The following is a 72089-nucleotide window of genomic DNA, read 5'->3' as shown; positions in this document are numbered from 1 at the left end:
ATTTCAAAGGTTTTAACAACTAGAGGTGGGCATTTTTTCCCTAGGCTAACCAAAAAATAAAAGTGCCCTTTATGTTGGCAATAGAATGAAACGTTTTGACCGTATGAAATGCAAATCTTATCATATTAATTTTAGTAGGCCCATTTTACATAAAGGTGTATTAGGCTTTTTCTGTAAAACATCAACTACTCAAAATTTAGAGTATTATCCGTTGGTGTTTTACTTTTTAAACTGAATGATATTTGTGGATTTGGCAGGGACATCAATTGATCAAGGAATAGCATATGTGCTGATGATTGCTGCTTTGGTGCTGACCTATCTAATCCACCCTCTTGATGCTTCCTCCTTCTACAGCAACTTTTTTCCATAGATGGGAGATGTTAATTCCACTTTAGTGTACCATATGTTTTTGGGCTTTCCCTTGCTGTATGCTTTTTAGTTTCTGTTAACCCTTAGAAACCTTTTTTGTATCAATCCCCTAGCAGTTTCTTGTTCTATCATCAATTTCATCAATTTTTCATTCTTAATTTGTCTTTTATATATATATATATAAGACAACTTTGTGCAGAGTAGTTATAGATAATGTTGTCTGAATCGGTTTCAGACAAATTGATTTTAAAAATGTTGATTTAAATTCAAATTCATAGAAATTTTGGAAAAAAAAATTACAAAAACATAAAAAGAAGGGCTGATTCAACCACACTTGAGCTCGAATAGGGCTGCTTGGGAGCAGGGTCCCAGAGAAGTTGGGAGGACATCAAAGACACTTAAATGACGTGCCAGGGTCCAAAAGGATTTGGATTGTGTTTGGAAGAAGGAAGTGGAGGGAGGCGTGAATATCGGCTGGGAATCAGCCAACTCCAAATCCTAAAAACTTCAATTTTCAACGCCTCTCATAAAGAGGTATTTACAACTCCTTGAATTACAAGGATCCCAGTGGGTCCCTAAATTTTGGAAGATTAATTTTTTTTACTCCATTTACCTTAGTAAATCCCTTATTCACCGTCTCCCTCTCACCTTAAACTCAATATACTTAGAAATATGCTTAGCTGCTGCCTACAGCCAAGCATGGTGAGGAATCATGAGGAGTTGAAAGCCTGCTTGGAAACAATAGAGATAATCCAAAACTCATTTTTTAATCCATTTCCCTTGTCCAGTTTTTATATTTTCCCCACTCCTTTCAAATCCCCAAGCACCAGTTCCAAAACAGAGCCTTAGGTTCTGTCAAATCATGGTTGAGTGGGCCGATTTTTTAATATGGATGTGACGCACAAGCTAATCGATTGGGGGCCAATCAGAGATTTGAATGTCAACAATGGTTATCCAGAATGGTTACCTCATGTACAAGTCCATTCTTTTCCTTTTCACTTTTTAAATAGTAGTCGCCACTCTGGTTATATTTACAAATTGAGCTCAGTATTTTCTTACCTATAAAACAAATGAAGAGAACCCATCTAAATGTTTAAGCACACAAACACAACTATTGCAGAAAGCATTCCTGCACATGCATGACAACCATCACATTTTGAGCCCCACATGGCTGTCATCAAAGTTATGCTACATATTGGCCCAGGAAATTTTCACTCAGACTCGGTGCGTGCTATTTACTGAGTCTCCCTTCTTTGGCAACTTGGGAATCAGCTTCAGTTCATCCAGAAATGGAGTCCACAAAAAAAATGCATTTCTCTGTTAACACAGTGGAAGCATTATTCGATTCCCAGACAAGGTGGGGAATGGGCAGAAATTTGCACTCTAGTTTCCAAACACCACAAGACAATTACAACCTTGAAAGTCCCATTCAGATGCAGTAAGTGAAACATTTTCTTGAATATTTTGTGGGTCAAGCCCTAGAGATATGATTGTGGTTGAATGTGACTGTCAATAATGTTGGTGCTGTTCTGCCAACGGACACAACAAATCCAATCGTTTTTGCCAAACTTACCAAAATAGTAATTAAGATAGCCGTTCAAGTAACGAAGGAGGAGACAATTTCCTCCAACGGGACAGCATGTACAAATCCAATTTAAGGGAAATCTCTATAAATAGTGATGACACATTGGAAAGTGTTTGCAAAATTTGGAAATTGCCTATTTTAAAAGGTGAGGAAATACCGTGCAGTCCCATTGGAAATCACCAATCTCACGACATCTCTCTCTGCCCTTCATTTCTTGAAACCACCATAGATATAGATATGGGTCTAACAGTGGTATTAGAGCAGCGGTCATATATCAGATAGTCTGCTGCGCTCTCAATGTTGGGGTTTTCATGTCCAACCTTCTATCCTATTGATCACTCTGCTTCAAGTGCTTGCATATATTGGAAATCACAGCAGCCACCCACTCTGCATCGCAACATATTATTTAGCGATCAGAGCCAAGTCCAGCCTCTTTGAGGCATTTTAACAAACACATAGTGTGCAGCCTTGCTGCAAGCTGTGTTTCTTTGTCTTGGCGCACAAACCGCATATACACGCTGCATATAGATTTCTGTTCTGAGATCTTTATTTGAGACAGTTTAGAAAGCACTTAGTGTGCAACTCTATTGCTACACATCGTGCATTTCCTTTAGAAGTGGTTGAGGAATATACTCAAACACTTGGTCTGCAGATTGTATGTGGCCTCCATCACCTTTTATATTCTATTGTTAAGTTGCTTGGAAATCTCTTCTAGTAGGAGGTCAAGAGGATATCGGATAACCTCTTGGGCACTTCATTATCGAGTACCCCTGGGATTGGGTATTTCTTCACCTAGTGAGCAGCCGGTTTTGGGTATATTCCTCTTGTTTTGCTTGTCTGAAACACTTTGTTGCTTCGTCTTTGTTTCCCCGCTTCTTGCTGGTAGGTGGCTGGACACTAGCCAACCGACAAAGTAAATCGACCGGCCCTAGCAAATCACCAGATTACAGTTCTCTGCCAGCCGTGTGTAGAGAAGGAAGTTGGAACCCTGTAATTTGAGAAGGGTTCAGAGTTCACTATTCCTCTTTTATCAAAAGATAATTTACTGACAATTCTCTGTTAGTGGCTTTGACGTTCTGAAATTGCTAAAAAGCTGTCTAATAATTACTGCAGAGTGCTTAATTGATGAATATTTACAGTTTGAAGACATATATTGGTGATTTTGAGACTTGAAATCTCATTTTAAGTGGTTCGAATTATATTATTGATAAGTACCTAAATTTATGAAATTCAGAAAAGTGGTTGTTGTTTGTCATATATTTTGTTTAGTATTTCTGAATAGTGTCTGAACTTGTTCGAAGTTCAAAAACCTGTTCTTAACAGATTTGCAAAACAGGGTAAAATTTTCTGAAAATTCCAATTCGGTAGTTAAAACACTTGTTTACATAACAAATTTTTTTTTTGTTTAGGTTGGCACGCTGGGGTTAGGCAGACCCAGGGAAGGAGCCAGGAATGGGTGGGCACAAATTCTAAGGCTGGAAACGACATGAACAGGGCCTGGCTCGACTCAGAAATTGAGCATAGCGCTAAGCTCTTAGCTAGCTCATTTAGGTAAATGAGCTGAGCACAAACATGACAAGCTCAATTGGCTTGACTTAGGTCATTTTACATATTATATATTTAATATACTTTTATATTATATATTTATACATATATTATTATATATATATATATTATATACCCAAAATACATATTATATATGTTTTGTACATGGATTAAACATATATTTATATGTATTATACATATATTTTATATATTATCAAGCTTTAAAAATGCTTAAAAAACAATTTTTTGTAGAAGACAAGTCAGCTTGTAATTGGCTCGCAAAGAACAGGGGCATAGCCTTAACGATCCAAGCTCGGCTCGTTTACCAGCCTAGCAAACCCTTTTATTGGCATGATTTTTGGATTGAGAGAGAGATCAGAGGTTTGTGTGTGTGTGTGGACATAAAAGATCAGAGTGGGCTCGTGCCCACCGTGACCTCAATGTGGCTCCACCACTGGGCACACCCCACTAGTTATACAATGCATCACTGGGTTTTGAACAAATTACATAACAATTTTTGGACATAAAAATGCACTATTCTTTGGGAACTTTAAAAGATAGTCAAGGACATAATATTTGTTGCACTTTGTTTATTAATTTTGATACTATTTTCTCAAGGTGCAAATATGGTGAATTGTCAAAATTTGTTAAGTTGAATGGTTCAAACTTCGACATTTGGAGAGCCATAGAATGAAACATGTTTTGATCTTTGAAAAGATCCACTATGTTCTAAAGAAGCAAAACCCATGCTTTCAAATGACGCAACTCTTTAAGAAAAAAATTACGTTAGACAAATATGTTGAAGATGACTTTTATGCAAAAACTACTTTGCCTACTTTTTATGGAGGACAATTTGATAAAGGTCTTCGAAGAATATCCTATTACCAAGAGTATGATAGATGCCATATGCGCAACAAATTTTGAAACTCAGTTATTGAAAAAGTATAATTCTATTCAGTAACTCATATTCAGATACAAATCTATGTGTCCTCTTTGAGAAAAAATCTGATTTTTGTTCCAGAATTGGTCAAGAAAGGCTATGAGGATAAATTTCTTCTAGGAAATGTACCATCAGTATTTATAATCATGTTGTGTGGCAGGTCACTTTGATTTCAAATATTGTTTGTTTTCATTTCAATGTAATTAAAAATATTTTTTATTTTTGTTTTGGATTAACTATTCTTTTAATGTTGATCCTTATTTATGACATACAAGATTGGGACACATAAATATTAACAAAATGAAAAGAATTGTTAAATATGGACTAATACCTGAATTAAATAATTTAGACTTGAGAAAATGTAAACCTTGCATATGGGAAAAAATGACTAGAAAACCATTTACTAAATTTTATCATTAAAACTCTTAGAAGTAATATATTTTGACATATATGGACTATTTACAATGGAAACATATGATACAATATTTTATAACACTTATAGATGATTTTTCAAGATTTGGTTAGGTTTATTTTATAACATATAAATATAAGGCTTTAAAATTTTTTGTTAAATATATAAAAAAAAGTTAAAGCACACTTAAGTAACAAAATTAAAAGACTTTGAATTGACACATTTTATAAGGAACATAACATCACGGAACATAAAACTATGCCCTATACACCACAACAAAATAGACTTGTTGAAAGGTGAAATATCACTCTTTTAGAAATGATGAGATCCATGTTAGCTCATGCAAATCTAGCTAAATTTAAAAAAAAAATGCCGTAACTATTGCTATGCATATACTAAATAGAGTCCTTAAGAAAGCTATAGACAAAATACCTAATGACCTATGAATTTTGGACATATAGAAAACCAAACATTAGTTACCTTAGAAAATAGAGATCAACTACTTATGTATGGATCCCTAACCAACAAAAAGACAAACTTGACTATAGGAATATTAAGTATACCTTTGTAGGTTACCAATTAAATCCAAAGTTTATAGGTTTTGTCACCCTAAAAAAGGATGGATAGAGAGTAGAAATGCAAAATTCTAAAAAGATCAATATATTAAACCTAGTCTAGATATTAGTAAACCATTTAAACTTAAGGAAGACCTAACTTGAGTATCCTATTCAATTAGATGATGACAATTCTATGCCGCCAGATAATAAAAAAGTTGTTACCTTTCGGAGATTTTGATACTTTAGCTCATCTTTTTGTCATAAAAGGCCAAAACTTTACCTTCTGATTTAGATGAATATTATATGTACCTACTGAAGAACGATGTTATTTGTTGATATAGATGAATTAGATGATAGTCTCACTTTTACTGATCCACTTAATTCACCCGAGCCATCTGAATGGATTTAAGCCATACAAGTTGAAATAAACTCTATATAAAAGAATAATATTTGGGAATCAACTGATCTATCAGAAAATCATAAAGCCATTGGATGTAAATGTTTTAAAGAAAAAGTTAAAATAAAATAGAACAATAGATAAATTTAAAGCTTGATTAGATGCTAAAGGCTTCTTACAAAAAGAAGGAATTGATTAAGTGGATACATATTCATCGGTAGCTAAGATGATGTCCGTAAGGATTATTCTTGCCATTGTACCAAATGGATGTAAAAATAATAGTTTTAAATAGGGATTTGAAAGAAATAATATATAGGAAACAACTTGAAGGTTTCATTATTAAAGTTTAAGAAGACAAAATATATGAACTAAAGAAACCTTTATATGAATTAAAAGAATCCCTAGATGATAGTACCTAACATTTTACAATGCTATTAACAAAATGGGTTACCAAACAAATCTTTCATACCATTATGTTTATGTTAGGAAAAGTGGGAGTACTTTGTGATCTTATCTTTAAATGTTGATGGCATACTAATTATTAGTAATGACATATCTATGATAAACAAAACAAAATCATGGTTGAACTTTGGGAATTAAAATTGAAAGATATTAAAACTCAAACTGTTAACTATGTGTCCAGTCATTTCCTACCCTAGTTTAGAAAAACTTGCAAAAGTTGGCTATAATCCATAAAATTTTAGAAAAATCCTATAAAAATACTCAACATAAAATAATTTGTCTGCTATCGAGGATGGCAAGACGACAAAACTTTTTGACATCTGCTATTGAGGATGGCAAAAAGTTTTTACCATTTGGTGTGAGACGACAATAACTTTTTGCCGTTTGGTGTGGGATGGCAAAAAGTTTTTGCCGTTTGATATTGGGGATGGCAAAGAGTTTTTCCGTATGATATTAGGGATGAAAAAAGGTTTTGGACAACAAAATGTTTTTGCCATTCAATATTGAGGATGATAAAAGTTTTTGTTGTTCGCTACCCCAAATGTAGGGATATGCCTTAAGCCTTATTCCTATCCTATCCCAACCCCCATATTCCTTCTTTGGAGATAAGCACAGATCCATTTGTTAGATTTGAATATGAAAACCCCTTGACATGTATTTCATCCTTAACTCCTATAAATAGGTTCTGACCCCTAGAACTTGATCCATCTGAGAATCCTTTGTCTGAATTCTGGCCCTAGAAGGAATGAACTCCATAATTGTGCCCTCACTGTGTCCCTTTTCTCATCTCAAGTTTGGTCTCCTATGTAGAGGTGTTACTGGCCAAGAGGAAGCAACTCTTAGATCATTATATGTGTTGTAGGAGGGGGAAATAGCTGAAAAAAGCCTACCAATCGGTGCCAAAAAGATTAATGGACCTAGAGTCTAAAAAATATAATTTTCAGATCAACTTGGTTGTTTATTATTTTATTTTAGTTTTTGTATTTATTTTATTTTATTATTTATTGTATAAGTGCTTATACATCTTTTTGATCTATTACATATTTCATTTTATGGATAGTTGGGATCCTAGACTTGAATTTTTCTGATAGTGGACTTTAAACTGCTGTTTCTGCTTTACCTTCTTATAAAGAAGGATGGTCGAGGCTTGAAATAAGCTTCTCATGTCTTATAAACGATTTTAAAAAGGTTTTGTAAAACAAGGTGAGTATATTTTCTTTTATCACAAAATTTTTTATTAAAAAAGGATTAAAGTAAAAATGGTTGTCTAAAAGAGGGATATGAAAGACTAAATATTCCCTATATACAAGCCATTGGAAGCTTAATGTATGCTATATTGTGCAATAGGTCATACATAAATTTTGTTGCTGGCCTTGTCAATAGGTATGAAAGTAATACTAGTCTTCCACATTGGTATGCAATAAAAAAAATCTATATATTAAGAGAACTACAAATCTTAAACTATGCTTTCAAGATGTTACTTTGATATTAGTTGGATATTCTAATGTCAACTTTGCTGGGAGCAGAGATGATAGCAATTCACTTCATGACATGTTTTCCTCTTTGAAGAGGGAGTTGTTTCCTGATCATGTAAGATAAAGGGGTGTATTGTACAACACACAGAAGAAGTTGAACCATGTTTGGTGACTGGTTAAATTGATTTATAAAATATCTAAAGCTAAACATAACTGAGACATGAATTTATTATGATAATCAAGCAGCTATTAGCTTGATGAACAATGGACCATACAACTCTAAAAACATGTACATTAAAGCAAAATATCAATATGTGCATGACATGATTAAGAGAAATGAAATAATTGTAAGTTATATTCCCTTCTGTGATATGATTGTGGATCCATTAACAAAGGGAATACATGAAGATTTATTCTCAAACCATGTCAGCTTCATGGGACTCAAGTATGTTTGAGTTTGAGTGTCATGATGAAATAAGTTCTTGGGATCATGAAAACCCTCATGACAAGAATTCCATAGATAGTAGTGAAAAAGCGATGTATGAGTTTGAGTGTCATGATGGAATAAACCGCTAAGAGCGTGAAAACCCTCATGACAAGAGTGCCATGGATAGTGGTGGAAAAGCTTATAATGTTATAATGGATTAAGCCGCGGGGTGTGAGAACCCTCACAATATGAGTTCCATGAATAGTGGTAAAAAAATTAACTACCTCCATAGAGTCATGATAGAATAGCCAGTGGGAGTGAAAAACCTCACGCCAGGAATTACACAGATAGAGAGAGTATTTTGTCTTCATGGGCAGGTAGGAGATGTTTGTAACTTGCCCATGAAGAGCACGTTATGGAAGGAAGTCCTCCTTTCATGATGTGCCTAAGGCCATCTTAATTATAAAGTTTAGAGATTAAAATCAGTTTTCAAAAATCCAATCATTTTTGTAAAGCTTACCAAAATCGTAATTAAGATAGTTGTTTAAGTAATGAAGGAGGAGACTATTTTCTCCAATGGGACTGCATATACAAATCTAGCTCAAGAAAAATCTTTATAAATAGAGATTCTATATATTGAAAAGTGTGCGAAATTTGAAAATTACCTACTGTAAAAGACCCAAAGAAATAAGTGCACTTCATTGCATGAAACCACCATAGATATATGTCTAACAATAAGTTCTTAACAACCGCTAGAAATGATTAGGCCAGTCTTACAATAATATTTTAGAAAACTTCCTTGTGTTCACAATGGACCGTGCTGCTTTCAAGAGTGTCAACTAGTTGGGTAGTGCATTATGGGATCATATTTTTAGGCCAAAAAACATGATCCAAGGTTTAATTTTATTAAACAAACTATGTTGAACCTATGATTTGCAGCTCAATAGTTTCATGCCCTCAATAGCACCAAATATTAAACTTATAATATATATATATATATATATATATATATATATATATATATATATATATATATATATATATATATATGCTACATTTGAAGACACAATCTCTTTCACCTTTTTTGAAATTTTCTTATGGATTTAACCTTATAGATGTGAACTATATATTTTATTTATTAAAAAAGCATTCTAGCTCACATATTTGCAATATGTAGGTGGGTCTTTGAAGTGCTTTAAAAACCAATAACACATAATGTACCAAAATTCTATGAGCCAAAAAAGCATATTTTTACACCAAAAAAATATGATCTGAAGTGTGATTCATAGCAATGCTCAATTCATATATATGTATATATCATATTGGCTACACTCAAGGGTAAGAAACCCCTTAATGAAAAATGTAATAATTTTAATTTTTTTAACTTTTTTTATACATTTGACCCTTCAGGTGTGATCTACATATTAAATTTAGTAAAAACTGACTTATCTTCTCAACACATGAACCCATGCATGAACATGGTCATCCATGGTCATGTATGACAAACATCCCCCACTTGACCATGTGAATAAAATCATGATGCAGGATTTTACGTCCCACTATTGGAGTATTTTACTTGCATCAAGGTTCCTAAAATGAGTTATTTTCTTTGTTACTTATCCAACTCTATGTTTTATTAGATATATCTTAATCCCATATAGGATATATGTTTTGAAAACATTTTCTCTGATATGCCTATTGCTAAGGGATCAACAATCATATCAGATGTAAGAAAGTAACTGAATGTGATTTCATTCCATTCAATCATGTCATAAATATAATAATATTTTATCATTATATGTTTACTTTTAAAATTGTTTGCTCCACTTTTTATAAGAGAGATGACAACTTGGTTATCACAACAAATTTGTACTAATCCGTTAGTTATACCATACTTTAAATCATTAATAAAGCGACTTATCCAAATGACAAATGTGACATTAGCATTGCATGCAATATATTCTACTTCCTGAGTATGCTGAACAATATAACCATGTTTTTTATATGACCAGGAAACTGCTCCTACTCTAAGGAGAAAAAATATCTAGAAATGAATTTACTATCATCTCTGCTGCTAGCAAAGTCAACATCAGAATATCCATTCAGTTCTAAAATATCATCTTGAAAACACAATTTCAAGTTTATAGTCCTTTTTAAATATCGAAATATTTTTTTTACTGCTTGCTAGTGAGGCCAACCATGATTACTTTGGTAGTGACTAACGAGACCCACAACAAAGCTGATATCAAGCCTCGTTCATATAATAACATACATCAAGCTTCCAACAACTTGTATATAAGAGAAATTCAGTCTTTTTTGTCCTTCACATGAACTATCATTTTTGCTTAATTTGACACCTTTTATCACAGGCATTCTAACAGGCTTGTAGTCACTCATTCTAAATTTCTTGGGTATATGATTTATATACCTTTCTTAACTCAAGTTCAAAAGTTTAGAATTTCTATCTTTGATGATTTTAATTCGAAGAACATAGGATGCCTCTCCCATGTCTTTTATCTCGAATTGAAAATTTAACCATGACTTGGTTTTGACAATCATATCATTGTCATTTTCAGTCAAAAGAATGTCATCTACATACAGTGAGAGGATAGCAAATTTGATCTCATTTTTTCAAACATAAACACAGTGGTCAAATTTATTTGTCACAAATCTTAGTGAAGTAATTGCCCATGAAAATGGTTTTGTTAAGCTTACCATTTAGGAATATAATTTTAACATCCATTTAACATAGATCTAGATTGCAATGAGATATAATAGCAAGAATTAAATTTATTAAGACAAATTTTACAACAGGTGAATATGTATCAACATAGTCTAATCATTCTTTTTGAGAAAAACTTTTATCTACCAATCTAGCTTTAAATTTATCAATACTACCATGAGATTTGATTTTTTTTTTATAATCCATTTGCATCCAATGACTTTCTTTTTTTCAAGTAAATCAGTCAATTTCCAAACTTGGTTTTTCTCAATGGACTTAATTTTTTCGTCCATGGCTTTTATCCAGTCTATTGACTCATGTGATTTTATTGCCTTATTATATAACATGTTATCTTCTATGTCATCAAGGTCTACGGTATAACAGAGTTCCTCCGACAAGTATACATAATAGTCATCTAAGTATGATGAGAGAGCTCTAAACCTCTTGTGGTCAATTTGAGTCCGATGAGAAGAAGACAAAGAACTAACAATTGATTCATCATTACTTAACTATTCTTATGAGACATTAAAGTCATAGTATAAATCAAGAGGATTATCTTTATTTATTTAAGGAATAATTGGTTTCATGTTTTGATCTTCCAAGAATACATCTCTACTTTCAACTAAACCCTTATCAGGATAATAAAATCTATAACCTTTGGATCTTTTGAGATACCCAATAAAGATGCACCTTATAGATTTTGTATTGAGTTTGTCTCTTGATCGCTTTATAACCTTTATATGAGCTATTGAACCCCCATCTATGAAGGTGATTTCGGTTAAGTTTTTCTTCAATATGTAACTCATAAGATGTAGAGACAATAGCCTTATAAGGAATCTTATTTAAAACATATGTTGTTGTATGTATCGTTTCTCCCTAAAATACTTTGAGTAACAAAGCATTAGACAATATGCATCTAACCATGTCAATAAGAGCCCTATTGTATCTTTCAACCATACCATTTTGTTGAGGTGTGCCTGGAGTTATAGTTTGAGGTCTAATCATGTTTGCCCTATACATTATTCAAAAATTTTATTTGAGGTATATTCTCCTCTTCAATCGAACCGTAAAACTTTAATCTTTCTATCAAGTTGGGTTTTAACTTCTTGATGATATTTTTTAAAATTTTCTAATGCTTTATAATTATATGTTATAAGATATATACAACTATATCCTACCCTAGGTCATCCTCCCTTTCAAGCTTCGTGGTTGGGGGCATCTCCTTAATGGCAGCAATAAAGAAGAGCAAGGAGATGCTCCTATGACTGCAGCCCTTTATTGAGGAGGAGAGGATGCCGATGGAGGTGGTGATGCACTACCGGTGGCATCGAAAAAATGGCAAAGACGGTCGGATGGTCGGTGTAGGAAGAAGAGTGAAGGGGAGAGGAAGAAGGTTGGCCATTTTAGGGCAAAAAGATGAAAGAGAAGGATATCAATGCCAATCTAATGGGTTAAAAAAAATCCATTATATAATTACTTTATAATGATGACTTAACGTTGCCGTTATTGTCATATTTTTAGCCATAAATTTTTTTTATCACTGTTAAAGAGTCACCGTTAAAAATACTGTTCATTGTAGTAAATTAATGGACATATAATGTCACTGTTATAAACATACCTATAATGGCAATATCTAAAGTCATCATTAAAGATTGTTTATAATAGTGACATATTTAACGACCATATAATGTCATCTTTGATAAACACACCTGTAACAGTGATATATAAAGGTGCTGTTATAGACAAATCTTTGACAACTATATTTGTGTGTGACCAAGGATATATAAAGCCACCATTATTGCTAAGTCAATAGCTGTGACCTTTTTTGTCGCCGTTAAAGAGTCACCGCTATTAACCTTGTTTCTTGTAGTGTGTTGACACCCCCAAAACGAGATATTTGTCTCTCATAAAATCAGCCCACCAAGATTTACTGAAGTAAATATGTAGCACTAATTTTGCAAGATCGGCAATCAATTTTTCTAAGACCTATGCCTCCCTAAGTCTTGGGTTTACACAAAACCTCCCAAGCAACCAAATGTGATCTTTTACCCAAGCCATGATCTTGCCATAAAAAAATTCTTAAATAAAGTTTTCAACTGGGCAATAACTTGTTTTGGAATTTTGAAAGACATCAATTCAACCTTTTTAAATGATTATTTAAATGAAGATGTTTATATCAAGCAACCAAAGAGATTTGTTGCTGAAGAGAAGGAAGAAAATGTGTATAAATTGAAAAGCTCTCTACATGCTTAAGCAAGCCCTTAGAGCATAATAAAGTGAGAATTTAGAAATTTTGTAACCTTCTCCTCTTACGTTGAAAGGGTTATAATTTTCAGTTTGTGGACTATTAAATTCCATGAAGAGTTTAGAAAATTTTAGGTAACTCTCACCCATGTTTAGGAAAATTGTTGTTGAGAGTAAAATGTTTTTTGTTTTGAACTCTTAAATTTCTTTTTTAATAGCTTATGAGAGTATAATATTTTTTATTATTAGTGCAGCCTCCATGTAATTATTTTGGGACTTTTTTTTTGTAAGGTAAAAGTAAAACCGTGGGTGAATGGTACGGCTCAAGAGTCATCCTTGTTTCTTATAAATAGTTTCCTACCATTTTTCTTCTTTCAAATGTATGCTGCATCACGTGTCATCTCCATTAGAAGGTGAGCTGAAGCTTCTCCTAATTAACAAGAGAGTAAACACGGACGTAGTAGGTTGAGAATGAGTGGGGTTTTCTTTGTCATGGGCGTAAGTTGAAGTGTAACCGAACCCTGTAAAGTCGTAAGTTGTTAGCATCTTTTAGTGTTGTGGTTCGATTGTCGTTCCAATTACCATGTAATTTTTACCAACAACAATGGCTTGACACCACTTGGGAGGCCTCTATCGGTATAATTAACTTGCTATAATTGTTCATTTGCGACTTACAATGTACAATTGCGCTTAGAGTCTGTTTTGCTTTTGTTGAGTCTGATGTAAGCTGCCCGGTTCAGGTGAATCAATACCCCGAAGGGGCAGCCCGTATACTTGAACTGTAATAGCCTGCGGGCAAAATTGTGAATGAAGTAAATGCGTTGAGCTTTCTTTTGTTCACCCTCGTTGTGATTGCTTCTTGTGATTGCAATTTCTCTCCCTCTATTCTCTCTTGCTCTCTTGCACTCTGATTACAAGCTTCCGCGATCGGCAAGCGAGCTGACGAGTAGGCTTGCGGCGGTAAGGAAGGACCGTCGTGCCGCACTGGCCCATTGAAGGAAATAGGCCCGTGACAATAATACTCAATTATTTAACTAGTAATAACAATAAAATATTTAAACAACACAAACGTACTTGATGAAGGGCATGACCACACTGATATATTTTTTTTTAAAACAAGTGCAAACCACTTGGGTTCCTTGACCACAGAATACACTTATAGGTGACACGACTTATTTTTTTACTCGGAGAAACCGCTCTAGGCACATAGACCTAACCTAACCGCGCTGGCTCAGCCTGCCGTACTTACGGTCTTTGTCCATGTCAGCCGAGGGATTACACCCCCCCCCCCCCGTCATTACACACGAACTAAAAGGCAAGAATATATTATGGCAACAATTGCAAGTAAAAATCAAAATAACAAAACTACTGACATACACAAGTCAGCATTCACTCCAACATTAAGTGCATGAATTGCAGTCCCTCTACTCTACGTCCTTGCCATAATTCTTCAGCAACCATGCTCCCTGAATCGGATTGGCTGTTGATGAATTTAACTCGAGGGCTGCTAGTTGTTTGATGTTGAAAGGATAGACATCACTTGTCAGGTTTGAGAAAAATGCCTTCAAGGTAATACTTTCGTAGACTGTACTTGTCAAATGTGCTCCATCGAAGTAGACATATTCAGACCTGTTTGAGCAGACCGAGCCTCCTTTCACGCATGCATCAAAATAGGTTTCAGCCGTTATCTCACAGCAAGCCTCATCTGTTTCCTTATATCCTGGTATAACATCACGCATCATTCTCAAACTCACCAGACAAATTATTGCTACTTTTTTTTTATAAGAGAACTCGGGGATAACCTTGTGAGATTTGAACTCAACACCCCTTGGTTATGATGGTGTGACCTAACCTTTCAGCCAGGTCGTTCGATCACAAATTTTTTGTATGATGAAATCTCTGCGGTCTGTGGCCTTTATCACCACTACTCAAATGTGGAAACCATAGTTACCAGGAAATGAAATTAATACGAGAAGCGAAGATGGGAATGGAGTGTTAAAATTAAAGTAGTATATATGAACTGGGAAAATGATAAGAGTTTCGAAGCGATTATGCAAGTGCATGAAAAATGAAGAGACACAAAGAAAGTAATATATGAAAACAAACAAGAAATCGTATAAACACAAATATAGAATGGCATGCGAGCTTGATAAGGAAGTGTCTGAAGTGAAAGGGAAGTGAGCAGAAAGTGCCAAGAAGCAAGAGGGAAACTTTGAAGGAAGAAAAAGGGAATCCATTTGGGAAACAAAGAGGAAGCAAACTTCTCTTTAAAGGAATCAACTTTCTCATATTTTAGAAGCTGGTTTTCCAAAGCTTTTTCTCATTTAGAGGAAGTGAGGAGTTTCTCCCTCCTGAAGCTAGCTTCTGATAAACAAGTTTCTCCATATGTAGCAAAAAGCTTTAGGTAACTATGGTGGAAACAATGAAGCCACCAAAAAAAAATGCTAATGTCATCATTTTTTTTTTCCACAGAGAAAGCTGGGGTTAGGCACACCCCTACCAGTTATACAACCATAACATTTGGGGTTCGAACTTGCGACGTCTGGTAAATCTAAAACACCAAAAATTTGTGTTCTGGCATATCACCTGATCATCCAACCTCCTACCTGGCCCGTCTATCTTAATCACATATGGATGGGAATTAGAGTTATGACTTCAGTAAGCTATATAAAAGTTAACTCCTTCACCAACAGGGGGCTCCGCTTGTCTGGTAGGAGCAGCTAGTGCACGTCACCTTGTGTTGGGACGTTGCATGTTCAAAACCCAATGGTATAGCAGTATAACTGGTAGGGGTCTGCCTAACACCAGCTTGCCTTTCAAGAAAAAAAAAGAAGTTTGCTCCTTGAACTGAGAGGCTTATTGTTAGTGTATGAGGAAGCGTAGGGCATACCGTGAGCAGAAGGATCCTTGAGTATGTCTTCGACAGTTCCATAGGGGTTAGCAAAGACCACAGCGGATCCTGGCATTGCTTGGGTTATATTGTCTATAGAACTCAGCAGGTGAGCGTTGAACAGCCTAGCTGCATGATTGTAGTCTTCAATGCATCCCGCCTTTCCTGTCATCGCTTCAAGGAAAGGGCTGCAGCCTATTACTTGTATACCAAACAGTACAAACTTTCGAGCTCCCAAAAGATAGACCCTCTGGAGAGACATTGTGAACAACAGAGCTGTCCGTTAGCACTTGATGCAATCGTTTATAGGAGAATGTTCTAGTCAGGTACCATTTTTGTTAGGTCCTATCTAAAAACATGGTGGTAGGTGTTTTCCGGTGAATCTCATGAACCCTGTAGATGTGTTCGCAATTGTTTATTTAATGAGAAACATGTTTTAGATTGAATCAATTTACGAAAAAAATTAGAATATTCTATCATCAAAGTTTAGTACAATATGAGCCATTGATTTTTCACCCCTCTAAAAACCAATTTGTGTTTTGTCAAACCACCTGATCCGTCTTCGAATTCATGTGCTACAAAGAAAATGTGTAGGAACCAGGGCGGGGGATATCGACAGAGTGCACAGTCAAAGCCTTTTCAAGGAAAGCACTGAATTCATTGTGGGGCCTGGTGAGAATTCTCAATCCTAGAAAGCTTTTCCTACTACCATCCAAACGTGCCCCTAATGAAACCAATAGGGTTCAGGAAGTTCTTCGTTGTTCACGTAACGCCAAACAGGCCAGCCTGAAGACCCAAGGGGTTTGGCGTAGTGGGATGAGGCCTAGGCCGTTTGATGGGCAGCCTAGGTTCAATTCCCATGAGCATCACCCCTGTTAAGGATACTGCAGATCAGATCCCCTGGATCAGGGCAATCTGGGTCTTTATGAGTTGGATTTGTGCTGGCCTTAACCTCCCATGCGTGAAGCTTCTTGACTCCCTAAGGTCGAGGGCTTACTCTAACAGAACATCGACCGTAAGTACAGCAGGCTGAGCCACTGCAGCTAGGTCTCTGTGCCTGGGACGGTTTCTCCCAGTGAAAAAAACAGGCCAGCCTGAATCTTTATAGTATATAAAAGAGTGTCTGATCTTTCGATGTTGCAACTAATGATAATAATAATAATAATAAGATGGTGAATGAGGCAAAAGATAGACCATTGTATACCTTGAGCTGGCCAATGAACATTCCTATGAGGTAATCAGTAAATGCAGTCAAATTGCATACAACCTCTGAAAAGTTTGCCGTGAAACATGACTGCCCGTAATCATTTTCTCCAGAGTTGAAAAAAAAATATGGATTTGGATAGGTACGAAGAAAGTTCAGTCTCATTCATCTGGGACCTCAGATCCGGCAGTGTCACGTTCTCAAAGAAACTGATCTGTGTGCTCAATGGCAAGCCCATCTGCCAAAAGAAATTAAACTTACTGTTACAACATGCACGTAGCTTGCAATCATTCCCCAGAGGTCTTGAAAATTATGAAATTTGATCTTTTCTGTGTATCGTTCAATAAAATGTATATGGCAGCCTGTCAACAAACTTCAGTTTTTAAAATCACAAATTGTTAAACTAGCTATAAAATCATAGTGAGCTCAATTCTTGCTTTTTACGATGTATCCTGCTCAAGAAATAGTTGTTATGTTCAGGCACGTTTTCTTTTAATATTGCATTTTTGCATTTCTTTCTTTTGTTTTTAATTTATTTTGTATTGATAAGCTCATTCAGATCATCTTGGTATTCTCTAAATATCACACAATGTTTCTCTACTGGCATTTGCTTGACTTTTTGTTTTTTTTTTGCCAATTTATTGTAAACTGGGGCTCAAATCATGATCTAGGTCGAGATTTTTGGACTAATGCGACATTTAATGTTAGAAAAATTTTCAAAAACCCACCTATAGTTTCGAGAGTAACAAAAAACACATCTAAATTTATGCTCCATTAATTAGAAACACATTTCCATCCATTTAACTTGTGTTATCAAGGGGTGCAACTTGGTCGGGTTCGGTTCGGGTCTCATGAGACCTGATTTTGAATCAGGTCCAAAAGAAAGACCCAAACCCGACCCAATCTAATTCATGTTAGGATACAGGTAAAAATTGTGGGCTCATATGGGTTAACACGTTCAGGTATAATCGAGTCAGATATTCAATAAACTCATTTTGATTCAGATTGAGTTCGGGTTTGGGTATGACTGAAAAAAATAGACCCATATGGGTTAACGGGTTCGGGTATGATAGGTTCAGGTTTCAGCTTCTGTCTTAATATATATGATTGGTATTTTAGACCTAATTACCTGCCAATAAAAAATTTGTAAATTGCTACAATTATCTATTTTATTAAGAAGATTAATATATGCTAACAATGGGCCAGATACAACAATGTCAAAAAAAAATTTATGACGAGGAACCCTTGCCGAAGCGAGGAAAAAACCCGAATGGGGACCACGACCACCGTGCCTTACGTGGCCAACCTCTGAAAGCTAGGGACACCCCGTGCTTCAATGGGGTTTGATCTGAGGTCTTCAACTCAACACCTTCACAACCGTCTTGCTGGCCATGCAGGCGACCCCCACAATGGTGGATACACCAATGCCATTAGAATGTGATGATCTAACAGCCTTGAGAAAAACCCACAAAAAGAACCCTTACTGGTTGTGTGACTGCTGCTAAAAGTTCTTTTTGCACGTTTTCAGCGGTTTGCCCATTGTTCGGTCTTAAAGTATTCGTATAGTTATGCCTGACTTATATATATATATATATATATATATATATATATATATATATATATATATATATATATTACTTACAGAGTCTAAAGTTGTGTCAAGGATTAGGGATGGCAGTGGACCGGGGGAAAGCGTCCCCGTTTGGACCGGGGATGAAAGGTATGAAACGGGGATGGAGGCGGGGACGAAGGTTAAAATCCATCCCCGTCCGGGGGTGGAGACGGGGATGGACGTGCACTTTTTCCCGCCCCGACCACTTTACACCGCAATATCCCCGCCCCGCCCAGCCTCATCCCCGTTTGAACCGGGGATGGAGGACATAAAACGAGGATAAAGGCGGGGATGGAGGATAAAATCCATTCCCCGTCGGGGATGGAGGCGGGGGTGGAGGATAAAATCTTGAGGCGGGGCAAGGGTGGAGACCTTCTCCCCCGCCCCGCAAACCCCCCCTCCCTCACTGCCATCCCTATCAAGGATACCCGAAGCAGCAGAGTCGTAGTTAACACCATTGAGAATTGCCTTGCCTGTGGCATTGGGAGCCAAGGAGGGAGGAAGGAAATGAGGGATGCCCAGAAGCTGCACCAGGATATCAGCAACGTTCCTTGCATTGGTAAATCTGCTGTAGGGACCTCCTAAATCTAAACTGTAAGGCCAATAATTGGCTTTCCATAGCGCAGTTTTCAAGTAGATGTTGTTTCCATTATCGACGACAAAGTCCCCAAAAGCGAACATAGCTTCCACTTGCTTCTCTGTTTCATGGGATGCTAGAGAGCAGTAAGGAAGGAGGGGCAAGAGAAAGAGAAGCAAGACAAGGAAAAATTTGGGCATCTTGGAAAGAGAGTATTTTCGGCTCTTTCTTTCGCTATTTCAGTGTGAATGCTGGCGCCAGTCTCTATATAGGCGGACAATGGCAAGGTAAAGAGATGAATTATTAGAATGTAAACTAAGCATCACACTATTACGCAGCAGCAACAGCTAGCACCGGACTTTTAGAGAGGGAGGATCAGGTGCAATGTGATTTCACACTGTAGGCGTAACTAAACACCAACCATAACACTTTTGGTGATCTGCTGCACCTTATCACCCATTCATCTTTGGGATACAGACAGTGGGTGTTCAGGTGCAGTAACATACTTAGCAACTAAATTAAACCTGATCTCAACTCCCTTGAGAGGGTCAAATCCTGCAAAAATTGGATCTAATGATCCCCATGCACCACAAAACAGAAAAATAGAATATGAGGACCCGACATCCAGTTGATTGATTAATGAGTTCTGAATTAATAATTTACTGGTGTCCAACTGATCGCACAATGCCGAAAAAAAACTACTGGTCGTATTAGGCAGGAAGAGCATCCGTCGGTCAGGGCTGCCCGTCTCTCTCTCTCCCTCCCTCCCTCCCTCGGGCCATGGCATATACCCCATTGTCACGTGTAAAGGCATTTAAGAGTGGGAAAAATTGGGCGAATCCCTCTCCATTTTGCCCTTTCATACTTTAAAAAATAAAAAAAACTCATAAAAATGTAACGTTCTCCCTGTTTTCAGGGAATTACATTCAGGAGAGGGGTACTAAGAGAGGAGGAGACGGTATACAGGAGAAGCAATTCCGTCGGTTGCTGCCAGAATACCGGTCGGTTTTTGTCAGAATACCGGCCAGAAGGAAGCCGCGACGTTCACTCCAAAACCACTGAAAGTCTGTCTGTCTCTCTCCCTCAAAACTCTTCTTCTACCAAGTCAGAGCTCTATCTTTCCCTCAAAACCCTCCTTCTCCAAAACAAGAGCTCTCTCTCTCTCTCTCTCTCTCTCTCTCTCTACCCTCTCTTCCCTGTGTGCTCCTCTCCCTGGAATGTATTTCCCTAAAAGCAGGGAGAACATTTTTTTTTTGGGCCTTACAGGTTAACACTTTTTACGAGCCCTTTTTTATGTAAGGGCAAAATGGGGAGGGATTCTCCCCATTTTTCCCACCCTTAAATGCCTTTACACGTTATATGCCATGGCATACCGCTCTCCTCTCTCAATTAATCATGTAATGTAATGCGCAAAAAGAACTACCGGTCTTATTTTGTAAGGAGACCATTTGCCGGTTAAGAGAGAGAGAGAGAGAGACCCTTCCAATTAGGAAAGAGGCCACGATGTCCGCATGAGCAAAAACGCTCATTTTCAGCATGACCTGATCTGCTTCCTGAGCAGGGCTAAGGCTTCAATTAGCCCGATTAAGTTTTTTAACCTCTTTTTTTTTAGTTAAATATTCATTTGTTATTTGTCAGTTCCTTTTTCTCGTGCATATCGAGAGCTTGGTGTATCCCACCACCGACCCTCTCTTTTTTCACAGAAAAAACGCTAAGAAAAGTGATTCTGAAGGAAATTCTCAATCTTGATCACGTTATCCATCACTACTTGGAGAAGAATACTCAGATCTCGTATCAGGAAGGTTCTCATATTTTCTAAAAACAAAGGCAAGCTTTCTAAAGAAAATTCTTTTGTAAAAGTTTTTAAAAATCAAATAAAATTGTTTGTTTGTGGATTTTGCATCTACAATTTATTTGGCAAACCGATATGGGACCTCGCTATCCCATCCATTAAGATTTCTCGAGCTTCAACTTTTCTACTGTTTCATGAGTTTTCAATATCTCTTAACCCTTGCTGAGGCATTGCACGCCACCTAAAGGGTATGGGAAAATATCTTCCAACTTCTAGCAAGTTTTAAACTATGTTCTTGTATGAAAACAATGCCTGAATCATCTATTCTTTTCTCTCTTTATCCTCTCTCTAGGTCTAGAGTTTGTATGTATTTATTTTTAAAATCCCATATGGTACCAAGAGCATTATGAGTTGGAATCCATTTCATATACTAAAAGCATTAACTTGAGTATACAGCAGTCAGTCTCAAAGAGAGCCCATTTACCCTATAGAACCCAGAAAAAGACTTGCAAGAAGCTTAATAACTAGGACATGTAGGTTTTTGAACTTGTGTTAAATGTATGATTGTTTGTAACTTTGTTTGTTGTCCCAAACCATGAGTAGCCATAAAAAGGGTTCGATAGGGGATCTCACCAGTGAGGTTGGATGAGGATGTTAGTGTATGAACCAAGCCTAGGGTAGAGACTAGGTCCCAAAAAGCCTAGAGGATCCAGATCAAAGAATTTGAGTTTAATATGCATGTTATGAAAGAGTGAGAAGTTGACATAATCCTTGACAATTCAGGAGAAGAAGATATTGAGAAAGATAAATACTGTGAGAGTGAGGATTCTTCTAGTGATGAGGAAGAACAAGAGGAAATTTTTGAGAAAAGTAAATTCAAGAAGAGAGGAAAAGAAGAAAAATCAAAGGAAAAAGAAAAAAAATCGAGAAAATTTTCTAAAAAGAAAGAGAAATCATCAAAAGAAGATGATTCTTCCAGTGAGGAAGAAGAAGTTCCTAGGAAAACAAAATTGCAAAAAAAGGAGATAAAGAAAATGAAGGAAAATAAGAAGAATTAAATAAAAATCATAGGAAAAGATATTCATCTAAGGATGAAGAATCATCGACTAATAAGGAGGAGTAAATCAAATATTTCTTAAGGAAATTGATGACTTTAAAAAAAAAGAGGTATCCATATAAGTAAGAAAATAAAATATAACTCTTCCTCTAATGAGATGAGGAAGAAGAGGTATCCATATAAATAAGAAAATAAAATATAACTCTTCCTCTAATGAGATGAGGAAGAAGAGGTATCCATATAAGCAAAAAAATAAAATATAACTCTTCCTTTAATGAGATGAGGAAGAAGAAGAAAGAGTCCCAAAGAAAAAATATCTCATAAGAAAGATGATGAAAAGGATTCAAAGAAGAGGAAATCAAAGAAAACTAGGAAAGATGAGAGTTCATTTTCAAAAGATGAAGAAAAAGAAAAGAAGCAAAAGAAAGTAAAATCCCACAAGAAATCAAGTGAGGATTCATCAAGGGATGAGGAGAAAATTGAAAGAAGAGAAAATGCAGAAAAACTATAATGAAAGTTCCTCGAAAGAAGAAGATCCCATCCCCAAGAAATTGAAATCTCACTCCAAAAGTCACAGGAAATAAAGTGACTCAGATGATGACAAAAGAAAAATTAAATTAAAGGGAAGAAAAGTGATAAAATACGAGGATAGTTCATCCTCGAGTTTATAAGAAGAGGAAACTTAGAAGAAGTCTCATCTAAAATTAAAAAACAAAGATGAAGATTTGGAGGAAACAAAGTTATTATAAAGGATCTTGAGAATTCACTCAAGCAACTAAATTCTCAAGTGAAGGGTCAAGAAGCAAAGGAGACCTTCATTGTTAAAGATTTCCAACTTGAGGGAAACAAAGAAGCAACAAAAAATTTTAACGTCCCTAAAAAATGCAACCTTTTAATTTTTTTTATCAAAACACAAAATTTTGAGAAAATTTAAAATATTTTATTATTATAAAGTTTTGTATGATTCCCAACAATAATATGTTAGCGAGTTCATCTAGGGCCATGTTCCAACCAGTTAAAATATTGGATGACCCATCTGAGCGCAATCATGAGCGTATATTAGCATCTTAGTATCAGATACAATACATAACCATCCCGTAGGCCTAACCTGATTGAGTTTATTACTCTAGGAGAATTCATATATACAAATACAGAAGACAAAATTTATTCAAGGGTAGAGACCTTTAAGGAGTTGCATAAAAATTGAGATTTGCAATCACATTTTAATTTTTGCATGAAAGAAAGAACAACATCCACAAGCTTATCGCATTCCAAAATATTTACAAGTCATCAAAATAGTAATCATCCAGAAGAGAAAGTTTAATGTTTACAAAAAGAAATAAAGTCTGAATCTCCCCCATGGATCATAACAGATAAAAGTACCCCTTCAAGAGCACAACAACCCATCATTCGCTTTATTCCTCCAGGATGATATCTATAATATGGTAGGGTGTTAACAACGTTCTCATAGAAAACCCAAAACCAAACTTGAAAAATATAAATAAAGTTTGTAATAGTACAACCATAGTGTGATTTCAATCATCTATGAAATGAGGGTCAAGAGAATCTATATGATAGCAATCATTAACATTTCATACATTTATTCATTCATTCATTCATTCTCATGACATTCATTTATTCATTCCCATAGCATTCATGGCATTTATTCACATAAATGAATAACCATCAGGCAATTAACATATAATTGCATAAAGTCGGGACATAAGAGTTCTTCTCAAAACATAACATATGCATTTATAAAGTTGTATATGACAAACCTATCAAAATTCTATTCAATCATTCCAGCATTTTCTTAAACGAGTATAAACATGTCCATCTCATGACTATGATATGTATTCTTATATTTATATAAACATTAGGTCTGTTCTTAAGACTATTTATGCACTTTTGCATTTTTATCATATGGAAAATAGGTCATTTCTCTTGACCTATCTCGTGTGTCTCACACAGATTTGCACCTCACGTGCATATCTATCAAGTCCATGACTTAAATTATCAGGTCAATCACATGACCCTATACATGTTTTTTTTCATTCATATGTATGCCCATATGCATGACATATGTAAACATTAGAAATTCTATATGTCTATTTCTACATGCTTATGCACATGATAATTATAATTATACGAATCTAATGCATTGTCTTTCTTAATTATTTTAAACCTATCTGGTACAATAGAAGATATAGCCGCCCAAGAACAATCATAGGAGTATTATTATTCTATGCATTTTATTTTTCTCTCCTATAGCTTAATTGAGTCTATCCTAGGCAGTCAATCCTGCAATACAGTGATTGGGAGATGGGCACAAAGTCTTTGTACCAGCCTATACATGTGTATGCCGCCCAATTTAAAAATAAAGAAAATATCTTCCCTCACTCTGCAGAATTTGTTTTTGCTCTACCTTGTGAATCCTAGGGTAGACATGTGCCCATAATCTCCATGGGATGTGGATGGGGCACACGTAGTCCTCAAACATCATAATACTCTATGAGGTTTGTGTTGTATTTCTCTTTATAAGGAAGACATGAGATCGGGATAGTCTTCGTCATCTTTTTAAGATCGGGATGAACTTAGCCATCTCTAAGAGCTCAGTTTCACTGCCGCCTTATTTGGACCCGTGGTCACAGAGTTATCTTTTATTAAAGTCATAGGTTACATTTAAGTGCCATTATCTCACAGGATAACCCTCTCATGGTCTTATGCATGATTTATGTCATATTTAATTTAGGCCCTTATGTATGATACATGACTCATTCAAATATACTTTGATGCATAATACATGTAATGATTCATACACGCCCCTAGGCATGAATAATTTAAATTACATATATTACATGCTTCACGTGCAAACATTTGCACAACTATTCAATTCAACCATGCATTCATATTAATCACACAACATTCATTTCAATCATGCATATGCTCATATGTACCTACAAAAGCACTCCATATTCCGCTATCTAAAATCATGTCAAGCATGATCTCCGAACTACATTTCATGGTTTGCATGATGTTTTTCCATCACACATACTCACCACAAGTAGTTTACCTGATTTCTTAAATATTGCTTTTATTTTTTTTAATGCGCATTAACTCAATGTCCAATTTGCGATACTTAGCATTAAGTATCATATTTTGGTAGTACCTATATGGTTCCAGCATTTAAGCATTCTATATATATCAAAGATTGAATTAACACGTGCATCTATGCACTAGCAAATATGAACATAAACGATACATGAACACTTGCGCTTTCTCGCATGCATTTTTATGACACATTTGACATAATCGAAATCACGATGTGAGTGTCTAAATTCACTTTAAAACTGATTTGTAAATGCACATGATCAACTTTTAAATTTTGATTTTGAATCTTGTTCAAAACTGCATCTAATTTTGAAACTTTCTCTCTCTTGGGCATTTTACCAAACACTTAGTGTGCGGCACCATTTGCAAGGTAAAACTAAAATTCCAGAATTACTAACTTACAAAATAGATTTGATTATGTTAACTAATCAGTTCTAATTATATACTCATATAGCTAATTAATCAAGAATCCACATAATTCAACAAGTCAAAATCAAACTATGCTACAAGCTCAGACTAACATAACACTAAAAAAATGCTTGATTGTGACAAAACAAACAAGACAACATTTTACAAGTTTAGTTAAGGGATCCTATCCTCATAGATCCGAAATATCTCATTGCGAAATCCAAAAGGCCAAGGGGTTTTACAAAAATTGCAATGAATTGCCACTATGTGCGCATGCAACACCAAGAGTAACAACGAACAAAGTTCAGCTAGAGTACTCTCCCACGAACAAAGAGTGATACAAGGCATCACACAAATCGAGGAGGTGTCAGAGGTGTCAGAAGGTAGATTCACACCCAAATCAACCCCAAAATGGGAAATCGGATAGGGAAATTTTCTCCAAATTGATCCGAACAACTTCAAAAATGATGAAGGGCTAGCTGATTGGTTGTGGCTGAGTATTCTCCTCTGTTTGCATGCAATCCCAAGTGTCCTCAACAACGGTTGCATGCTTTCCAATAAGTGATTCTCAAGATAGAATCAATTTTCTTGGGGAATCGATCCTAAATAGGTGGAAATCGAAGACGAAGTCGGAGAGAACAAAATTCATGTTGATGCTACTAATGGAGATGACGTCAAACTGCAAGGCATGGTTCCCAATGCTGGGAATTGAGCACAAATCCCAAGAAGACCTAATAAGGAAAATCAACTAAGAGGAAAATGCTAAAAAATGAAAGCAATCAATGAAGAAGAAGAAGATGAGGGAGAAGCTGCTCACCTAAGCATCAATGGTGGCTGGAGGTGACAAAAATCTCCCAAAATCACAACACTAATCACAACATTTGATGGTCGGCTAGGGTTTGCACAAATCCCAATGTAAGAAGATAGGGAGAGATCAATCTCTCAAAGAAAATTGACAAGGAAGAATGGGATTTAAGTAGTGAAGAAGGGAGTGGTAGAACTTACCAATGGAGGGTCGTTGGAGGGTTGAAGCGGGCTACAACTGGCATGAATCCATAAGAGTGGTTGACACAAATCCCAAGGTGAAACAAGAAGAGGTGAAGTGAAGAAGGGCTTCATGATTTTGGGGGAAAATGAAAAACACAAGGGGAGAGGTATGTTTTGGCTGAGTGAAGAAGGAAAGAAGAGAGAATAGGGAATGGGTGCCCTAGTGGGTGCCACCTTATTTGACTCTCCCTTATGTCTTGTGCCCAAGTGAGTTGGATCTGAATCGGGTCCAGTTCGATCCCAACCAAAATTGGTTTATAAAAAAAAGATCAAAACTAAGATAATTACCCCATGTTATATTTATACACATATCATTTCAATTTTGAATTAGAAATAAATATAATTTATTAAATTATTTAAAATCCATAAGAACCCTAATTTGGGTCGACCCATTGGGTCTGAACCACTTGGAAAACAAGTTCCTAATTAAAAATACAATTTTATTATTAAAATTTAAAATGTATTTAGAACTTATAAAATCCTTCTTAAATATTTATTTAACAATATTTTGTTAAGCATTGTGATAAAATAAAATAGCTATTTAATTAAAATGACCAAAATGCCCTTAGGTTTAAAAATTAAGGTTTTTAATGACTAAAATAATCGAGTTAGCTTCAAAATTTAATGAGATCACTCCCATACATTACACACCTCATAGAAATATGTTTTGATGATAAATTAATATAATTAATTGTTAACTGCCCAAAATAGTTTTATAAATGTCAATTTTACCCTTGTTAGCAAAAAATGAGCAAATGAACATACAAAATACCAATAAATGAAATTAAAAAACTCAAAACACATTTTTAACTTGAGGATAAGGATGATCTTTTTATTTATTTATAATCCTAAAAAATTATAGGTTTTAGTAAAATACTGTAAAAAAATTCATCAAGTTCAATGGAATAAGAGACCCCTACAATCACATGACAGTGTTCATCATTGATTGTATTGATTACTACAACAATGACAGAGTCATCAAGTGATTGTTTCCCAAAAGTCTGAAGTATTTTCTTGCATGGTTGTTCACTGAATCAAATCTTAGAGCATTTCCAGTATAATATTGAAGCACTTTTAAAATTATTCATATTTATGAGCTTAAGCAGAAAAAGGATGAGACTGATTCAGACTTAATACAATAATGGAGGGCAGTGTATAACAAAATGGTTGAGCTAATATTGGAAAAGAATGCTTTAATAATTATACTAGATAATTTTGCCCAACCACTAAAAAGTTTGATTAGTACAATACAAGCAAGCAGTTTTGAGGAACTCTTATAGAGAGCAAAATGGAATGAAATTAGCATAAAAAAGGGTTTGTATGAGGAAATATTCATTAAGTTGGGAGCAAATAAAGATGGGAGATACAAGAAAAATGATTCTCCCAAAAAACTACATTGTCAGCAAAAATGAAAAGAAAAATTAGAAACCAAAAAATAATAGCAAGAATTTTGGGAATAATCAAGCCCAAAACAAACCGACAATGCAGAAAACTCCTAAGTATAACAAGAGAATTATCACCCTCATTGTAATATGATAATGGATGATAATGCATTCATTCCTAATACATAAATCATGCATTTAAGTGTCTTTTATTAGTTTACATTTCATGCTTATGATGTTTTAGGATTAAAGAAGCCATGGTTCGAATCTTTTAGAATTTGAAGTTAAAACGAGAAAGTTATGACCATTTTACAGTTTTGAAGCGAATTCCAAGATAATTCAGACCTTGATCCAATTCAAATCATTCTAATTGGATCATGAATCTCATTCAAACATGATCAACAAACATCCAAATCTCAATTCAATTCAAAACTTTTCAAGAAACCCCCTTTTGAATTGGTGTCACCCTCTTTTTGTAATTTTCAATTTAGTTAGGTTGTGTTTTGAAAATGAAAATAAATTTGTAAGTCAATTAGTAATTTTTTAACCTAATTTAGGCTATAAATAGAACAACAAGGGTGGCATGAATGGGGTCTTGAACCCCATTTATTCCAGCCCTTTTTCTTCTTTGTTTTCCTTTCTTCCTTCATGCCTACCTCTCTCCTAATCTCATCAACTTCTTCTTCTCCTTCTTCTTCTTTTATTCTCCTCTTTGCATTTGAGATCTATATGGAGATTCATTCAGAAGAGGGATGAATATCCATCAAGTGTTGAAGACTATTCTTCTCTCAATCCAAGCTATCAGATTTGTCGGATCTTCAATTCAGTAATTCTTCTCCATTTCACGCATGGAAATGCACATTTCATTTTATGATTTTCTTTCTTTGATTTGTTGTTCTGTAATTGTAGAATTGTTGTTCTTCATTTAATTGTTGTAGAATTCAAATTAGACATCATTTGCATTCAAAAACATCAATAATCTACCTAGATTGCCTCTTGTGCAAATCAAGGGGCCGATCATTTTTCTTGAGATAGATTAGTATTGTTTTGTTAATTCTAGTATAATTTCTGTTTTTCTTTGTTGTTTAGATCAGATCCAATTGATGGATCTGTGTTTAATCTTAATTTTATTTTAGTTTTGGCCAAAAATATAAAAAAAGATGTGGATCTATGCTCAATTGGCATAAATCTAATTGTAGCATTTGATTAATTCATCTCATAAATATAGATTTGATTTCTTGCATTTAAATTTATGTTTCTTTGCTTATATTTTGTAATTAGATAGTCTAGAAGTTAGTTTTAATTGTTGGAGTTTAGAATGATTCATTCTTTGATCCGATCAATTGGATCAAAGAGTAAAAATCAACAACTCTAAAATTCTGTTTCAATTTTAATTTCTGTCTGAATTTGTTTTTCGTATAACTAGAGTTTTCATAATCCAAATCGAGATCCGTAAATTGGATCTGGTTCTTGCTTGAGTCTATTTCCTCTCGACAAAAATTCAGTAAGTTTGAATTCTGTTTCATGGCCTGCCACAGACTTTTCCAGTGACATATTCTGAAAACTCTATTTTTCTATTATGTTATTTTCTGTATTTTATTTTTATTAGATCTGAAGCTTTCAAAATACAAATCGAGGTCCTTAAAATGGATTAGATTTCTGAACACGTCTTGTTTCTTTTGTGAAATATTTTTTCAGTTTTAATCTATTTTGTTATGATTTCAATGTTGGTTACGAGAAGTTGTCAGATAGTTTGACAATAATTTTCTGCTTTTCGAAGTTGTTGTTCATTTAGTAATAACTAGAGTTTTACATGGAATTTTTTAATTCCATAAATTAAATTCTCTTTCTACATGTGTTGAGATCTGTAAACACCCCAAATTTTCCTCATTCATTCTCAAACAACCCTCCTCCTGCAGTGCCAACCCTGTTAGGTCAGTGTAGGAGTCAAACCCTAAGTCAGTTTCAAAAAATCACCACTTTACCCATTTTCACTAGAAAAATTACCATTTTGCCCCTAGGTCATCCCGGACCTCAGTCAGTCGGAGTCAACCAAGCTCATTGGTCAGTTCAAAACAGTTAAAATATCAGTCATTTCAAGCTCATCTGAGCTCACAATGAACATACCATTTTCATTTCTGACCATTCCTGCCAAAATGGGATCATTTCTTTAGAAATGAGCTCATTTCTCACTCAAATCCAAGCCAATTGTCTCCGAGTCAATCATTCACAGTCAGTCATATTCCCCTTAGTCTAGCCTGAGCTCACCAAGAGTTCAAGTACTCCAGTTTCAGCTCAAAACCATTTCCAAGTGTCTAGGAGCCCATTGTTGCCCATTTCAGCTCATTCAGCTGAAATTGAGCTGAGTTCAGTCAATTGAGCTAGTGTTCGAGCTTCGATTTTAGTTCATGTCAGTATTACTGGCCTTTGTCCTATCTCCAACCCAGCTCAGATTCGTAATTCACTTTGCTCCATTGACCATTCTGTACCATTTCTCTAAAAATGACAGCTTTCCTTGAAAATTTAGTCAGAAAGGTCAGTTGAGTCAGTGTCTGGTCAGTTCATTTGAGTTCTAAAACTCTAAAACCCAGCTCATTTCAGTTCAATTTGGCTCAGACCCTAATTTCCAATGTCACTTTAGCTCGGTAGGGCCTGAAAACCATTTCTTCAACCATTTTGCAAAATTTATCAATTTTAATGCTTTTTAAAATGGTACAGCTGCCAATCGGGGTCTAACATCCAAAATTCTTCATTTAGGGTCTGCATTTCGCATAGCATTTCATGCCATTTCTCATCATTTCTCAACATTTCATAACATTTTATTTCATTTTCGAAGTCCAGAACTCCAATTTTATAAATTTCATTCCAGATCGAGTTTTAAAAGTTTTCAGAAATCAATTTTCTCAGGTTTTTCATTTTTCTGAAAATCCATTTTCCATTTCAAAAATCATTTTCCAATGAACTTCCTGATTTTGTCAGAATTCTTAAATCCATTTTAGAAATCCATTTCCTCAGAAAAGCAATCCAAATCTCAAAATCAAATTTCCCAAAGTCCAAGTTTTCCTGAGAATTCATTTTCCAATTCAATTTCCGATTTCCAATGAAATTCAATGATTTTCCCAAGAATTTCAATTTCAAGCACTTTTCCAAATCATTTTTCAAGCAATTTTCAAAGCATTTTCCAAAGCAAACATCATATTTCTCAAACTTTCATTATTTTCAAAATGCCATAGCACATGCCTGATTCTTTGTGCATTCTAGGAAAATAGAGCATAATTTATATAATTTAACTTAGTCAAAGCACACATTTGATCCTTGGTTCAATTACCTCTGGTAAAGGTGCCAGAAACGGTTGAACCTCGTACCGACAGGAGGATCCCATTCCACAGAATTTTCTCACAAAATTTCAAAACGGAGGCGAGTAATTTTCAAAATCATTTTTTCAAAACTTTGGTCGAGTTTGACTCGCAGAATCATTTTTTCTCACTCTCGTAGAGGGAGAGGGGAAAAATTTTGTGATGATAACAAGATCATATCTAAATATTTTCATAAGGATCTGAATCCAATTGATATCTAGTTTTGCTAAATTACATAAACATGTTTTGATAAAGAATTTTGTAATAATCAATGGTAGAACTGTAATTTTGTGTACTAACACCATTAGCATAGATTTTGCATTTTCGTGTGTTTGTGTTTATTCTTTTGCAGGTGGAGGCCATATTCTAAGTGGAGTGTGTTGAATTGAAGAAGGTTTGGATCTCCATTGAAGGATCAAAGCAGAAAATCTTTGTTTTTATGTTTTTTAGTATTTCCATTTCTGGTTAATTAGGGCATTTTAGCCATATTAAAGCCTTGCAAATAATTTCATTTCAGTTCATTGGGTTGTAATAATCCTTTAATATTTCATTGTTGAAGGCAATAAAAATTGCATTGAGTGGAATATAAAGTTTATCAAACCCGTTTATCAAGTTTGACCCGATTTTCACTACTTGTGAGAGTTGGATTTTTATAATTTGGTGGTAGACTTTCAGAAATTAATTTCATAAAAATATATCTTTAAAAATATATTTCTAAAGTACACACCAAATTTTTGGTACCATTGCAGGGGAATGACGATTGAAAAACAAGTATTCATTTTATTGCCTTCTTGTTTTTTCACGTATTAACTAGGATTATTAGTTTACTTTATACAAATTTTTAGGATTGCTAGTTTAATTTTCTTGCATTTTTTTAGGATTGTTAGCTTGCTTTTTGTTAATTATGGTTAGATTCACGTTGTTTGCTACCCTTAGTGCCAATTTACTTTTCTTGCTCGACCTACCTAGTAGGGTACCCCTCTCATAGGTAACTGTGAATGATTGGTACCGTGCATGCGGTTTTAAGTTTTGCAATTTAATTTGCTTGGGTGCAAGTGTATGTTTTATTATTTGTTTGTTTGCTTTTAATTGTTTTTACTTTGCCTGCTTCATGGTTTGTGTGGTTTGATCACGTATGCACGCTAGACTTAGGTAGAAAATCATTTAGGATGGTTGCCTACACCGATCTCTATCTTGGTGTATGCATGAGAGAAGGTCCAAAGACCCCAAACTTGTTTTGCCTATAGAGGACCCCACGTCCTTAATTAGAAAAGCCAATTGATCTAGCCACATGGCGGAAGATCAAAGACTCACCTGTCCACTCAGAGAATACTTCATTCCCAATGTTTATACTCCTGCCTCTTGCATCACGAGACTTGGTGTGAGAGCAAACCAAATTGAAATTAAGGCCAATGTCATATAAATGCTTTCAGCTTTTTATGGCCTTAGCAATAAGGATCCATATCATCACCTCGATAAATTTTTTGAGATCTGCTCCATTATGTGGATCCATAAATTTGGAGATGACACTTTGAGGTTAACTTTTTTTCCATTCTCCCTTAAGGATAAAGTGAAACACTGGCTTAAATCCTTAGATAAAGTTCGTATTGATACTTAGGACTAAATGCAAAAAAAAATTCTAAAAAAATAATTTCCATTGGCAAAATGAACTAATATCGAAAGGCAATAACTAGTTTTCCTCAAATAGAAGGAGAATAGTTTCATGAAACCTGAGATAGGTTGAAAGACCTACTCAGAAAGTGTCCTCACCACCAAGTGCCTGAGTGGCAGTTAATGCAGTATTTTTATGATGGCCTGACTAACAAAGATATACAAATGGTTGATTCATCATGTGGGGCCACATTTATGTTGAAAAGCGAGGATGAGGCACGGGATTTATTTGAAACATTGAGTAAAAACTCAATGCATCATACCACAACCTCGCGAATTGATAGGATACCTGTAGGACCCAAGAAAGGGGGGATATACGAGGTAGGAACCTCTCTAGAGCTGCACCAGAAAGTGGATACACTGACCTAGAAATTGGATTAGTTACTTTCATGCTCCACCCCAGCACATCAGGTGTGTGCTAGCCTGACACACCATGTCATGGATTGTCCTACTGTGCCACAATATCTTGAATTTGTTTATGAACAAGTTCAATTGGCGCAAGGTTTTGCTAGATCTGGGAACAAACCATTTGCGCAGACTTATAACCCAGGATGGTGAAACCATCTAAACTTTTCATGAAAGAGTCCACAAGGCCCACTCACCTTTCTTTCCTAGACCCAGGGTAGACCAGGTAACTTCTAGTCAAGTTACCTACGTATAAATTTTTTCCAAGCTCTACCTTAATATAGCTAGCCTTCTCCCCAGGAATCCACTTCTAGCCAATCATTTTAGGAGAAGTTTTTAGAAGTCTTTTAAGACATAAAGGCTAACCTCAGTTTCCATACGCAGTTAATAGTCAAGCTAGAGACTCAAATGGGACAACTGGCTGAGGCATTAAAGTGTATGGAGAAAAATTTACCTAGTCAGCCCATCGTCAACTCGAGGGGTAAGGAACCCATGCACCATGGATTAAATTTGAAAAAGGATCATCAAGAGAAAGTCAAGGTTGTGATGACCCTTTGAAGTGGGAAGGAGTTTCACCCACCTAGGATGACGACTAAAGAAACCATTTACCCGGCCATAAAGCAATCAAGTCCTACTATCAGGCCCAAGGAAAGTGGTCAAGGCACACAACCTGATCCATCACCTTCGTACATCCCTAGAGCCTCTTTTCTATAGGCCTTAGAGAAGTTAAAGTCTTTTGACAAGTAGGGAGTAAAAATGAATGAGATGCTCGAATTATTCAAGAAAGTCCACATAAACCTCCCATTGCTTGATGCTATTCAGCAGATTTCTCTGGTCAATACCAAATTCCTCAAAGCGCTTTGCACCCAAAAGAGAAATTCAAGGTCCAATACTCCCAAGCGAGTATATTTGATAGAGCAGGTGAGTTCATTGCTTTTGCACCAAACACCACACAAACTCAAGGACTCAAGGATTCAAGGGCGCCCATCATTTCATATATCATAGGAAACATTACTATTGAGCGTGCATTGCTCGATCTTGAGGCAAGTGTTAATATCTTGCCAGGTTTCTTCTATGATACATTTGGGCTTAAGTATATCAAGCCTACACCTATGACACTACAGTTCACAGATAGATTTGTCAAGGTCCCGTAAGTGATTCTTGAAGATGTATTGGTCAAGGTGGAGGACTTGTTTTTTCCCGTTGACTTCATAATTTTGGATATGGAAGGCATAGCTAACATCCAGTAGACACCCATCATTTTGGGCCGACCCTTCTTAGTTGCAGCTAATGCTTGCATTAATTGTCGCACTGGAGCTATAGATGTATCTTTTGACAACAAGATGTGATTAAACATCTTCAATGCTGCCATAGGACCTGCAGGCAGTGACACTTGTTTCTAGGTAAATGTTGTTAAAGACCCGGTTGAAGTCGAGCCTTTATAGATGCCGAGAGACCATCCTTAGAAGGAGGAGGATGTTTTATGTTTAGAAGATGAGTTGGAAAATCATGATGTAATGGTGGTCTCACCAGGCGAGTGGAGAACAACCTGATCCTTTGAGCCCCTCCTAAATTTGGTTAAGTTACCTGACAAACCCTCTATTGTGTGTCCGCCAATACATGAGTTAAAGCCCTTACTGACTACTCTCAAGTATGCCTTTTTAGGTGATGGGCAAACACTTCCTATCATTATTGCTTCAGACTTGACAAGCGATCAAGGGAATTAGTTGATTCAGGTCCTACAAGAGCATAAAACAACAATAGGGTGGTCAGTCACAGATTTGAAATGGATTGTTCTTTCTGCATGCATATAATTATCATGGATGAGAGTGCTAAACCTTCTAGAGAAATGTAGAGGAGGTTAAATCCAAATATGAGGGAGGTGGTGAAAAAGGAAGTGGTAAAATGGTTGGATGCTGGGATCATATATCCCATTTCTGATAGCCAGTGGGTGAGTCCTACCCAAGTTGTTCCTCAAAAATTAGGACTCACAGTGATCATGAATGAAGAGGCAGAGAGCATCCCCATGCGAACCACTACAGGGTGGTGAGTCTGCATTGATTATAGAAGATTGAATAATGCAACGAGAAAAGATCATTTTTCATTGCCATTCATTGATCAGATTTTAGAGCGACTCGCAGGCTAAAGTAATTTTTGTTTCTTGGATGTATATTCAAGATATAATCAAGTAGTCATTCACCTAGAAGACCAGAAGAAGACCATATTCACATGTCCTTATGACACCTTTGCATTTAGACGAATGTCATTTGGGCTATGTAATGCCCCAACGACTTTTCAAAGGTGTATGATGGCCATCTTCTCAGATATGGTTGATGACATCTTAGAAATTTTTATGAACGATTTCTCTGTCTATGGCTCTTCTTTTGAGGATTGTCTCTAAAAGCTGACAAGAGTACTGAAAAGATGTATGAAGACAAACCTGGTGTTGAGTTGAGAAAAGAGTCATTTCATGGTGAAACAAGGCATAGTGTTGGGCTATACTGTGTCCCAAAAAGGTATTGAGGTAGATAGGGCAAAGGTGGACACAATTGTAAAACTTGCTCCTCCCACCTCAGTCTGCCAGATCTATTCATTTCTAGGGCATGCTAGATTTTATAGAAGATATGCTAAAGATTTTAGTAAGATCTCTCGTCCTTTATGTGCATTACTCTCTAAGGAGACACCCTTTTGTTTCAGCTCCGAGTGCATGTAGGCTTTCCTTAAGCTTAAGGAAGTATTGATTTTAGCTCATATTTTGATATCTCTAGATTGGGCATTTCTTTTTGAGATTATGTGTGACACCTCTGATTTTACGATAGGAATCATTCTCTGTCAAAGAATTGATCGGAAGCCTTATGTGATTTATTATGCTAGTAGAACTCTATATGATGCTCAATTGAATTATACTACCACAAAAAAAGAACTATTAGCCATAGCTTTTGCATTAGAAAAGTTTTGAGCATACTTATTGGGCTCTAAAGTAGTCGTCTACTCAGACCATGCCGCTTTGCAATATTTGATGAGTAAGAAAGACACCAAGCCATGAATTATCTGGTGGATCTTGTTACTACAAGAATTTGATCTCAAGATTTGAGATAAGAGTGAAAGTCAGAATATAGTAGCAGATCATCTGTCGAGACTGACAGTGGAGTTATCCTCTCAGTTGGGGCCAATTAATGACTCCTTTTTGGATGAGCAACTTTTGAGTGTTAGGCATTTTCCTTGGTTTGCCAACATAGTCAATTATCTAATGACAGGAGAATTCCTTATGGATTGGAGTAAAATGGAAAAATATTGTTTTATGGTGTCGGTGAAACATTACTTCTGAGAAGATCCAGAATTTTTTTTATTAGGTGCAGACCAAGTCATCAGAAGGTATGTGCCCGAAGATGAGGTTCATTCTATCTTGACCTTCTATCATTCCTTAGCATGTGGAGGACATTTTTTTAGTAGAAAGACCACAACAAAGGTCTTAAAATATGGATTTTGGTGGCCCACACTGCACAAGAATGCTTATGATTTTTTTTAAAGATGTGTGTGATGCCAGCAAATGGGAAATATATCCAAGAGGGATATGATGCCCTTAATCCCCATTTTGATAGTTCAAATGTTTGATGCATAGGAGATAGATTTTATGGGTCCCTTTCCACCCTCGTTCGGTTTTGTTTACATTCTTGTTGGTGTGGACTATGCATCCAAGTGGGTTGAGGCAGTGTCCACTAGAACCAATGATCACAAGGTAGTACTTAAATTCATTAAGCATAATATCTTTAGCTGGTTCGATATGTCACGTGCCATCATTAGTGACAGAGGCAAGCATTTCAAGAATGTGCAGGTTGCTTCTTTGCTAAAGAAGCATTCTGCACAAGATAGCCACCCCATATCACCAATAAACCAACGGGCAAGTTGAGGTCTCTAACAGGGAGATCAAGAGGATCTTAGAAAAGTCTGTCAGACCAGACCATAAGGACTGGTCTCAACATTTAGATGATGCTCTATGAGCATATATGACCGCTTTCAAGACCCCCATTGGCATGTCACCATATTGATTGGTTTTTCAAAAAGCATGCCACCTTCTCGTTGAGCTGGAACATAGGGCCTATTGGGTCATCAAAGTGTTAAATTTTGAATTATCCGAGGTTGGTAAAGAATGCCGGTTATAGTTGAGTGAACTGGAAGGGCTATGTAATGAAGCATATGATAGTGCCAAAATCTATAAAGCACAAACCAAAGCTTTTCATAACAAGAACAACAATAGAAAGCAATTTATGCATGGACAAAAAGTTTGGATATTCAATGCTAGATTAAAATTCTTTCTAGGGAAACTTAAGTCTAGATGAAATGACTCATTTGTGGTTCACAAAGTTTTTCCTCATGGAGTAGTCACTCTAATGGACCCCAAAATGGGAGGCCATTTTAAAGTAAATGGGCAAAGGTTGAAGTCTTACATTTAGGATCTTGGCGAGGGACAGGACATGGAGTCCATCAACCTCATAAACTGTAAAGACTAAGCACTATATGAAGTTTGGCTGAAGACGTAAAACTTAGCGCTTGTTGGAAGGCAACCCACACTAACGTATATTAGTAGATTTTTTTTTCTGTTTATTTGTTTCTTTTATTTTTGTGAGCATAAAACGACAGATCATGCATACATGTCATGATGAGTTATAGATATAGGACAATCTGGAGCTTCACAACACGAGACATCCTATCAAAGGAGCCCCAATACTTACATCTGGTCGTATATTTTCCTTCTCTCGCTTCCCTATGTTCTTTATGTGCATTCATGCATTCATATAGTTTTATTCAAGTACGGGGATGTGTCACTAAGGACAATGACATTCAAGCATGGTGGAATGTATGATATACCTAAAAATTTTTGTCTATGGATATTTTTTTTGAAAAACTCATAAAATTCAACATTTTTAAAGCAAAAGTTTAACAATATATGATAGTTTTTACATATCTTTGACATTTTGAGATGAATTTTAAGCTTCATGTGGAAATTTTTCCAGAATCAATTTAGATGAAAATGTTACTTATGTGGCATTTAAAGAAAATAGTTGTTTATAACTATTAAAATCTATTATGATTTGCATAAATACAGATGTGCTGAATTTTTCAAAAAAGAGCAATATTAGTAAAGAAAGAAAAGAAAGAGCATACAAATAGTATTTTGATACTTTTATCTATAGTGCATTTAAAAATAAGGTCCAGGCACAAGTTGAAGTGCTTATACTAATGTGATTGAATTCATAATCATTGGGCCCAGACAGGAGTTAAAGTGTTTGTACTCAAGTGAATAGGGCAGCTAGAAATATCAAAACTCTCTATGCAATTATCACATGAGGCCTTTTGGATTCGAGTAACTAAGCCTGAGAGGTGTTCTAGACCTGGTGCCCTAAAGCCATCTGGTTTGGGAGCCATCAGCCCAAAGCTCGCTACAAGGACCCATTAAAAAGCACTATTAGTAGAGACATTGCTAAAGCAGAGAAAAAAACTATATGTAACTATGAAAATTCAAGATATAGTAACTCAAGTGACTAAGTATGAGGGACACTATGTGTCTAGTGCCCTAAGGTCATCTGGCCTGGGAGTCATTGGCCTAAAGCTCGTTACATGGGTCATAAAATCTAAAATTTGACATTGTGCTCAATAGAAAAAGAAAAAGATAAAATAAAAAAGATTAAAGAAAAGAAAAACATTGCTTTGAAAAATTTATAAAACAATGCAAAAGCATTTGTGTAATGATAAATAGAGGATGACATGAGTAAACAATTTTTTTTTCTAAAAATAAAACATAAATAATCTAAGAAGTTTAAAGAGATAGAAAGGAATTTTTCTATTGTGGAAGCATGGATGATTTAATAAATGAAAAAGAATATGAATACCTGCAATATATTTGTTAAAAATAACTTTTACTTACCTGATAAATTTAGAAAAACATAAAATTATGCATGACAAAGATGTTTGTTGGTATCATCACTGGAAACCCTTACAAGACCTTACTCGTCCACTAGGGTAACCCAGGGATTTAAAGATCTTGTTGCATATGCTAAATGCAACCGTGATTCCTACGAAAGTGAGTTAGGCATTTTACTTAGTTTTTGCATTTGTTTTGAATGAAACTTTCATTTTCTTTATAGTCTGGAGTAGCATTTGCTCGAGGACTAGCAAGTAATAAGCATGTGGGAATTTGATATTGCATTTATTCTTAATACATAAATCATACATTTAAGTGTCTTTTATTAGTTTACATTTCATGCTTATGATGTTTCAGAATTAAAGAAGTCATTGTTCGAATCTTGTAGAATTCAGAGTTAAAACGAGAAAGTTATAGCCATTTTATGGTATTGAAGCAAATCCCAAGATAATTTGAACCTTGATTCAGTCCAAATCATGTTAATTGGATCATAGATCCAATTCAAACATGATCAACAAACATCCAAATCCTAATTCAATTCAAAACTTTTCAAAAAAACCCCATTTTGAATTGGCGCCACCCTCTTTTTGCAATTTTCAATTTAGTTAGGTTGTGTTTTGAAAATAAAAAAAAATTATAAGTCAATTAGTAATTTTTTAACCTAATTTAGGCTATAAATAAAATAGCTAGGGGGCGTGAAAGGGGTCTTAAACCCCATTTACGCCAGCCCCTTTTCTTCTCATTTTTCCCTTCTTCCTTCATGCCTCTCTCTCTATCTCTCTTCTTCTTCTTCTCCTTATTTTTTTCTCGTCTTTGCATTTGAGATCGCCCACCAAAACGCAACTCCAATTAGTTTAATAAAATATTCTAACAATTATACAAATCCAAAAAAAACATTTTTGGATTCTAAAAGCATCGATAGGTATCTATTTATGCACCCCTTGAGTAATTAGGAACTCAGTAATCATAGAAAAATCATACCCCGAGCCCTGGTAAGGGTTTGAGAATTATACCTCTAGCGATGCATCATTTGTTCAGGTATTTTCAGAACTTTTCGAATACAACAAGTACTCTGGTGGTGGATCGACAATGCGAGGGGTGTGTGCGACAATGAGGACGAATGTAGTACAGATGATGAGGCAGCACACATGTAGGGCATCACTGGCATGGTTCATAAGGCAGTGGTTGTGACACAGTTGCAATAGCAATAGCAGTGTGGTGCGTGCAAAGTGCCCAGTAGTGGGTTTGTCTTCTCAACGTCAGCGGAGCCCACACAGCCCGATGGGGTGACAATGGTGGCACACCCAAACGCAAAGAGAGAAGGGAGGTGAGTCATACAGGCTCCCCTTTTCTTCCTCTTCCTTTTTCTCTTCTTTCTCTTTTCTTCTTCTTTCTCTTCCTCCTTCACGACTGAACCGTAGAGGGAGGAAGACGAGAGAAAGAGAGGCTATGAGTGAGAGGGAGAGGCGTGGTGATGGAGGCCGGAGGTGGTAGTACGGCGGTGGTCATGTAACACGGCAAGAATGAGAGAGGGAGGGTACGGGTGGTGGGCATCCTTGTGAAAGAGAGAACGCGAGAGAGAGAGAGAGTAAGAGATAAATACAAAAGATAATGAGAGAAATGAGTGAGAAAGAAAGTGATAAGGGAGAGAGAAAGTGATAAGGTGCATGGAAAGGGAGAGGAAAAGAGAGGGAGGGAGGAGCTTCCACATGGCAACTCTCCATGTAGGGAGAGCCCCCCCCATGGGAAAAGCCTAAAAGGCCCCTCTACAACTTCTAATTTTCTTCTTTTTATATTTTTCTTTTTTCAAAATGCTTATATCCTTTTTCTTTCTTTCGTATATGCTCTTTTTGGGCTTGGGTCATTTGGATCTCGATCGAAACCCTTGTGTATCCGACCCACTTTTGATTAAACGAGTTTTTTTAGAATTTCGATTGATCTGAATCTCATACGAATCGATCCTCTAGAGTCCATACCACTCCATCTTCAGTTCAGACCGGATATCTCAAGTCTAGTTCATTCCAACATGCATATAACTCGAACTCGACAGGTATGAGTTGCTCTCAGATCCGAACTTATGTAATCTTACGTAAAAATTCTGAATTTATATATCTAAAATTCTCATATATTACAACAATTGCATTGTGGAGAGAAAGAGAGTAAGGTTTAGGGTATGGGAGGAGGCCGAAAGGGTGGGGGCCATCGGCTCCCTTTGGGTCGAGCTCGAGTGCCTACCCTGTCCCACGTCAAGGTGGTAGCCCACGTATGATGTGGGTCATAGCTCGTAGGGGACTTTGGCTTTGCCCCTGCCCTGAAGGTTATAGTAAGCTCTCTCTCTCTCTCTCTCTCTCTCTCTTTTTTGAAGAGCTACCGGTCTTGAATATCAAAATAAATTACAAGAATATTCAAAGAAAAAACTACCGGTCTTATCATGTTGGAGTCAAATAGAGACTTGTGTGTGTCGATTTTGTTGTTTTGTTTTCCACTTGCTTGTTGTCATGTCATATTCTTGTCTTTTAGTTCGTGTGTCATCATACATGATAAGCCATAAGTGTAAACCGAGTCGTGGCAAAGGAAATTAGGTCGTCATTTGTGGTTCTTTCTTTCTCTGTCTCATAATGTGGTTGGTTAAACCGCATTATATGTTTCGTAATGCGATTATGGGTGTCAATAGATGTTGTCTCTCTCCCTATCATGTGTAAGTCGATGAGTGTATCCAAGTGGTTTGTAATAAATTAGTGCATACCAAAAAAAAAAAAAAACTACCAGTCTTATTATGTATGAAGACCATCCGTCGGACAGGGTTTCCCTTATCTCGCTATCTCCCTCGAGAGAGAGAGACTGGGGGGGGGGGGGGGGGGCAGCCTTGACCGACAGTGTAGACCTGTAGTTTCTTTGGCGCATTGTGCGATCAGTTGGACCCCACTAAAATATTAATTCAGAACGATTATCAATAGATCAACGTAGATGTCCTGTCGGCAACCTGCAATTTTCTGCTTTGTGATGCATGGTGGGAGAAATAAGATGATTAGGGGACAAAACTTTCACAGCTGAAGATCCCATTTTTGCAGAATTTGGCCCTCTCAACGGAATTGAGATAAGGTCTGCAGTACTATCGCGCCTGATCATCCCTCTCTAAAGGTGTGGCGCTGCTGCTAAACGTGGAATAATGGGATGCTTAGTTTATATAATCTAATACTTCACCCTTCACTTTGCCTTTGTCAGCCAATATATATATAGATAGATAGATAGATAGAGATATGCGCCATCCTTCACACTTAAGCAGCATAAGAAAGAGTGAGTTTCATATACTCTGCTTTCCAAAATGCCAAAGTGGTCCTTTGTCTTGCACCTCTTTCTCTTGCCCCTCCTTCCTTACTGCTCTCTAACATCCCATGAAACAGAGAAGCAAGTGAAAGCTATGTTTGTTTTTGGGGACTATGTGGTCGAAAACGGAAACAATCTCTACGTGAAACCTATAAAATGGAGAGCCAATTATTTGCCTTATGGTATAGATTTAGGGGGTCCCAACGGCAGGTTAACCAATGCGAGGATCATTCCGGATATACTGGGGCAGCTTCTTGGCCTCCCTCATTTCCTTCCTCCCTTCTTGGCTCCAAATGCTACAGGCAAGGCAATTCTCAATGGTGTTAACTACGGCTCTTCTGCTTCAGGGATCCTTGACACAACATTATCCAATGTAAGTAACATATAATTAAGTTAGTCATAACCACGAATGCGTTAAGAACAAACTAGTAAAGGCTCTTTTTGTGGTTTTTTTACTCAGGATTGTTAGATCATCGCTTTCTAATGGCATTGCTATGTCTGCCCCTGTGTTTAAAACTAAGGTCTTCCCATTTTTTTATTCTATTATGATGATTAAACAGTCTACCACGCCCAATAAATCTGCAGGGTTATATTTGCAAAAAAAAGGAGTTGGAAATTCCTGGTTCAAACATATTTCAGTATATATATAGTAATGTGAACGGCCAAAACATAGAAAGCATGGTCAAATGCGCTATATTAACGGCAGTCGCCGTTAAAGGTCAGTTTTTCCATTAATGTGCACCCTGCTGATCACGCGTACAATCAGCGGGGCATGCAGATCCAACCATAGTGACAAATATCGCAGGATTTATGAAAATCTCGCGATAATATCATGAGAAATTGCCTGAAAGTTTAAAACGGCAATTCTCACCAGATTTTCAAAATCTCACGAGATTTATGAAAAAACATAAATACCGTGATTTAAAAACAATATTTACATTTTAAACGGCTATTTATCGTGAAAAATGTGTATTTTTTATTTTTAAATAATTTTTATTAATATTTTCTTCAACAACAACAACAACTACGCCTTCATCCCAAAACAATTGGGGTCGGCGATATGAACCAACAAAGAAAATCATTATGGGTCTTCCACATGAATCCTTCTCCTCCATTCATTTCTATCCAATGCCATGTCTTCCTAGGCCTACCCCGACATCATTTCTTATCACCTCCATCCATGTCTTCCTAGGCCTACCCCGACCTCTTTTAACTAATATATTTTCTCATTTCTCCATCCTTCTAACTGGAGCATCATTAGGCCTTCGTCGAATATGTCCAAACCACCGTAAGCGATTCTCTCTTATCTTATTTTCAATGGGTGCAACGCCTACCTTCTTACGTATCTCCTCGTTCCAAATCTTATCTTTTATTGTATTTCCACACATCCATCTCAGCATACGCATCTCAGCTACACTCATTTTTTGAATACGAAGTCTCTTGGCAGCCCAACATTCTGTACTATATAGTAAAGCGGGCCTAATAGTCGTCCTATAAAACTTTCCCTTCAACCGCAATGGCATTCTACGATTGCACAACACTCCAGTTGCACTCTTCCATTTCATCCACCCAACCTTCATCCTATGATTTGACATCCTCGTTCCACCACAATGTATCCTTACCTAGCATTGCACCGCCTTTAGACTCACCCAATACCTCCTTAGCCACCTTTCTCATGCCACCCGCTATCTTATTCCACATAGATTCTGAATCCTTCTTGAGACACGAATCAACTTCCTTAACTACCCTTTCTACAAACATTCCTTGTTTAGCTTCTTTCAGTGCCCACCACTTAATTCTAGGATCTATCATATGTCTATCCCTTTTGCGGTATTGTCTAATTCTAAGATCTAAAATTAAGACTCTATGTTGTGTAGCTACACTTTCTCCCGGTATAACCTTACAATCGATGCAACAACCCCTATCTCTCTTTCTAAGTAGGAAAAAATGTATCTGACTCGTATTAACCCCACTTTTAAATGTTACTAGGTGAGACTCCCTCTTCCTAAACCAAGTGTTTGCTAAGATCATATCATAGGACAAACCAAAATCTAAAATCCTTTATCCACTTTCGTTTCTTTCTCCTATACCATAGCCTCCATAGATACTCTCAAATCCATCCCTACTAATGCCTACATGCCCATTAAGGTCACCGCCGATGAAAAGCCTTTCTCCATAAGATATCCCTTGTACTACTCCATCTAAATCTTCTCAAAATTGACGCATAATGGAATCATCTAAACCTACTTGAGGTGCATAAACACTAATAATATTAATAATATTCATACCTAATACTAATTTAATAAGTAAAATCCTATCACCCTTCCTACGGACCTCAACTACATTATCTATAAACTCACGACTCATAACAATCCCTACTCCATTCCTATTCCTATTTATTTTTCTATACCAAATCTTATATCCCCAAGGTTCTATCACTTTTGCTTTCTCACTTACCCATTTGGTCTCTTGTAGACATAAAATATCAATCTTTCTCCTACACATAACATCTACTAACTCTACCAACTTACCAGTTAAAGATCCTATGTTACAAGTGGCTAACCTAATTTTATGGTCTTGGACTAACTTCTTTACCCCCACCCGTCCAACAAAGTGAGGGAACCCTTGCCTATTTGACACCACACCCGGGCGCCGGTGTGACGCGTTGCTTCCGGGCGATGACCTAGCAACCCTTGCCCATTTATCACTGCCTCCGGACCTATAGAGTACAACGCGTCGCTCAGTAGGGAACGCCCCAACGAAATTCTCATATTGGTTCATATTCATAGGGTATGACTAAGTTTTTATGTTGGTTGTCACAGGCCTACCGCAACCCTCCTCCTTTATCCGGGCTTGGGACCGGCAGTGTATAACTAAACAGTTATACACAGGCGGAGTTATTAATATTTTCTTATAAAAAAATAAATTTTATATTTTTAAATTTATTTTTTTATTGCCGAGTTTTTTTTTCCAAAAAAAATGCGAGATTTATGAAAAATTTTCAATTTCTCATGAGTTTTTGAAAAATAAGAAATTGTTGTTTAAAATGTTTGTCACTATGCATCCAACATGGTTTTCCACAATACACACTTAAGAAATATATAATATGGGTAGTGGTGAGAAATTGCTATTTAAACCATTAAAATAATTTTAAAATTTTATTTTTTATTATTTTCTTATATTTATTAAAAATAGCCAATTCAAGGTTGAAAAATATCAATTTTCTGCCGATATGATGAGTATTGGTCGATACGCACCGATAGGGATACCATTTTTTTTATTGTTATATTTATGTTTTTAATGATATTTTTGTGAAAGACACATGAATTTATTTTTATATATGTCTATTTTGTATTTCTTCATAAATCCAATTTTAATTATTTAAATATATTTATTATCACCAACGTTTTGCCAATAATTTCACAAGAAATATCAATTTCTCAATTTTTGCCTTTCAACAGGTTTTGTCACTATTAATTAAACTATAAATGCATGCATTAAGGATAATTTTGCCATTTCAGGATTAACGGACATAACTGAACATTGAAGAAGTTTTGAAAAGTGTGAGGTACCACTAACTCTCTTAACGCTTGTGTCCTATAAAACATGATATCTTTTATATCTACAAGGCATACCAACGAGAGTGCTGCATTCTTTTAGAGAGAGGGGGGGGGGGGGGGGAGGGGGCGGCAAGATTATCTTTTTCACCTACCAAACATAAAAAAGTTGTTCTCCTTACGTGGTCCCCACACTTGAACTCACATTTCCTCCTCGAGAGAGTGTTGCATGTGCACCCCATGTGCTGTGTGGCGCTCAGTGGGGTGTACGGGGGTGCTGTACACTGTCGTACATCTGCACCCCACTGAGCGCCATGTGGCGCTCAATGAGGACCCCTTAACATGCACTGTAGCTACAATGCGTGTTCCAAGGGGGGGAGGGGGCATATAACCTGCCCGCTCCTCCCATGAACTAAGACGACTACCCGTTTAGTCATTATCAGAAAATTTATTTAGTATTATTAACCATCGTAGTCATTCAAAAAGAGTGAAGTGGTTCATCCCCCACCACAATAGACAATACTCTCTCTCTCTCTACAGCTAATAATCAACCTGAACCAACGGAACAAGGATGTTAGGGCTTGACTCAGTTACCAGTGGATCGAGCTCATGACTCGGGTCGTGTTCATGTTTAGCCTAGTCGAACTCAAACTCAGCTTGTCTTCAAATGAGATGAGATGACTTGTGTAAAACCATTCCATGTTATTTATACATGAAATACATATACTTTTTATATATCTACATCATGTTTTATGTGTATATTTTTTTTATGCAACTTTCCTGTTGTACATGCATTCTATGCATTCTTCTTTATATATATATATATATATGAGCTCTCTCGAGCAGAGCACCTTGTGTTCAAGCTTGACTTATTTAAGTTAAATGAGCTGCTCATGACTCATCTTGCCAGTTACATGAATCAATCACAAACGAGTTTGTGACGAGCCAAACCTAGCAAAGACACAAGTTGTTCAGTTCGTTTACAATCTATCTGTGTGCTTGATTATAGCAATGAAAAATTCAAGTGTGTTCGGATTATTTGGGCAGTCGGGCAGCCCTACAACATTAACAGGATAACATGGTGACAATAGCTAGTACTAAGTGCATAATTTTTTTTTAATGCCTATAGGAGGAAAAATAGTACAAATCCAATGCAAATAAGGTGGAATTTAAAATATTTTTCATATTTTTTGTACTTTATGTTAAAATTTAAGAGAGAATATATATATATATATAGAGAGAGAGAGTAATGGGTTCGTGCTAAACCTATATATTTGGTGCTAAACCACGTGCTAAATGGGTTTTCAGCTTCTCTGGTGCTTTTATATGGTTCCGGCCCTATAAATGTGTTGGTTATGGTCGATTTACAACACACCTGGATCATGTATTTTCGATAAAAAAATCATGTTTGGAGCCTCGAAAATTTACGAAGATTTTGGACCATTAATTTTTCAAACTTTATAAAAAACTGCCTATATGTTGGAATCAAAGGCTTCAAGAGCTGATCCCTATAAAATTAAGTACATAGATTACATGAATTTAAAAATAAAATGAAAAAACACAAAAACTTATTTAGTATGGGATTTAGCACCAAATGGGTTTAGCACCTGTTATATATATATATAACAGGACCGATTATAAGCTATGTGCATCTTGTAACAGTAAGTTTAATTTCCTTTGGCAGATGGGCATGCCATTGAGCACACAGATCAGTTTCTTTGAGAATGTGACGCTGCCGGATCTTAGGTCCCAGATGAGTGAGAGTGAACTTTCTTCATACCTATCCAAATCCATATACTTTTTCAACTCTGGAGCTTTTGATTACGGGCAGACATACTTCATGGGAAACGCTTCAGATATCCCTATGACTGTATTTACTGATTACCTCATAGAAATTTACAGTGGCGAGCTCAAGGTATACAGTGGTCTTTCTTTTTCCTTATTCAGCGTCATAATATCTGTGAACCTTAGGGCATGTTCGGTTGGATCACATGCACTTTATCATTTGAATGAGAAAGTGAATCTCAATTTGTATAAGCAGCCGAACATAAGAAGGTAAGCTGTGAGAAAATAAATCTCATTTGCCTTTGCAAACGAGACACTTTCTAATTTGCTTGAGATTCAAAATCACATGAGACCCCATGTAAATCTGAATCACTTGTGATTCTGAACCATCTTTCCAAGGGAGCAGCCGAACGTACCCTTATTATTAATAGTTTTCCATGAAGGATGGAAAACCACCCTTGAGATCAGACACCTAGTTGTGGTCGCTGTATCGACAGTGTAAACCCATGGCCCCCAAGGAGTCACCCTATTTTGGCTGAGCAAGAGCTTATTTCTTCCCCTCATTAATGCAAGGGGCTTGATACTAGTGAGATTGGGACCCTGACCACCTATCTAGTGGCCAAGGCCCCCATTCACTGCACCAAATCCCTTGGAGCATCTTATTATCAATTTCAAAAAATCTTTTAAAGACAGGCTGTCCAGTTTGGCTTAACTTGAACGATAAACAACTCCTTGAACCTTAGTAGTTTCAGTGGGGCATGAAGAGTTTTCTACGATTGAGAAATCTCACCAGGCCACACAATGAATTCAGATTTACCTTAAAAAGAATGGAACTTGTGATTGTGGTTGCAATTAGGTGTCCAATCTAAAGCATATTGTTTTAAGTGCTAATTAATGGACAGCTCTGTTGTTGGCAATGCCTCTCCAGAGGGTCTATCATTTGGGAGCTCGAAAGTTTGTGCTGTTTGGGATTCTAGTAATGGGATGCGCCCCATACTTGAAAGGGTTGACAGGAATCACGTGATGCTATGAAGAATACAACTATGCGGCTAGGCTGTTCAACGCTCGCCTGCAGAGTTCTATAGACAATATAACCCAAGCGATGCCAGGATCAGCTGTGGTCTTTGCAAACCCCTATGGAATTATCGATGACATACTCAAGAATCTTTCTGCTTACGGTATGCCCTACGCTTCCTCATATACTAATAAGCCACCCAGTTCAAGAAAAAGAACTTTTATAGCTTATCAAAAATAATAATAATTGGTCTGGTGAGTTTGACAATGATGTGTAATGTTACCAGGATATAAGGTAGCAGATCAGGCTTGCTGTGAGACAACGGTTGAAACCTCTTTCGATAGATGCGTGAAAGAAGGCTCAGTCTGCCAAAACAGGTCTGAGTATGTCTACTTCGATGGATTGCGTTTGACAGACAGAGCATACGACAGTATTAGCTTGAAGGCATTTTTCTCAAACTTGACAACTGATGTCTATCCTTTCAACATAGAAAAACTAGCAAACCTCACCATAGATTCATCAGCAGCGGATTTGATTCAGGGATCATGGTCACTGAAGAATTATGGCAAGGACATACAGCAGAGGGAACCCAATTAATTCATGCATAGGTCGACTTACGTATGTCGATTTTGTTATTTTGATAAGCCATGCCAGGAAGTGTAAACCGAGTCCGTGTCGTCATTTGTGGTTCTTTCTTTCTCTGTCTCATAATGTGGTTGCTTAAACCGCATTATATGTTTCGTAATATGATTATGGGTGTCTAGATAGGATGTTGTCTCCTATTATGTAAGTCGATCAGTGTATCCAAGTGGTTTGTAATAAATAAGTGAAGCTTCAGTTCCTTCAGTGTGTGTGTGTGTGTGTGTGTGTGTGTGTGTGTGGTCGTGCCCTTCATCAGGTACGTTTGTGTTATTTGAATATTTTATTGTTATTTACTCAGTTACATATATTGCGGGTATCATCAGATTCTTGTCAGGTCTGATCCAAACAAGCGAGAGAGCGCTGAAGCTCTGCCAGATTTTTGCAGAATGTATATGACACCATATTCAAAAAGTGATATCAGAGCCTAACCTAAATCCAACAGGGAATAAATGACACCTATTAAGTTTTTATATGTTTATGGCCTCGCTCAATTCAATCTTGATGTTGCCATAAATCACTTTCTAAGCGAGCACAAGAACGACTCCCTTATAGCATCCACATGGAGCCATTCAGTATTTCTTCCTGTTTGCTTCCCTTTCCTGCTCAAGACACCTTTCAATTTGCATCTTAGTTTATAATCATAATAAAAGAAGAAAACCCTAGGGACCCAATTTGCAATTAAATTGAGTTTCACAACTAAGATTATGTTGCAATTAAATTGTGTTTTGCTATATCAATGTACGGACGAATCTCAGTTTTGCTGAAAAAAATGGCATTTTACTAGCAGAAGGGTAAAATCATCAACAATGCCCCAAATTCAGGAAAAATCAGGTGGGTGGCATTTTACTAGCAGAAGGCGTAGTTGTTGTTGTATCGCGATATCTTGCATCTATTATGTAAAATAGCATTAGTTTAAATGATAATACGGTCATTTTCTGTTATTTCTTTGACTCTGACTTGTAGTCCTAAAATATTATGACAGTCCACCAATCTTTGTTTAATTGCAAAAGCTGGCATAGCTCATTTACTTTAGTGCCTATATATACTACATAATAGCTATTAGTTGGTCATTGTTTCTTTTGGATATTTTAAATTAGTGGTTCCATAACTAGAACAGTCCTTGTTAGTGCTATATAATTTGAAATAGCATAGTGCCTCGATGTTTCAAGCTGCATATACTTTGACTAAATTTCTTGGTTAAGGCATGATTTAGTAATTTAAAATTTGCAGCATGGTTGCTTAAATTTTATTTAAAATATATATATATATATATATATATATATATATATATATATATATATATATATATATATATATTTGCAGCTCATTTTTGTTAAAACTATAAGATATATATCATTATTTCCTTGTGTTAGATGTTTGTTTATATTAGCATGTGATTTGTATACTTTGACATAAACTTTGAAGCTTAGGCTCACACTAATACAATCATGACTATGAACAAAAATATGGTTGTTGTATTAGTAACAACTGAAAAACTCAGTGGATCAAACTTTGAGATTTTGAGAAAAAATTTGAATATTTTTTTAATTCAAGAAAGAAACATCTATACACTGAAAAATGATAAACCAACTCTTGAAGATAGACTTAATGATGAAAGAAAAAGAAAAGAAAGTTTGAGGATGACTTAATAGATAAAACATCGCTCTTAGCTGTTACGCAAGATGTCTTTATCAACGTATTTGAAAATCATCCTACAACAAAAGAAATGATGAATGCTATAAAAGAAAAATATGATTCTGCATCTAAAACTTATATCCAACTTTTATTAGAAAGATATAACACATAAAAGATGAAATAAACAAACAATGTAATCAATTATGTTAATCAAATGCTTGCAATGGCTAAAACTTAGCTATAGTTGGAAATGTTATACTTGATCCCATGCAAATTTCAACTATGCCAAATAGCCTTCCACCATCTTGGGAGATGGAAGTCATTGCTTAAGACTTTCATCAAATTGTTTGTCATTAATTGAGTTGCCCTTACAACTTGCTTTAGAACAAGAAACACATGAGAAATGACAAGAAGAATGAACTGCTAAATACCATTGATGCTCATAGATCCACCTCATTTCTTAAGAATAAAATCAAGCTTCAAAAAAGAAGAAATTGTGAGAAATTAAGTCATGCCAAAGGCAATATATACCATCAGACAATTTGACAAATGTACACATATACTTCACAAGGAAATCCAAGGGAAATTGCTTCAACTATAGAAAGATGAAACACTTCTATAAGAATTGTCTAAATAAGAGCCAAAATGCATATTTTGGAAAGAAATGTGAAGTACTGTGTGTAATATCAGAAAGCCTGATTGCAGGCTAAGATATTCCTGTTTGGTGGATTGACTCTGGCGCAACACGTCAGATTGCCAAGACCACAGATGGGATGGTGCAAATGAAGGAGCTTGTGTTCGAAGAACATCAAATATTTATGGGAAACAATACATATTGATAAGGAAATATAAGCTAAGGTTATAAGATATTGATGTAACTTTGGTCGATGTGTTGTATGTGCCGTCTATGAGGAACCTCTTCTCGGCCCCTGAAATACTTAAAAAGGGTTTTGAAGTTTGTTTCAAGCCTCGAGAGATAATTATAAGAAAACATAATCATATAACTTTCTCAGGTAGTTTTGCAGCTCATCATAATCTCTTTGTACTAGACGTGCTTAATGAAGGTAATGATGTTTATTATTCTTCCTAGGCTGATCTAACACAACATTAATGTATATACATAGCACCTTAGCTTAGGTTATACAGACATTAACAAAATGAAAAGACTAATAAGCCTTGGCTTATTACCGTCAATTTAAAACTTAGAATTTGGAAAATGTGAACCTTGTATATTAAGTAAAATGACTAGAAAACCCATTCCAAAAGGAGTTAGATCATCGGAATTATTAATCTCAATTTTGGCACTTGGACTTTCACACTTCATATGAACTGTTTGCGCTTGATTCACTTTCAAAAGGATCAGCACCAACTCATCATAACTACTAAGATGATCTGCAACTTCTCTATATGAGCTGAAATGTGGTTTTGTGCTATGCGTCCTTTCATGGACCGCACTTACGCATGATGTCTCCAACTGTACAATGGTTTCCTAATTCACATAAACAGAGCTAGGACACCATGTTACAACCAAGTTTGGCAGTGGTGATGGTTGTTGTTGCAGCTGTTGCTGCAGTTTTTGGATTGCATATATTGTTGTTGTTCCAATTGTTGGCAAGGTAACAATCCCATATGCTGCTGCTGTTGTAGTAGTAGTGGCAACTGGTGCAGGCATTGCAGCTGTTGTGACTATCAAAGTTATGGCACTAGTTGAATCCCAGTTATGATCACTGCTGATGAGAAACCTACTTCTTGCCAGTGAGTGCAAGAGCACAGGGGATGCTGTATACTGGGATCAAGATCCACATTTCACAGACATAATGTAAACCACCCGCTCTGATATCAACCTTTTTATGAACTGTTTGTTGGACATTATCAGTTTTTGGGTTCAACCCACGTATGTGACCCTGTTTGACACCCTACTAGTGGGTCACGTAAGTGGCCAAGTAATGGAGATAGTGGGGGGGAGTTACGTGAATGTGGATAGACCACATTCACGTAACTGCCTAATCTCCCATTATAAATAAGGGGTTAGGGGCTACTGGGATGATGAGAGACTAGTAGCGGTTTCCCTGCCCAAATTCAATTCTGCATTCAGACTTAGCGGAATAGGGTCCTGCTCATCGTCGACCTAAGGCCTGGGCTCATTGTGGGCGTCGACCGGCTGAGGAGAACGCCGAACTTCCTACACGAACTATGGAGAATTCAGATACGCTCCCAGCCATGTTGTGTTTTACAGGGTTTCGCCTACATTGGGTTATGGGCCCACGCTGCCACGCATTTTCGCTGCGTGTGGATGTGTAGGCCGTTTCGGCGATTTGGCGTCGGTGGAGTCGCCGTGGGGTGACAACCACCGGTAAGCTGCTAATCAAATCCTTATAAAAGAAAAAGAAAGGATGATCGGAATATACCTGTGGCCGTCGGGCTCCAGGGTTGATCCGTTATCGCCGGGATCGTCGCCGGAGACGTCGCCTGAAAATGTGGCCGGCAAATGGCGAAAAGGGTTTAAAAAAAAACCTTTCTTCTCTGTTTTCTATTTCAGCCATTGTGCAAGGGGCTTTTGCCGGAAAACTGCAGGTGACAGCGACGGTCATGCCGGCGCCATTGATAGCCTCACCTCATCGCCGAAGTAGCCTGTAAACCGGCAACAAAAAAAAAAACAATTTGTAAACCCTTACCTGTCGCCGGAAGGGGGCTGATTTCGTCGGGGTGGTTTTGTCGTGGGGCGTTTTGCTGGCAAGGGCAGCCATTGGTCGGCGATAGCCTTGCTGGCATCGCCGGGGCTGCCGCCGGACTGGCAGGCAGTGCCGGTCTTCTGCCATTGGAAGGCGAAACTGCGAAGCGTCGCCGTGGGGCGACGTCTTTTGATGGAGGGGGGGCTGTCGCCGGATCGGCGTCACCGTGGGGTGACGCAGGTCGCCGGCAAACGGCGTCAGTTGTCGTTACAGCGACGTGGGTCGTCGTGGAACCGAAAAGGGCGGAACCCCTTTTCGGTTTTCCCTGAATATGCAAACAGAAACCCATCGGGTTTCTGTTTATTTTTTTCAAGGGACCGAATCGGGTCTGCTTTTGGATCGGGTCCGATCCAGACCCATTAAGAGCTGGGTCGTACCCGAGGTCCATTCGGACTGGGTCTAACCCGGTTCAGTTATGGACCGGGTCATACCCGAGATCCGGTTTGGACCGGGTCGTACCTGGGGTCCGGTTTGGATCGGGTCCGACCCGGGTCAGATTTGGATCGGGTACGACCCGAGTCAGTTATGAACCGGGTCTAACCCGGTTTCTGTTAGGGTCGGGTCCGACCCGTATTAAGTATGGGTCGGGTCAGACCCGGATCCCATTTAAACTGGGTCGGATCCATGAATGCAGGATCCAAACACTATTAAGACTGAATCAGATCAGGAACCTGATCCGACCTTTTCCAGAACCGGTTCGGAGCCATTTTTGACCGGTTCTTTCCAGTTTTTCACCGGTTCCGAGATGTTGAGACCCTGTTTTTCATAAATATAAAGAGATACAGAGATTTTGGCATACGGTTATAGGGTTTTATGAGCTTTTGTTCATATTAAGTATTGGTTTATAACGTTCAGAACCGGTTCAGACCCTTAGATGACCGGTTCGGGGCAGTTTCAGACCGGTTCAGAGTGTTTTTAGACCGGTTCCTACTTGAGGACTCTGGGTTTTACCCATATGAGCATGTTTTTGTTATTTTTCATGCTTTATAAAGTATTTATTTTGAATAATGCATGACTTATGCATGTTAATTCATGTATTTTGCGTTGGTTAAGTTGTGCATGATAAATTTAAGCATGAATTGTAACTAAATTCATGACAATTAGTTTATGCATATTTGTTGAAGTATGAACTTGTATTATGTCATGAATATACATGCATTAAAATGTGTGCATGGGCATGCTCCATAATACGAATAAGATTTTTGGTAAAAGATCTTGATTGACAGATTCATGTAATCACCAAAGTGATCTGAGTCGTATTAATTAAGGATTCTTTGGACCGTATTAAGATTTGTAATTATGATTGTGTGTGAATTTATAAAACATCGATTATACCCAAAAGTAGGTCGTTGTGTTCCAAATTTACACAGGGTGTGATAGTAGATGTGTATTCCAGCCCATGAAGCATGTTCGTACCCAAAGGTACAATGCTGAATTGCCTCTGGTTACATGATTTACTAGTTTCACCAACTGAAGTCAAATCCTTGAGAATTGAAGAGACGGAGAAAATATGAGTATTGTCGTTTTCACCAAAGTGAAACGATAATGGCTCAACTATGCTTGTCTCAGAAAAGGTGAAAATAAAGGGTCTCACTTTTACCTTTTCAACACAAGTCTCGTCTAAACAATAATAGTAATGTTTTTCCGTTTTCGTTTCTTGATTTATCAGGTTCCTTTCTTATCAACGGTTCTAGTAATATCCCCATTTTAGACGGATCGAATTTTTTTAATTGGAAAGAAATCGTGTTATTCACTTTGGCTATATGGATTTAGATCTGGCCCTTAGAATTGATGAACCTCCCGCTCTTACAGAGCAGAGCACAGTCGATCAGAAGGCAGACTCTGAGAAGTGGGAGCACTCGAACACACTTATCCTGTTGCTTTTGCAATCTCGAGTGGCTAAGAACATTCGAGGTGCCATTCCTCATTGTAGGACGGTTAAGGAATTTTTGGGAGCCATTGAGGCTCAGTTCGTCACTTCTAATAAGGCAAGGGCCAGTACACTCATGTTCAAATTAGTGTCTATGAAATATGTTGGTGACAGTCATATCCAACAGCACATTTTGGAAATGAGGAATATTGCGACTCAACTGAACGACATGAAGTTCGCCATCTCTGACTCATTCTTAGTCCATTTGATCTTAACCTCGTTACCTATTGAGTATGGACCCTTTAAAATCTCCTACAACACACATAATGATGAGTGGTCTTTTAATGACCTATTGGCTAAGTGTGTTGAGGAAGAGGAGAGATTGAAGGGTGAGAGGGTGTCAAGTGCACATATGGCCTCTCATAAGGATAAACAGAGGTCGAGGCCAAAGAAAAGCTCTTTCAAAAGAAAGAATCAGAAGAGAGCCACTGGGGAGAGTTCAAACTCTCAGGCGAAAGCTAGATCCCAGTTAGGAGGCCCTTCTATAAAGTGTTCCTTCTGCAAAAAGAAAGGGCATAAGAAGATGGAATGTTTGAAGTTCAAGAAGTGGCTCGAAAATAAAGGTAATAAGTCATTTGTTTCTCATGAGTGAAATTTAATTCATGTTCTATTGCATAGTTGGTGGATTGATTCTGGTGACACGGTGTACATTGCCAACTCTTTGCAGGAATTTCTGAACAAAAGGGAACCAACGGAGCATAAAAGAAGCATCTTCTCAGGAAATAAGATGCGTTCGCATGTCAAGAGCGTTGGGACCTGCAGAATTGTGTTGGAGTCAGGATTTATATTGGATTTGGTCGATACTTTTTATGTTCCATCTTATAGTCGGAACCTAATTTCAATTTTAAAACTAGATAAGTTTGACTTTGTATTTAAATTTGAAAAATCTGAACTTATTATTATAAAAAATTCAATGAATATAGGTTCTGCATATATGTGTGATGGTTTGTATCGATTAAGAACCAAACTCCAAATTCAAAAATCTCACTCCATTGAGAACACAATGATTGGCAATAAACGTGGTCTAAAGGATGATCAATCCTATTTGCTTTGGCATCGAACATTAGGACATATCTCGAAAGAGAGAGTCCAAAGACTCGTGAAAGAGGGAATCCTTGGATCCCTTGATTTTACGAATATAGAGCCATGTGTTGACTGCATAAAGGCTAAGCAGTCTAACACATATAAGAAAGATGTCAAACGCAATAATGAAAAGTTAGAAATAGTGCATACGGATGTCTGCGACCCTTTTTCACCATGTTATACGGGTGAAAAATATTTTGTCACCTTTATAGACGATTACTCACGGTATATGTATCTCTACTTATTATCTGAAAAATCAGAAGTCTTTCAGGTTTTTAAGGACTTCAAGAAAAAAGTAGAGAAACAAACCGGTGAAGTTATTAAGGTTGTCAGGTCAGATAGAAGTGGCAAATATTATGGTCGTTTCACTGAGATGGGACAAAAGTAAGGTCCATTAGCGCGGTTTCTAAGCCTGGTAGTGCTTACCAGAATGGTGTAGCTGAAAGGAGAAACCGTACGCTTAAAGAAATGGTTCGAGCGATGTTGAATCACTCAAACCTCCCTTTGACCTTGTGGGCTGAAGCTCTTAGGACAACAGTGCATATTCTGAATAAGGTTCCTACGAAGGTTGTTCAAAAGACTCCTTACGAGTTATGGACAGATAAAAAACTTTCTTTATCATATATGCACATATGGGGATGTCCAGCATAAGCTAAATTGTATAACCCACATATAAAAGCTTTTGATCCTAGGACAACTAGTGGTTTCTTCATTGGTTATCCAGAAAGATCGAAAGGCTTTAGGTTTTATTGTTCATCTCATACACCACAGATAGTGGAAACTGATAAAGCAAGATTTCTTGAAAATGGTTCTATTGGGATAGATGAATCTCAAAATATTGATTTTGAGGAAATGCAGGATTCAGGTTTCACACCTGCTAAGGATAAAGACCCGATTTTCTATATCATTGTTCCTTCGAGTAATGTAAGAGAAAGTTCAGTCAATGAACATCAATCCCAAATAGATCTGGTTGTTCATGAGGATATACAACAACAACAGGATACAGAGGCTCATTTTGAACCACCTGTAACACCTGTATGGAGGTCCACCAGAATTAGGAAATCTGATATCCATCCGGACTATGTGGTGTATTTACAAGTGTCAAATGATTTCATAGACATTGATGAAGATCCCTTCACATTTGCAGAATCCATTGAAAGTGAAAGATCAACACATTGGATCAATGCCATGAAAGAAGAGCTTGACTCTATGGCAAAGAACCAAGTGTGGGATCTTGTACCTCGACCTGATGGAGTTAGACATGTTGGTTGTAAATGGGTTTATAAAACCAAAACAGACTCTAAAGGTCATGTGAAGAGGTACAAGGCTAGGCTTGTTGCAAAAGGTTTCACACAGATAGAGGGCATTGATTATAATAAGATTTTTTCTTCTGTCTCAACTACGGAATCATTGAGGATAATTTTGATTTAGAGCTACATCAGATGGATGTGAAAACTGTCTTCCTGAATGGGGATCTGGATGAGGAGGTATACATGCAACAACCTCCTGGTTTTAGTATAGATGACTCAAATAACATAGTTTGCAAATTGAATAAGTCAATTTATGGACTTAAACGGGCCTCCCGCCAGTGGTATAAAAAGTTCAATCAGGTAATAATGAACTTTGGATTCACTGAAAACATTGTTAATCAGTGTATTTACATTAAGACTAGTGGAAGTAAGTTCATAATTTTGGTTTTATATGTTGACGATATTCTTCTTGCAACTAATGATTTGAGTCTTTTACATGAAACAAAAGACTTTATTTCCTTTCATTTCGATATGAAAGACATGGGTGAGGCCACTTATGTCCTTGGAATCGAGATCTGTCGTAACAGAACTAAGGGTGTCCTTGGCCTATCTCAGAAATCCTATATCCTTAAAGTTCTTAAAAGATATAGGATGGAGAATTGCTCTCCTAGTTCGGCACCTATAGTGAAAGGGGATAAATTGATCTTAAAGGACTGTCCTCAGGATGATATTGCGAAGGCTCAGATGGATGTTGTCTCATATGCTTCAGCAGTTGGGAGTTTACAGTACGCGCAGACCTGCACTCGACCTGATATAGCATTTGTTGTGGGAATGCTTGGTAGATATCAGTCAAATCCAGGCATTGTGCACTGAAAGGCAGCGAAGAAGGTCATGCGCTATTTACAAGGAACGAAAGACTATATGTTGACCTACAGGAAAGCTGACCACCTAGAGGTCGTTGGATACTCTGATGCGGACTTAGGAGGGTGTATTGACAGTAGAAAATCCACTACTGGATACATTTTCCTTCTAGCGGGTGGTGTTGTCTCATGGAGAAGTGGAAAGCAGTCTACCACTGCTGCTCATACCATGGAGGCAGAATTTATTGCTCTATACGAGACTTCGTCACATGCCATTTGGATAAGGAACTTCATTATGGGTCTTGGTATAGTGGACTCTATTGAGAGACCACTAAAGATCTTTTGTGATAATGAAGCAGTCGTGTCCTTTTCAAATAACAACAAGAGCTCAACATCGTGTCGACACATGGAGTTAAAATATTTTGTTGTTAAAGAAAGGACTGAGAATCATCTGGTATGTATTGATACAATTGGGACGAAGGAAATGACTGCGGATCCCCTTACTAAAGGGATAGCACCGGGATTGTATTCCCAACATGTAAAGGGGATGGGTCTTTTTTATTCCTTCTTATGTATGACAATACATTATGTGATCACATTTGTGTTTATGTTTTGATTCTTTAAGGTTTTGTGTTATTGTTGATTTTGCATAAAAAATCTCTCATATGGGTTAGAGAGAATAGCAGAATAACAATATTAAAGGACCAATAGAATAGGTGAGAGACCAACCTATTCATAAAGGTAAATTCTTTACATGCCTAAGCACTGAAGGTGAATTGTAGAGTAGTACAAGGAAATATGACATTTCATAAAGGGGTGTTCATATCCTTGACTCATACGATTCATCCTTGTGATAAAGGGTGGCATGTGAACCCACATAAATAATTAAATCGAGATAACGGTATACACCTCGATTTAGTACACTTTTGGTGTCAATGGGTCAAGTGGGAGAATGTTGGACATTATCAGTTTTTGGGTTCAGCCCACGTATGTGACCCTGTTGACACCCTACTAGTGGGTCATGTAAGTGGCCAAGTAATGGAGATAGTGGGTGGGAGTTACGTGAATGTGGAGAGACCACATTCACGTAACTGCCTAATCTCCCATTATAAATAAGGGGTTAGGGGCTACTGGGATGATGAGAGACTCGTAGTGGTTTCCCTGCCCAAATTCAATTTTGCATTCAGACTTAGCAGAATAGGGTCCTGCTCACCGTCGATCTAAGGTCTGGGCTCATTGTGGGCGTCGACCGGCTGAGGAGAACGCCGAACTTCCTACACGAACTTTGGCGAATTTAGGTACGCTTTCTGCCATGTTGTGTTTTACAGGGTTTCGCCTACACTGTTGCTTAACAATTCCCGCAGCTACTAAAGCAGCAACTTGAACTGTGATGTTCCTTGTTGATTTTTAGCTCCCAAAAGTAGTGATGGGTTTCAGCTTTGTTAAGTTTGAAATGAAACTGACTGGTCAAATTTCATCATTTCTAGTGGTTGTTACTGTAGCTTGCCAAAGAAACTCGAAGCTTGGCCACTTTCCACTGCTTGTTGCTTATTAGAAAACTACATCAACCCTTGCAAACATGCACCCCTTTTGTGCAAGTTAGATTTCTTCACTTGATGAGCTACTTGTGCATTCTCAAGGGGTTGGATTTCAACTAAGGGCATGGGCTCTAGAAGCCTACATATTAGTAGACAGTTGTACAACACCTATACACCTTGTAGTTGCAATACTCTGGCGACCACCTATGTGAATTGCATCACCATGAAGAACATCGATACATGCCACAAGGCATAGTGCATAGCTTTTTTCTTCAGCTAATGCGCCACTCAAAGATACCCATTGAACTCCAACCCTGTTGGAATCGTATATAGAATACTTTCGATAATAACAAATCCAGATGAACCTGGTCTAGTTCTTGCATAACCCTCTCAATTTCCAATTTTATCAGCTTCACTCTGTCTACATATGCATGATTTGCCAATTGGTGTCCTGAAATTTTCCTTGCTTCCATCAATGCATCCTTGTTCTGAACTTGGAACAAAGAGGTATTAATGCAAAAGTTTCGCCAAAGAGAATTTTATAAAATATTTTTTATTAAAACCCGCCTTCATTTTCAAGATGTGATGGGTTATGTCCGCTGGTACGAGATTCGACCGTTCCTTTCCAAGTAAGGAGGTATAACCCGATCAAGGTTGAGATTATACGGCTAGAATGTCTTTTCCCATGGTCTTTTCAAGTTCCCAGGGGCACTTGTGCAGTAAGCTTAACAAGCAATAAAAGATATGTGTGGGTTAGAAATTAAAAGTGTGTGTGAAATCAACATTCTCAGGAAAATGCAAGAAAAATAAAGAAATTAAAAAAAGGGAGAGCGAGGGCACTTACTCAGGCTTCTAGAGAATTTGACATCAGTAGCCTTTAATGGTGATTGTCCTAGTGAAGAAGGGGCTTTCTCATGTAAGAAAATGGTTTCTTGAAAGAAACCTAAGAAAATGTTGAGATTGGTAGGAGTTTAGTGTTTATACCTGCAAGGGCCTTTCACTGATACGAAGGAGAATAGGTTGGCATGATCCAAGCAGGAACACTCCCACGAGATAATAATTTTGGACCCAAAATGGGCTTAGGCAAGAAGGGAATGAGAAAGAGAAGGATCTTAAAACCTTAGAGGAAAATCCCTAAGAAACGTATAGAAAGCTTCAAGAAAACATCAAAACCTCCAGAAGGAAAGAGGAAGAGGGACAAAAGAGGGAGAAGACCCAAAGTAAAAACCTCAAGACAGGGACAAAAAGGAAGAACTCTTTTCTCTAATGCCCTGGAAGTACAAAAACCAAGGATGGAGGTCATGGGGGTAAAAGGGGAGGCTATTTATACCCCCTTCCCCACACTCACCCAAAACGTAAGGGTTGACTAAAAGTCTTGCCACGTGGCAAGTTGAGACTAATTGTTACCTGGTGGCAAGCTCGCAATCTTTTTTTTTAGTCAAGCTGGGGTTAGTCTGACCCCTTACCAGTTATACACTATACCATTGGGTTTTGAACGACTTTCCAACACAAGGCAACGTGCACTAGCGGTTTCTACCTGATAAGAACTTTCCACCACCCTCACTGGAAGAGTTTGGGGTTGGTTTGGTAAAACTGTGATATCTTTATCTGGGAATCAAATCGGTGCACTGTAAGAATGGTAGTGAAGTGAGGCAGATGTGAAGGATAAGGTCTCCACTAGTGTCCCGTCTCAAAATTATGCCCTTCATCTCCTCGCAAGTTTTGATTTTAACCTTCATCCCTAGTCTAAACGATGTGAGGCAAGGTGGAGCTCCATTTTCCCCAACCCACTGCCATCCCTAAAGAAGAATGTCGAACTGTCAAAAGGTATTTTAATTAGATCCCGTCTAGGTGTTCACCTTGGTTGGCAGGTGATAAGTGATCCACAGGAAAAAAGAACACCCACCTCTACGTCGTGAATGATATATCAACATCTATTAATTTCATGCAAATAATATTATATTAAACTATACTGTACAAAATTGAATCATGCAAGAATGTTCACTATCATACAAGAATAATATTAAATCAAATGAACAACAATAACAAGATCATGAATTTAAGATAGCACATAATTATAAAATATAAACAAGAGCCATATACATTTTTGGACTCATTTTTAAAATAGAAAAAAAATACAATGGTAGAAAATAGAGAAATAACACATGCACTTACATTATACTTTCTTTGTGACCTTAGATGCTTTGTCAACTCTTTAATAAGTAAATGTTCAATTACACTTATATTAATTTTTGAGTTTAGTCATGAGTCTTCCAACCAATTAACACTTTCTGGCAACACAGGGTCTTTATTCTCTGCTGGTGATTGAGATATGTTACAGTAACAAAAATGCTTTATAATATCTAAGATAGTTTAAAAAATGTTATCTAAAATCCATATTTTTTTGCTTTTAATGATGCAAATGTATTAATTAAATATTTATAGTCAAGCTTTGCCATTATATCTCTTTTAATAGATTACATAGGTAATCTACTTAATCTTTCTTATGACATAGTTCTTAGATATAACTTAATCAATTTTAATTTTGAATTTTTTTTTTGATAGAAGCAACAATAACAAGTATGATCAAGAGTATTCTATAAGCAATATATGCATTTGAAAAAGAATGTGTCAATTAGATTCTTTACCTATTTTTCTAAAATTTCTCTTAAGGCTTTTAACTTTAAAAACAAATCTGACTTATCTATATCTAAATTTATATCGAATTTTAAAAAACATGAAAGTTTAACACAACAAGCTTTTAAACTTTAATATCTAATGTTCTTAGTTTTTTTAAGTCAAATAAAAAACCAAAATAATATGTGTCTGAGGATGGTAGTGTTGAAAAAAGAAGCCTTTTGATGTGTTTGGAGTTGTTGGTCAAGGTCAATATTTCTGCCATTATTCACTCTGTCACTATCTCACAATACGGTGATATGGTTAAGGTGTCAAATGACTTTCTTAAAGTGACTTTGACATATCACCTGATGTGGCCTTTTGGGATAATCTCAAGCATCCAGACATTCCTAAAAATCCAGATTCATCCTCTCATTTGAGATCAGTGATGATCTGATGCAAGGTTGTTAAATGCGATAAGGCGAAGCGAAGCGTTGAGCCTGTTATGAAGCGAGGCGTAAGCCTCGAGGCGTTGAAGCGTAAGCTTCATAATCAAAATAATAAAATATATAATATTAATAAAATAATGAAAATTTTAAAAAAGAACTAATAAACGATAGTATAAAATAAATACTACTTTCCTATAATTAACTCATATTATTTATTTTCTTAGATGCATGCACATGTAAACCACAATTAAGTTAGACTCATAGTGCAAGATAAAACAAGTTATATCTACAATCATATTGAATACATGTGGGGCCATCTCCAAATCGACATGTTCTAGAAATACCTTCTACGCATAAAATTTGTGTTGTAATAATAGAGTTCAAATGCACAATTAATATAAAATAAGTTAATTCCTCAACTATTGTACAAAACTAGACCATGATAGAAATCAGTATTTGGATCTTGTTATTCCAACATGTACGTAAGTTTTTACAAGGGTTAAAGCAACATCTTATAATGTAACAAAGTTTCAACCCTTATAAAATCATATTTTATTTTGAAAAATCATAATTCAATAGTCAATTAGTTGATTCTTATTATTTTCACCATGCTATGGGTTGGGTATGACCTGATTTGGACCCGCACTGAATTTGATAGGGTCAAGGTTTGGTAACAAAGAAAGGAGTCTGATTAACTATTTGGGTCAGACTCATGAAGTCCAATATGATTTATGAAATTTTATACCAAAATCAGATCCATCCCGAGTTCCATCCACAATTTACAATGTAAAAAATATATTATTTTATCTAGTTTGTTTATGTAATCCTTATCGGGTCCAAGTATGGTCTTTCTGAAGAAATATCAAATCAGATCCAAATTTGAATCTGATATTGACACTTCCTACTCGGATCCGAGTACGGACTCACCTATAGAATGTGCATATTTTAATTATTATATTTGTTGGAAGTAACTTCTGTTGGATCTTATATCTGATTTGGATCTGACCCACTTATACCCCACTTGGGAAAGTGATCGGGCGAGGCGGTGTCACCCAACAGTACAAAGGAAAGCTTAACGGTAATGCGGGAGAGCGCAAGAAAATGAAAGAATGGCTTGCTCTCTCTCTCTCTCTCTCTCTCTCTCTCTCTCTCTCTCTCTCTCTCTCTCTCTCTCTCTCTCTCTTTGGGTCGAAGCCACCATCGTCGGAGAGAGACCTCTGCCAGAGATTGTCCCTTGCCGGAGAGAGAGATCCACTATCGAAGGCTCACGCCAGACTTCCTCCACGGACCACCATTACCGGAGACACCCACCAGAGAGAGAGAAACCTCTTTTTCCCAAGTTCCTCGTTGCACCCTCTCTGCCCACTATTGCTCCTCCATCACCAGACCACTATTACCCTTATCAAACCTAGTTGTCTGCGAACCATCTTTCTCAAATCCCTCTTACCTTCCCCTATATCTACCTGATATTTTTACCACCTTCCTCAAAACCCTTAATCACGGAGAAGGACTACTCCCATACCTGAAGGAAGATCGTCAGGTCATAGGATTCTATAGGTTTTGGCCGCCAGGGGTTTGAGTGATGGAGTTTGATCGACAGGTTTTAATAGTTCTTGATCGCTGGGCAACAAGGTTTTGATCAACAGAAGTTTGAGCGTGTACGCCTTAGAAGTGAAGCGCGCCTCGACACGAGGCGTGCACTTCACCCATGTGAAGCGTGCACTTCGAGCATGCAAATGCCTCCCTACAACGCCTTGGTTCCTTGAGCTTGCGCTTCACCTCTAAGGCGTACGCTTCAGGTACTGAGGCGTTCGCCTCTAACAACATTGATCTAATGTATGAAACATATATAAGAGGAAATGTAAGGGTTTGGCGGGTATATGAGTGATACTCATAGAAAAATAAAAAAATGTTTAAAATGAAAGTTTATCAACTATAAAACTATTAACATTTTTGAAATTTTCATTTTTTTCAAAGGTGTATACATTTTATACATTCATTTAAATAATAAAATCATGATATTTTAAGAAGAGAAAAAATTGGGTATGTTTGTATGTTATGAACACTCTAGTTGAAACTCATAGGAGCGGGTACTTTTGACCAAAATCTGATCCACGGGTTTGTTCAATGTTATCAAAATAGTAGAAATCAACCATTGTTTTTTTATTGGATAATCCAAGAGAAAAAAAAACCCATCCCTTCATCACCTACCGCACATTGGCTGGCCTCTGGTTGACCCTTAAGGTTCCCCCACCCCACCGGGGATATACCCAGCTTCAACATTGCGGCAAGAGATGCCACCCAGGGGTTTCAAACTTGTGATGTCCCTTCTACCATTGGTTTATATTTTTTAACATAAAAATATGAATTTTGAGAATGATACATTTTAGGCCATTAATTTTTCAATCCCTACAAAATCTGACATGTTGGAAAACTATGATCTCAGGGGTGTTTCTAGTGAAACTTGTTAGCCCTCGAAAACCATTGACAATGAAAGGAAGAAAGGAAACCCAAAAATAAAGAAAAAGCAGCGCATGCATGGCTGGAAGAACGTCACCATGAAACCCTAAATAAAAAAAGTAAAAGGGAAAACTGAAACCATGAAAACACTGCATGTTTAAAAATACTAAGATATAGAAAAACAATACTTCAAAAGAAGACACAATGCAACGAAGAAGATGAGTAAAGGAACCAAGATCATCTCTTGTTTTTGTCCTCCTTATTCGACAAGGTTGCAGTGGAGGCTCAGACTCAGATAAAGAAAGGCTGAAGAAGAAAAAGATGAGAGGAGAGACCCAAGAAAGAGAGAGAGAGAGAGAGAGAGAGAGAGAGAGAGAGAGAGAGAGAAAACAGAAGAGCGGTTATCCAACTGTGGTCTTGAGAGCTCGCAAAGAGAAAGAGAGAGAGAAATATAAAAAGTACCATCGAGCTCTTTTTAAATACGACTCTATAACGATGATATAATTGTTGTCATTATAAACTAAAACCTATAACAACACGATCCAAATCTCGTCATTATTGATCTATAACAGTGAGATTATGTCCCCATTAAATATTATCATTGTAGTGTTTTAACGGTAGAGAATATCGTCGTTATACACATCTTTAACGATGATATAACTCTCATCGTTATTTATCTATAATAGCCAGAACTTCTGCCCATTAAATATAGCCATTAAACTGTTTTAACGACCAGATCTATGCAGGGGCAAGGCCTTCAAGGTTGGGTCCAGCTCATCATTATTGATGAAGCAATAACGATTAGATTTATGGTCGTAGTAGAGTAATAATGATACAATATTTATATCGTCGTTATTACCTATTAATTAGCGGAAACAAAACTTTTGCGGTTATTGCTTGATCAATAGAGATAAGTTTTTTTCTTGTTGTTAAAGAATCACCATTTTTTACCCTCATCCTTGTAGTGGTCATATCTTTCTTTTTCACAGGGGTTTGTTCTGATGATAGTTGTGTTTTCTTTTTGTGGTGGTAGATTTAGACAAGGTAGTGGAAGAACTCTCTTGTAAAGATTTTTTTTGTTGGTAACTCTTTCCTGACCAAAGTACATTTTCACTGTCTTCAAGTTTGATTTATGGGCTACCACTAAGAAAATTTTGATGACCGGCTTTTGAGGGTCATTTAGTGGAGAGCCTCTAGGGATCTTTCCGATATCTTGATTCAAGTAAATAACTTTTTCTTGGACTCAAATTCCTTTTAGGGCCTCTTGCTTGGCCTGTATCCGGCTTTAATAACTATTTCTAAAGTGCTTGGATATGACATGGCTTTTGCTTTGGTCTTTCTTTTTGAATTTTATTCCCTTCCGAGTCCGGGAAAAACCTCCGTCTTCTCCAAAGGAAGTTGGTAGGATTCCTTGCAAAGGGGTAATAGAGATGGTTTGTGCCAGATATGTGACCAGACCTAAACTCAATTTTCCCGACCATATATAGTTAACAAAATTTTGTGTAAAAAAAAAAATTTTAAACTGAAAAACAAGTTGAAACTCTGTCTTTTTCAAAACATCTGCAGAAAAATGGCATGCTTTTGAGAGCAATATTTAGAACACAAATATTCATATTTAAAAAAGATATTTTTCAACAAAAACACGAGTATAGATCCAATTCGATCGGATCATAGGTTTGGATCACAATGTTTCTTTAATATATATGTGTAAATTTGTTATTTTTTACTCCGTCTTATAAAATTAAATCCATATGTACTATTTGCCCCTTCTTTTGCAACTCGTTTTTTTTTTTTTGCCGTTTCACCTATTGCTGACTATGTTCCTGATATAGGAATTAAATCAACGAGCTGATTATATTTGGGTAGACCCAAACCCACTCAAGTAATACATGAGTTGGGTCGGTGCTATAATCTTTGTTAGATATCTCGAGCATTTTTTGTATATATTTCAAGTAAAAATATGTAATTTAAAATCTCCTTAAATCTACAAGTTGGGTTTGGGCTTTCATTTTGTGAACCATGACATAACCAAAACCCAAGCCCTAATGTCGGTGCAGCCTGATAGTCGGATACCCGATCCGTACAATCTGCTCACTTCACTACTCGGCGACAATCCGGTCCAAACTGACTGTAGCTCTTGAAACGGGTCATGAGACCAATTAATATTAATGCGTCCAACTTGGTTTGCTCCATGGTAGAGGTGGGCCTGGGAAGCTCTTGAAGCATTTCTAGCCGTTAGCCACTCCTGTGGTCCCCCCACCACCAATTCAAAAAAAATCATTTTCTTTATTTTTTTTTAAACAAAACAACCCTACCAAAGCTAATTAAAAAAAGTGGGCCCTTGATTGGTCGGCGTACGAGAGATAGAGGGAGAGAATCCGACCGTTGGCGTCCTTATTTTGAAACGTTTCGAGTTTCATCTCCGTCGTCGTCGTCCTGGTGTTCTCGGATTCTCTCGGCGAAATCCCTCGATTCTCAACAATGGGTATGGTCGGTCTCGCAGAAACAGACCCCCAGAAGGTAAGACGAATCTCCCCATCTGAGAAATTCTAAAGATTTGAGGGGGTTTCGTGTTCGGGAAACCTAGGTTTTTTGCCTCAGTAGGGTTTCCATCTTTTCTGAAGGATTCGCCCTCGATGGAGGGGTCGGAGAAGAAGGAGAAGAGGTGGACGCTCAACGACTTCGAGATCGGGAAGCCTCTCGGGAGGGGCAAGTTCGGCAACGTCTATTTGGCCAGGGACAAGAAGGTGAGGGAAGGGGTTTTCCTTTTTTCTTTCTTTTTTTTGGGGGGAAATCTTTCTCGCCTTTGACCGATCCCTTTGATTCAAGGGAAAATGTTTTATTTTTTCTCATTTGGGTGTTTTTTTTATTCTGTTCTTTCATTTCGGATTCTTTCTTGTTTCTTTTTCTTCTTGATGTGCCGTGAATCATAATGGGAATGCCCCATTTTGGGTTTAGATGAGCACTAGATTCCAGGATTTTGTTTGGGTCTAAGGAGGGCGGATCGGGTGATAAGCCTTGTCACCATCCACTGGTGATAAGGCCTTACCACCTCGTCTAAAACGCAGAGTGGATCGTGTAGGGAAGAATCACTTGTAAAAACCATTTCCTGTCCCGTTAATCTCCGCGATGGGCGGCAATGGATGGTGGTTATGCCTTTTCACCAGAGGATGGTGATAGCGCGTATCATCTGATCCGCTGGCTGTCTGATAATAAGCTCATTGGAATTTTTAGAAGGGTAATTTGTAACCGTTTTTTTTTTTAAATTTGTTTTGTCAATGGTATTATTTTTACTGACCCATATTTTCTCTTCTTTTTTCTTGGATTGGCACCTTTCTGTTGCAGAGCAAATTTATAGTCGCATTGAAAGTTTTATTCAAAAGCCAATTGAAGCAATCCCAGGTTGAACATCAGCTGCGCAGAGAAGTTGAGATCCAGAGCCATCTAAGACATCCTAACATACTTCGTCTGTATGGTTATTTCTATGATCAGGTTTGAAATCTTCATTTTTTTTTCTTTTCTAAATTTTGTTGATGATCTTAAAGTGGTAAATCTTCTTAGTTGGATGGCTAATGAACTAGGCCTTCACTGAAGAAAATTACTCTTTTTTATGCCAGACACGAGTTTATTTGATATTGGAGTATGCAGCTAAAGGAGAACTGTATAAGGAGCTGCAGAGGTGCAAATACTTCCCAGAAAAGCGAGCTGCCACAGTAAGTTTGATGGTGCTTTTTTGTTTTTCAAAAGTCTACCCTGAAACTTGTTGTTTGGGAAATGAATGCAGATGGTAAAGATATAAAGTGAGGCCTCCAGCCATTTTCTTTATGAAAATAAAAAAAAAATTTGCTACAACAACAACAACGCCTTCATCCCAAACAATTGGGGTCTGCGATATGAACCAAAAAGAAAATCATTTTGGGTCCTCCACATGAATCCTTCTCCTCCAATCATTTCTATCAAATGTCATGTCCTCGGTGAGGTTCAAAGCCTTTATATCCTTTCTTATCTCCATCCAAGTCTTCTTAGGCCTACCCCGACCTCTTTTAGCTAATATATTTTCCCATTTCTCCATCCTTCTAACCGGAGCATCATTAGGCCTTCGTCGAATATGCCCAAACCATCGTAAACGATTCTCACTCATCTTATTTTCAATGGGTGCAACGCCTACCTTCTTACGTATTTCCTCGTTCTGAATCTTATCTTTTAGTGTATTTTCACACATCCATCGAAGCATACGCATCTCAGTTACACCCATTTTTTGAAAATGATGTCTCTTGGCAGCCCAACATTCCGTACCATATAGTAAAGTGGGTCTAATTGTCGTCCTATAAAACTTTTCCTTCAACCGCAATGGCATTCTACAATCGCACAACACTCTAGTTGCACTTTTCCATTTCATCCACCCAACCTTAATCCTATGATTACTCCATTCTTTTGAATGATAGATCCCAAATATTTGAAACAGTCATCCACCGCTATTTCTTGCTCACCAAGCTTCATTACACTCTCATCACTACTGCGTTGCTTACTAAACTGACATTCCATATATTGTCTTACTCTTACTCAACGTAAAACCTCTTGCTTCCAAAGTCTCTCCCCATAATTCTAACTTAGCATTAACCCCAGCTCTTGACTCATCAATCAAAACAATATCATCAGCAAACAACATACACCATGGCACATTTTCTTGAATTGATCTCGTAAGTTCATCTAACACTATAGCAAAAAGAAAATGGCTTAATGCAGATCCTTGATGTAACCCAACCGTTATAGGAAAATTGTTTGTCACCCCTCCACAAGTGCGGACATTGGTTACTACTCCTTCATATATATCTTTAATTATACTAATGTACTTGAGAGAGATACATTTTTTCATCATTGTCTACCAGAGAACATCCCTAGGTACTCTATCATATGCCTTCTCCAAATCAATAAAAACCATATGCAAATCTTTGTTCCCCTCTCTATATCTCTCAATAAGCTGTCTAAGAAGATGTATAGCTTTCATAGTTGATCTTCCAAGCATAAAACCAAATTGATTCTCCGATATCATGGCAACCTTCCTCAACCTATACTCAATCACCCTCTCCCAAAGTTTCATAGTAGGACTCATGAGTTTTATACCACGATAGTTTGTGCAATCTTGTATATCACCCTTATTCTTATAGAGGCACCAAAGTACTCTTCCTCCACTCATTAGGCATTTTATTTGTCCGTCAAATCTTGTTAAAAAGATTTGCCAACCATACTAAACCTTTCTCACCCAAACATTTTCAAGCCTCGATAGGTATATCATCCGGGTCAACTGTCTTTCTGGATTGCATTTTCTTTAAAGCCTCTGCAATTTCTTGCTTTTGAATCTTGCGCATGAAGTCCCGATTCATCTCATGAAAAAGAATGGAGAAGTCTCCAAAATCCTGGCATGCTTTCCATTAAATAGCTTATCAAAATAATCTTTTCATCTCTCCTTAATCTCTTCATCTTTAACTAAAACCCTTTGTGTTTCATCTTTGATACATCTAACCATACCCAGATCCCTTGATTTTATATCTCTCATCTTTGCAAGCCTGTAAATATCATTTTCGCCCTCCTTGGTATCCAACTTGTCATAGACCTCCTTATATACCTTATCCATCGCAT

At 36.9% G+C, this 72089-nt stretch overlaps 3 protein-coding genes across 4 annotated transcripts in view; 2 read left to right on the top strand and 1 right to left on the bottom strand.

The window, feature by feature from the left end:
* Window positions 1-14559: 14559 nt before the first annotated feature.
* Window positions 14560-16197, bottom strand: LOC149820228 (GDSL esterase/lipase At1g29660-like). The gene is made up of 2 exons (XM_089981772.1): window positions 16026-16197; window positions 14560-14855 (listed from the first exon to the last, which is right to left on the bottom strand). The coding sequence occupies exons 1-2, from the start codon at window positions 16195-16197 to the stop codon at window positions 14560-14562; spliced, it is 468 nt and encodes a 155-aa protein (XP_089837898.1).
* Window positions 16198-42895: 26698 nt separating this feature from the next.
* LOC149820227 (GDSL esterase/lipase 7-like) lies at window positions 42896-49263 on the top strand. The gene is made up of 3 exons (XM_089981771.1): window positions 42896-43270; window positions 48139-48369; window positions 49168-49263. The coding sequence occupies exons 1-3, from the start codon at window positions 42896-42898 to the stop codon at window positions 49261-49263; spliced, it is 702 nt and encodes a 233-aa protein (XP_089837897.1).
* A 19536-nt stretch (window positions 49264-68799) lies between these two features.
* Window positions 68800-72089, top strand: part of LOC149820226 (serine/threonine-protein kinase Aurora-2-like) — a 5746-nt gene continuing 2456 nt past the window's right edge. Inside the window, exons 1-4 of one of the 2 annotated variants that reach the window (XM_089982779.1) lie at window positions 68800-68969; window positions 69074-69196; window positions 69795-69941; window positions 70067-70162. In XM_089982779.1, the coding sequence (XP_089838905.1) occupies window positions 68931-68969; window positions 69074-69196; window positions 69795-69941; window positions 70067-70162 (405 nt within the window). In that variant the 5' untranslated portion in view covers window positions 68800-68930. The remainder of the gene's footprint in view (window positions 68970-69073; window positions 69197-69794; window positions 69942-70066; window positions 70163-72089) is intronic. The other variant, XM_089982780.1, reaches the window with a different exon arrangement.

This window comes from Nuphar pumila, chromosome 12 (genome assembly GCF_984573655.1).
Source record: "Nuphar pumila chromosome 12, dmNupPumi1.hap1.1, whole genome shotgun sequence".
Taxonomy (NCBI): domain Eukaryota; kingdom Viridiplantae; phylum Streptophyta; class Magnoliopsida; order Nymphaeales; family Nymphaeaceae; genus Nuphar; species Nuphar pumila.
This window is presented reverse-complemented; position numbering and strand designations above follow the sequence as displayed.

What these genes read in the sequence shown, in the direction of transcription:
- LOC149820228 (XM_089981772.1), bottom strand. Translation starts at nt 16,197, where the DNA reads ATGACAGGAAAGGCGGGATGCATTGAAGACTACAATCATGCAGCTAGG. An exon ending in CAAGGATCCTTCTGCTCACG is followed by an intron (nt 14,856 to 16,025) that starts GTATGCCCTACG and finishes ATGTTATACCAG; the next exon opens with GATATAAGGAAACAGATGAG.
- LOC149820227 (XM_089981771.1), top strand. Translation starts at nt 42,896, where the DNA reads ATGCCAAAGTGGTCCTTTGTCTTGCACCTCTTTCTCTTGCCCCTCCTT. An exon ending in TTGACACAACATTATCCAAT is followed by an intron (nt 43,271 to 48,138) that starts GTAAGTAACATA and finishes TTCCTTTGGCAG; the next exon opens with ATGGGCATGCCATTGAGCAC. An exon ending in TTTACAGTGGCGAGCTCAAG is followed by an intron (nt 48,370 to 49,167) that starts GTATACAGTGGT and finishes ATGCCTCTCCAG; the next exon opens with AGGGTCTATCATTTGGGAGC.